Raw genomic sequence first — 72,089 nt, 5'->3', positions numbered from 1 at the left:
TGAATCTCTTAGAGAATGCCGATTTCTCTAACGTAGGGCTTCTCTAAGTCCTTTGAGATAGAGCCTCACATGGCCTAGCCCAAGATGCTGTGTCCTTGGTTGTCCTCCCTGAGTTGGTTCATGTCAAGCCAAACAACACGTCCCAGAGTCACCAAAAACATCCAGGGTCGCACCTCTCTATTCAGACCTTTTTTCCAATGAAGCATAGATTCACTCAGTCCTTCAACTCCCCTAGCAACTGTCACCAACTGCCAAACCCCTGCACTGAAACTCCGGCTTCTGCGCTGCACTCTACTTGCCAGATCATAAATTACATCACAAATCTCCATGCAGCAAACTGTGATTAACACTTAGACAAGGCATTATGAAATCTGAAGATTACCAAAGGATTTTGGGTCTCAATGTAGTGCTCAGTGTCAAAAAACTAGGTTTGTGTCCTAGGTCATGGTTCTTCCAGCAGGACAATGGCCCTAAAAATACTTCTAGAAGCACACAGAAATGGATGGAAACAAAGCGCCATAGAGTTCTGAAGTGGCCAGCAATGAGTCCGGATCTAAATCCCATTGAACACATGTGGAGAGATATTAAAATTGCTGTTGGGAGAAGGCACCCTTCAAATATGAGAGACCTGGAGCAGTTTACAAAAGAAGAGTGGTCAAAAATTCCAGTTCAGAGGTGTAAGAAGCTTGCTGATGGTTACAGGAAGCATAGTAACATAGTAACGTAGAATAAAGACCTAGGTCCATCAAGTTCAACCTTTCTCCCCCAATTGTACTCCGCATACCAACACTACACTAACTTACTGGAACTAGGCCTCACAAATGAATTATCATTTTTATTTTTATCATTACTGCACTATTACAATTACAAATAAACCAGTTTATAATTTTTTAATTAGTTTTATTTTTGTATTACTGTTATGGTATTACTAAAATCCCTGTACCTAAATCTGTTGATACAGAATAAGGTAAAAACCCCAGGATACATTCAGCCAATTTGCATCACAGGGAAAAATTCCTTCTTGACCCTGAGAAAGGCGATCAGTACAAGAACCCTGGATCAAAAGTACTACTATAGGTGTAACATTTTGTCTAATTTAACTGTAGCCCACAATGTTATGTGTATCGAGGAAATCATCCAGCCCTTTTTTGAATGCTGCTATAGTATCTGCCATTACTACCTCTTGTGGTAAGGCAAGCCACAGTCTGACTGCTCTGACTATAAAGAACCCTTTCCTGTTTAGGTGCCGGAATCGCCTTTCTTCCACCCATAATGAGTGCCCCCTGGTCCTTAGAATAGTCTTTGGAAGGGATAAGTCATGGGCTAGACCTTTGTACTGACCACACACATATTTATACATGTAAATGAGATCCCCTCTGAGGCGTCGCTTTTCTAAGCAAAACAAGCTCAACTTTTTCAACCTCTCATCATATGAGAGGCCTTCCATCCCTTGTAATATTCTAGTTGCCCGCCTTTTATCTGACTCTAACTTCTGAATATCTTTTTTAAAATGTGGATCCCAAAACAGGTTTCCATATTCTATATGTGGCCTCACCAGTGATTTATAAAGGGGTAACAATACGCTGGGATCACGAGATTTTATTTCTTTTTTTATACACCCTACAATCTTGTTTGCTTTTGCGGCAGCTGCCTGACATTGAGTACTACTGCTCAGCTTACTCGTAACCAGAGTACCCAAATCCTTCTCCTGTTCTGTAATCCCGAGTATACTCCCTTTTAATGTATTTGTAGCAATAGGATTACTCCGTCCAAGATGCATTACTCTACATTTATCTACATTAAACCTCATCTACCAAGTGTTTGCTCATTCAGTCATCTTATCCAGATCATTCTGCAATATAGAAATGTCAAGATCAGATTTTAATATCTTACATAGTTTGGTATCGTCAGCAAAAAATGACACTTTACTCACAATCCCATCCCCCAGGTCATTAATAAAGGGGTTAAAGAGAATTGGTCCTAGCACAGATCCCTGCGGCACCCCACTGCTGACTATTGTTATGATCTGCTACAGGGACTAAGGAAAGACAGGAGAACTGTCCCTACAATAGAACTAAACTAGATCCCTACGATGTAACGGGGAACCTGATCCTGCGATCAGACCCGCTAAAGTCCTCGGCTAGTCTGAACGAAGACCTATAGATGTGAGGGAGGGATCCCTACAAGAACTAGGGACTGGGATAAGTTTGGACACCTCCTAACAGAAATAGTAGCAGTCAAAGACAAACACACAACAAAAAGCATAGAGGTCAGAAGACCTAGCAAAACTAACAGAGAACGGCAACAGAGCACCAAGCTAGCTCAAGAGTAGTAAATACAATGAAGTCCAGCAAGACCAGGAGGGCGGAGCCGGATTAAATAGGCAAAAATGGTCATGTGACCAGCAAACTAAAAAAAACGAACAGGAGAGTTCTAACAGTACCCCCTCTTCTAAGAGGATCCTCCGGATCCCCTAGGCCCAGGCTTACCAGGAAACCTCCTGTGAAACGCTCTGACAAGTCTGGAAGCAGAAACATCATCCGCCCTCACCCATGAGTTATCCTCAGGTCCGAAACCCTTCCAAGCGACGAGATACTGCAAGCTCCCTCTATACCGTCTAGAATTTAGGATGCGGGAAATTTCATATTCCCCGTCCTCTACCACCGGAGGAACAGTGGCAGAGGCGTCACCATCAGACACATCAGCTTTTTTCAACAGAGAAACATGAAACACCGGGTTAATCTTCCAGGACGTAGGAACCTCCAACCTAGCAGCAGATTGGTTAACTATCTGAAGCACCTTAAAGGGCCCTACGAACTTGGGACCCAATTTTTTAGAAGGAATCCTCAATCTCAGATTCTTAGAGGACAACCAAACCATGTCACCAACAGCAAACAAAACCTCTTGCCGTTTCCTATCAAAGTACCTCTTAGATTTTTTGTTAGCCTCCTGAAGATTACCACGCACATCCGTCCAAACTCTCTCCAAATCACCGGAAAAACTCTCCTCCTCAGGCACAGCCGAAACCAATTTGGAGAATGACCCAAAAGACGGATGTCTCCCAGAACAACAAAAAAAAGGCGAACACCCAGCAGAAGAGGATGTATGGTTGTTAAGAGCGAATTCAGCAAGTGGCAGAAACTCAGACCACCCCTCTTGATTGTCTGCCACAAAACAACGCAAGAACTGCTCAACATCCTGGTTCTTCCTTTCTGTCTGGCCATTAGACTCAGGATGATATCCAGATGAAAACGACAAATGAACTCCCAACCTGTCACAAAAGGCACGCCAAAAACGAGCCACGAACTGAGGTCCCCTATCAGAAACAATGTCAGTAGGAACACCATGTAGTCTGACAATTTCCTTGACAAAGGCCTTAGCGAATGTCTTAGCGCAAGGCAGTTTGATGAAGGGAACCAAGTGACACATCTTGCTAAAACGGTCCACGACCACCCAGATGACCGTGAAACCTTCAGAGGGGGGAAGGTCAGTAATAAAGTCCATAGCCAGATGTGTCCAAGGTGCACTAGGAACCTCCAGAGGGCAAAGCAACCCCGCAGCAGGAGCATGCGAAGACTTGGCTCTAGCACACACAGTACATTGGCGCACCCACTTAATGACTTCCTTCTGCCATCCAGGCCACCAAAAACTGCGACCCACAAGTCTCTAGGTCTCAGAAATTCCTGGATGACCTGCCAACCGAGACTCATGACACTCAACAAACAAATCTCTCCTAAAGGTCCTAGGCACAAACAACCTCCCATGGGGAGTGTTAGATGGGGCATTCTCCTGAGCTTTAAGAATCTCATCCTCCAAAATGGAGTCCAAAGCAGCAATCACAACACCTTCTTGTAAAATGCTCTCCTCTTCCTCCTCAACACCGACCATGGGAGAAAAGCTGCGAGACAAAGCATCCGCTTTAACATTCTTGGTACCCGGGATGTAAGTAACGGAAAAATTAAACCGTGAGAAAAAAAGTGCCCACCTAGCCTGACGGGCATTCAAATGCTTGGCAGCATCAAGATAGATCAGATTTTTATGATCAGTGAAAACCTGAATGGGAAATTCAGCACCTTCCAAGAGGTGACGCCAGTGCTCAAATGCGAGTTTAATCGCCAGCAATTCCCGATTACCAATATCGTAATTAAGTTCAGTCTCAGAAAAATTTTTTGAAAAAAAGGCACAGGGATGTACTCCATCCTTGTTTTCCTGAGACAACACTGCACCGACTCCCACCGAAGAAGCATCAACCCCAACCAAAAACGGCTTAGTCACATCAGGCTGCATAAGGATGGGAGCAGAGGTGAACCTCTCCTTTAGAAACACAAAAGCTTCAATGGCCTCAGAAGTCCACTGAACAGCATTAGCACCTTTCCTGGTTAGATCGGTCAGCGGTTTGACAATAATAGAAATTTTTTTTATGAATTTTCTATAATAATTGGCGAAACCCAAAAACCTCTGTATCGATTTTAAACCAATAGGCCTAGGCCATTCCTGCACAGCTTGAACTTTAACCGGGTCCATCTCAAAACCTTCACTGGAGATAATGTAGCCCAAAAAACTAATTCTCTGTACAGCGAACTCACATTTCTCCAGCTTAGCAAAAAGTGAATTGTCCATTAATAACTGTAATACCTCACGTACGCTCCGCCAATGAGACTCCAGATCAGGCGAATAAATCAGAATGTCATCCAAATACACAACCACATTTTTGCCGATTAAAGGTCTAAGGATGTCATTAATAAGATTCTGAAAAAATGCTGGAGCATTGGTAAGACCAAAAGGCATAACCAGATTCTCAAAATGACCCACAGGAGTGTTAAAAGCAGTCTTCCATTCATCACCCTCCTTCATGCGCAACAAATTGTATGCCCCCCGGAGATCAATTTTAGAGAACCACTTGGCCCCCACTAACTGGTTAAATAAATCAGGAATCAATGGCAGTGGGTAAGGATTGCGTACAGTAATTTTATTAATCTCACGAAAGTCCAGACAAGGACGTAAACCGCCATCTTTTTTTTTTACAAAAAAAAATCCAGCAGCCACAGGAGACTTGGAAGGCCTAATGTGACCGGCGGCCAAGCTTGTCTGTATGTATTCCTCCAAAGCCTTTCTCTCAGGAATAGTAAGATTAAATAAACGACTTTTAGGAAGAGTCACTCCAGGGACAAATTCAATGGTACAATCATAGTCTCTATGGGGAGGCAAAATTTGTGACTCCTCCTCAGAAAAAACTCTCCAAAAATCCTGAATAGGTACAGGCAATTCCCCTTTATCCACAGCAGCAATACGTCCGTTACAACACTTGTCATAACACTTAGGGCTCCAGGACTTAATTTCATTGGTAGACCAATCCAGTACAGGATTGTGCAATTTTAACCAGGGTAACCCCAATATTACTGGAGAAGGCAAATTATCCAATACCACCAAATCCAAATTTTCTTGGTGAATAAAAATTAATAGTGAGGGGAAATTCACAGACCTTATGAGTAACCCTCTTCAAGGGAGAGCCATCAACAGAAACCACAGCAATAGGGGATGACAAAGTTTTAGGTTCTAATCTAAGTTTTTCCAAGAATCCCCCATCAATCACATTCAGAGTAGAACCACAATCCACAAATACCCGAAATTCAATTAATTCATCCTGAGCAGCAGTAGTGACAGATAGGAATACTCCCTTAGAATTTAAACAGGCAATACGGGCATAACTGACCATTTTTTTTTCTTTCTTCAAACGAAGCACACAGTTCTTAATAAAATGACCAGAATTTCCGCAATAGAAGCACAAGCCTTCAGAAAGCCTGCGATCTTTTTCCTGAGAGCGGGGTGCCATCGCCCCAATCTCCATCGGCTCTCCATTGTCAGCACAGACCCTCTCAAGACTCGGAGCTGACATAGCAGAGGATCTGCTCTCATTAACCCTTGCACGCAGTCTCCTGTCCACCCGTATAGCTAATTGCATTGCCTCCTGCAAGTTTCCAGGTGTGGGATAAGCAATCAGTAAATCCTTAACCCTTTCACCTAGCCCTGCAAGAAACAAGCTTTTCAAAGCTGAATCGTTCCACCCCACCTGGGCAGACCACCGACGGAAGTGAGAACAATATTTTTCCACATTACCAGATCCCTGCCTCAAACGTCTCAATTCAGACTCAGCAGATGAGACACGATCAGGATCATCGTACAACAAACCCAAAGCAGAAAAAAAACTATCCACTGATCTAAAGCACGGATCACTAGGTTGGAGAGAGAAGGCCCATCCCTGAGGATCTTTGCGCAAAAGTGACATTATGAACTCTATGCGCTGTGATTCATCACCAGAGGATCCGGGTCTCAAACGAAAATACAATAAACAAGCATTTTTAAAAGAAAAAAAATCTTGTTGTTCGCCAAAAAATAAATCAGGCAGACGTACCTTTGGTTCCACAAAATGTGCTCCAGAACAGCTACTCACGTGTTGTTGGAGCTTGGCCACCTCCAGAGAGAGTCCCTGCAAGCGTTGAGCCAAATCTTGAACCGAGACCATGATGGAAAACTGGAGGTCTTTCCTTAGAGAAAATTTTTTTTTTTTTCTTTTAGGGCTGGACTTACTGTTATGATCTGCTACAGGGACTAAGGAAAGACAGGAGAACTGTCCCTACAATAGAACTAAACTAGATCCCTACGATGTAACGGGGAACCTGATCCTGCGATCAGACCCGCTAAAGTCCTCGGCAAGTCTGAACGAAGACCTATAGATGTGAGGGAGGGATCCCTACAAGAACTAGGGACTGGGATAAGTTTGGACACCTCCTAGCAGAAATAGTAGCAGTCAAAGACAAACACACAACAAAAAGCATAGAGGTCAGAAGACCTAGCAAAACTAACAGAGAACGGCAACAGAGCACCAAGCTAGCTCAAGAGTAGTAAATACAATGAAGTCCAGCAAGACCAGGAGGGCGGAGCCGGATTAAATAGGCAAAAATGGTCTTGTGACCAGCAAACTAAAAAAAAAACTAACAGGAGAGTTCTAACAACTATGTCCCATTTAGAAAATGTACCATTTATGATGACCCTTTGTTTCTTATCATTTATCTTATCATTCATCCTTACCCATCTACATATAGTTCCCCCAAGTCCTTGCTTCTGTAGCTTTAGTATAATGCTGCTATGTGGTACAGTATCAAATGCCTTCGCAAAGTCCAGATAAATCACATCAGCTGCATTACCAACATCCAGTTTTGCACTTACCTCCTCATAGAACCCCAACATGTTGGTTAAACACGACCTGTTCTTCATGTATCCATGCTGATTATCATTTATTACATCCCTTATGATGCCCTCAAAAACTTTGCACACTACTGATGTCAGACTTACCGGACGGTAGTTACCTAGATCCACCTACTTACCTTTCTTAAAAATCGGTACCACGTTGGCTACCCTCCAATCCTGTGGAACTACCCCTCTCACAAGAGAGTCTAAGAATACGAGATAGAGTAATTTATCAATTACTGAGCTCAATTCCCTCAGTAGCCGTGGATGAATACCATCTGGTCCAGGGGATTTGTCAATGTTTAATTTGTTCAGACACAGGCGTACTTCTTTTTGTGTTAAACTAGTTATATCAGGTGGTGAACTTTGATTTTTGCCCTGTTGAAAGATCCCTGGAACAGACTGTTTGTTGGTGAACACGGATGAAAAGTGTCTGTTTAATATCTCAGCCTTTTCTTTGTCCTCTATAATTATCTTATTATTATTGTCTTTTAAGGGGCCGATACCATCTGATTTTTTTCTTTTAGGCATTGATGTATGGTTAAACATTTTTTGTGATTTAATTTAATGTCCCTGGCGATTTGTTGCTCTGTAGATAATTTTGCTAGCTTGATTTCTTTTTTACATTTCTTATTTAGGTCTTTATACTCCTGAAATGCTATTTCTGTATTCTCGGCCTTCAAGATTTTGAGTGCCCTTTGTTTTTATCTTATTTATCCATAATGGTTTCTTTTTATTCCTGAACATTTTATTACCAGAGGGTATAAATTTTCTTCAGGATTCTAGTAGTATTTCCTTAAACATGCCCCATTTATGTTCGGTATCCCCAGTTACCATGACATGGTCCCAGTCTACACGATTAAGCTCTTCCCTTAATTTGCTGAAATCAGCTTTCCTAAAGTTCCAGGTTTTTGCATTTCCTTTTTGAAATGTTTTATTAAATATTACCTTGAAACTTACCATATTATGGTCGCTGTTTTCCAATTGCTCCCGGACCTGTAGATCTGTAATTGTATCTGGTCTATTTGACAGCACCAGATCCAGTAGATTACCTCCCCTGGTTGGTTCAACTACCAGCTGAGAGTGGTAATTGTCCTGAACTGTGGATACTTGCAGCTTTTAGCACAACTGGAAGATTATATGTCTAATTGAATATCTGGATAGTTAAAATCCCCCATAATAAGGACCCCATTATTTGCTGCATTTTTCATTTGTTCCAGCATTTCGTCCTCTACCTGTTCAGCTATATTAGGAGGCTTGTAACAAACTCCAATTAGCAGCTTTCCATTATGGCCATCCCCATATACATTTACACAGACTGACTCTACTTTGTCGCAGCTTCCCCCTATGTTGTCATTGAGCACAGGTTTTAAGTTAGATCTTACAAAAATACACACCCCTCCACCTTTTTTGCCTTTCCTGTCCTTTCTAAATGTAGTGTATCCCTCTATGTTTGTCACCCAGTCATGGCTTTCATCTAGTCAGGTTTCCGTAATACCCACCACATCGTATTCTGTGACCGACATAAGAGTCTCCAGTTCAGCCATTTTGTTTGCAAGACTTCTTGCATTAGCTAGCAGACATTTAATACAATTAGCACATTTGCTACTCATACTCAGCTCCCTCCTGAGCTATGGCTGTCCTGTCTGGAGACCTTGCCTCTCCAAACACACACACAGAAAAAAAACAGGACTGAACATTTAAACATTGCTCAGCCACACCCTGAGGTGGAGGTATGGGGAATGATGTCCCTCCCATCTCTATGTCATTCCCCTAAAACCACTCCCTTTGAGTGAGTTAACCCTTCAGCATATAACATCCTGGCAGAAAGTTTATTGGTTTCAGTTCACACAGGCTAGCAACCTTTGTGACACATACCTTCCCTCATAAATAATACCAGTGACTGTCACACCTGCCTTATTAATGTCACATTTCCTAAACCCTTTATTTTCTAGGCTATACCATAACATAACAGTAACAAAAAACGACAATTGTTTTTAGGGGTACCGTACTTACGAACAAAAGTTATGTAAAACAATGAGAACCAAAGAAAGACTCTGCATTTTTAGATATTCAGTTCAACAAAGCATCCAGATTTTTATGTTATAATTGTGCTTATTTTGTGTCTTTGAATTTCAGAATCTATTTGTGTTTTATTACTGCACATAGTAATCTTTAGCACTTTACAAAATGATAGAAAATTCATCTCATACTTTTAGTGTTTTATACAAGGCACAACCACGTGTAGATCAGATCCATGTTTGATAATGTCCTCATCAAATTTATAATCTGCATCGTCAATACAATAAGGAACAAACAAGTGGAACACATATACATTTAACCATTTGGGCAGGACAGCTACAACTGTACAATAACCAATTTGCTAATACCATATAGTGATCATATAGTGGTCACATCTCAGCTCAACGAAGCCAGTCTGCACGATATCATCACACAACAGGCTATATAAGCAAATACAGCACTCATCAGTTGCGTTCACAAGCAGAATACACTGCAATTAATTGCAATGACTTACTGGGGAAGTATTCTATGAACGGACCCACACTTCTGATGTCTACAGAGTGAATTTGCTTCACAGACATCTTTGACCACTTGCTTCTGCAGCCAATCTTAATACCATTGTCCTACTATCACCAATAGGAATGAGCGGACCCGTGGATGTTCGGGTTCTGGTACCCGACCCTTTATTCTAAAGTTCGGTTCGATTACCAGAATTGCACCCGAACTTGAACCAGAACCGAAACCCTTTTGAAAACAATGGAGACCCGAACTTTTGAACTGCAAAACTCTCTCTCTCCTACTGGACTTCCCCCAGAACTCTAAAAATTGCAACTGACTTCCAGGAGAAGTCCATATTTGGTGTTTAGCACCGGACACTAACTGTCCTGTACAAACCTGAATGTTTAATTTCGGGTTCGCTCATCTCTAATCACCAATACTATGCCTGTCTCCAATATTGTATCTGTGGCATGTCTACTTTTGCCCTAGTATCCCTTATTATTATAAATATTATTTATTTTTTATTCACTCTTTATATAGAATAAAAATATTCCACAGTGCTGTACAGAAAATGTCACCATTCACAAAGATTCCTGTCCCCATTGGGTCCCACATTCCACCATTCCCTAAAATTAGACATACACACTATAGTCAACTTCATAGGAAGCTGATTAAACTATCAAAATATTTTTTGGAGTGGGGGAGAACACCCACACAAACATTGAGATAACATACAAACTCCATACAGATGTGTTCATTTATCTTTCCTTTACAGGACCCCAGCACTAAAAGGCAACAATTAATGTATTTAAAAATAATAGCACTGCACCACCCTTAATGCTTCAAAAATCAATTGTGCCAAATGCAATGGGTGATATTTAACATTGTGGCTTTGGCAGAAACTGTTGTAAAAATTAACTTTTTGCCTATGCAGACCCAAACATACTGATGCAACCACATACAGGTGCATCTCACTAAATTAGAATATCATCAAAAAGTTAATTTGTTTCAGTTCTTCAATACAAAAAGTGAAACTCATATATTATATAGAGTCATTACAAACAGAGTGATCTATTTCAAGTGTTTATTTCTGTTAATGTTGATGATTATGGCTTACAGCCAATGAAAACACAAAAGTCATTATCTCGGTAAATTAGAATACTTTATAATAACAGCTAGAAAAATGTTTTTAAACTCCGAAATGTTGAACTACTGAAATGTATGTTCAGTAAATGCACTCAATACTTGTTCGGGGCTCCTTTTGCATCAATTACTGCATCAATGCGGCAATGTGGCATGGAGGCGATCAGCCTGTGGCACTGCTGAGGTGTTATGGAAGCCCAAGTTGCTTTGATAGCAGCCTTCAGCTCGTCTACATTGTTCGGTCTGGTGTCTCTCATCTTCCTCTTGACAATACCCCATAGATCCTTTATGTGGTTAACGTCAGGTGAGTTTGCTGGCCAATCTAGCACAGTGATACTATTGTTTTTAAACCAGGTATTGGTACTTTTGGCAGTGTGGACAGGTCCCAAGTCCCAAGTCCTGCTGGAGAATGCTGAACAGTGGGGAATGAAGTCTAGAGCATTTATTACAATTTTGAACTTAAAGGGTGAAAGCAAGTTATCACCTAGTGATGAGTGAATGTGTTCGCCACTGCTCAGTACTCGCCCGAGCATCTCACTGCTCGAGATGCTCGGTGCCCAACCGGGTTGCTCGGGCGAGAGGTCAGGTCTGCTCCCTGCATGTTTGGCGCTCTATAGAGAGCAAATGAACATGCAGGGATTGCCTGCCATGCAATGTAATGCCTTAGCCATGTTGCTTGTGGGCATTACAGTGATTGGCTGGCCGCACAGCATCATCAGGTGTATATAAGACCGGCTTGCCGTGCTTCAGCAGCGTTTGCCTCTTCCGGCTCACCGACTTGTGTGTGATGTCCCCACGTGTTGGAACTCTACATTGCAGATGTTGGGAAAGATTTGTGAGCAGAAGAGGGCAGTTGTTGACTACCAGCATCAACAAGACGGTATTCAGTTCAGACTCCACACATAAGACCTCAGGAGTGGACATGGTTGTCAGACATATGTACCATCCTCCAAAACTTTGAGGACTCCACCAAGATGGTGAGCGGTGATGATGCCATAATTAGCATCACCATCCCACTTCCCTGTCTCCTGAAACGCTCTCTGCTTACAATTAAGAGGATGCATTGCAGGCGGAGCACGATGAGATGGAGCAAGGAACCATACAGGGTGATTACACACAGCCCAGCCTCATCTCTTCCCAATGTGGATTGGGTGACAATGAGGAGGAGGAAGAACAGGAGCTAGTTTCATGCGCTATAGACGGTACTACCTGCACAACTGTCAAACCGTCTGTTCAGCGTGGATGGCCTGAGGACAGGGAAGAGGAGGAGGATGAGGATGAGACCATGGTCAGTCGTCCTCTTAGTCAGGACTCAGAAATCTTTCCTCTTTGCAGTATGGCACACATGGCTGAGTTTATGTTACGCTGCCTTTCCCGTGACCCTTGCGTTGTCCAAATTTTAGGTGGCATTCATGACTGGTTGGTGACACTTCTATACCCACGCCAAAAGGAGAACTTTCTATTTCTTATTCCCGAGGCAGACAGGTCTACTAAATTGGGGCAGTACCAGAAGGCCCTTGTTGTGGAATTATTAAAAAAAATCCCATCTGAAAACGATAGCAGAAGAGGTCACAGTTCGTTGGACAACCAAGGAGTACAGGTGAGAGAGACACAAATGTAATCCAGCAGAGGCAGGGGAACACTGTCAAAGTTTTGGGACAGTTTTCTCAGATCCTCCCATTGCACAGGCCATGAGGCGTGGGGTATTCCCCAAGGAAGGAAAAGTTTCAGAAGATGGTGAGGGAGTACCTTGTGAACCATACCAACGTCCTCCGTGATTCCTCTGTGCCGTATAATTATTAGGTATTCAAGCTGGACACGTAGCATGAACTGGTTCTCTACGCCTTGGAGGTCCTGGCCTGCCCTGCCGCTAGCATTTTGTCAGAGCGGGTTTTTAGTGCCGCTGGTGGAATTATAACCAATAGACGCATTCGTTTGTCAACTGAAAATGCTGACAGGCTGACTCTTATAAAAATGAACAAGGGCTGGATGGGGCCAGGCTTCTCAACACCACCAAATTATAGCAGTGTAACATAAACTCAAATACAGTGTCTTTTTTTGAGAGGTCTAACTATATTCCCATGCACCTCTGTCTTCACACCCAGACATGGGTATGCGCTTCCTGATTTTGTCTATTTGCTCTTGTCTTCCTCCTTCTCCGCATCCCCATCCTCCACCACCATATCACCACCATATGTACCATATCAACATATCTACATCTCTTGCAAGGGGCATTGGAGTTCCTCCAAATTTTTGGCAGCCGTTGCTTCACTGCATAGGCAAACAGTATGGGAGACTAAATTTCCTAATAATGGAAACATTGTTTTCAGGACACCCTCCGACCTCTCTGTCTCTTGCAAGGGGCATTGCAGTTCCTCCAAATTTTTGGCAGGCATTGCTTCACTGCATAGGCAAACAGTATGGGAGACACACTTCCTAATAATGGGAGCATTTTTTGCAGGAGGCCCTCCGACCTCTACGTCTCTTGCAAGGGGCATTGGAGTTCCTCTAAATTTTTGGCAGCTGTTGCTTCACTGCATAGGCAAACAGTATGGGAGACATACTTCCTAATAATGGGAACATTATTTTCAGGTGGCCCTCCAACCTCTACGTCTCTTGCAAGGGGCATTGGAGTTCGTCCAAATTTTTAGCAGCCGTTGCAGTCACTGCATACGCAATAACAGTATAGGAGACCCACTTGTTAATAATGGAAGCAACAAAGCATAGCCGGCTGATGACTCTAACAATAGTGAGGGTCGACTGCTGGCCCTTTAAGAATAGTAAGGGCCGCCTGATGGGCCTATAAAAATAGTCTTTGTGACTTTCAAAGTCCCTCCATCATAAATGAAATAGGATGTGTCTGATGATGTTTCACACATCACATGGCCAGATAAGGTAGTAAAATGTTAAAATGACATTTCTTGGTGAATGCATTTGTCTTGGTTGAAAGTGCAAAAACTCATCAAAAACGCTACGTGTGAACATAGCCCAAGATATGGAGGAGCATTTTTATTTTTGGTTATTTATTTTGCCTTATATACAACTCATTGCCCTGGAAAGGATATTACTTAACATATTGCCCAGGAAAATCCATTTTGGTTTCGTTTTTGTATGTTTTATTGTGAGTCTGTAAAGTGGCGTAATACCTCTGACAACGTTGTTGACAGCAGTGACCTGGTAGTCAGAAATGCTTCCAGGGGGCTTCCCCATGCTGTTCCCATGTCATTTGAGCACTGTTCCCATCGATTTGGGCTTTATTTAGGCCCTCTGCAGACCGCCGGGGGGAGCCACCGGAAAAATGCTTGAGTTTCCCATAGACTTACATTGGGCTCGTTACTCGGACCGAGCTCTCGAGCATTCAAATTTGCTCGACTCAAACAACGAGTACCCGAGCATTTTAGTGCTCACTCATCACTAGTGTTAACTTGTTGATCAGTGGGGATCTGACTGCTGGGACCCATATCTATCAGAATGGTGCACTTTTGTCCTCATTCAAATGGAGCGGCAGCGTGCATACTTGACCGCTCCTCCATTCATTCCCATGGGGCTGCTGAACGAGACACTGCCAGACTTCACTGGCTGCTTTCATCTGCTGTGGGAGAGACAGGTGGCACCTATACAGATTAGACTATTGTATAATCTGGACAATATTGGTTCGGCTGACATTAGTCTACCATGTACGGGGGCCTTTATTCTTTACTATTATAGAGTTTTAGAATTATTTTGCACACTCATTACCAAGATGTGCAGGCTGGAAATATATTGGCGCACCAGGTTTAAATTTGTATTTTTTATATACATTTATATGTAATTAGTATCGGTGAAAGGCACAAAGGCGACCACTTTTTAAAATTAAGCAATCATGACGAGTCTTCTATGGACCTATATGGGCCACCTTTCTGGAGACATTTTCCTTTAAAGCACTATAAATACAGTGGCTTGCGAAAGTATTCACCCCCCAGCTCCTTCAAGTTAGCTGGTTTCCTCTGGTGAACAGCAATCTTCAAGTCTGACCACAGATTCTCAATTGCATTAAGATCTGGGCTTTGACAAGGCCACTCCAAAACATTTACACATTTCCCTTAAAACCACTCAAGTGTTGCTTTAGCAGTATGCTTTGGGTCATTGTCTTGTTGGAAGGTGAACCTCTGTCCCATTCTCAAATCACTGACAGACTGAAACAGGTATTGCTCAAGAATAAAGCTGTATTTTGCATCATCCATCTTCCCCTGGACTCAGACTATTTTCCCAGTCCCTGCTGCTGAAAAACATCCCCATAGCATGATGCTGCCACCACCATATGTCACTGTGGGGATGGTGTGCTTGGAGTGATGAGCTGTGTTGATTTGACGCCAGACATAGTGACGCGCCCCCTGGGCCTGTGTTGTGCAGGGGAACCCGGAACCGGGCCTGTTGTAGAATGCTGGGGGTTGTAGTCTCCGTGTGGCGGTGACCCGGTCCGTGCCCAGGGTGGTCAAACCAGTGGCAGTCTTAATGTATAGCAAATGTCCGACTACGCCACCCGTGGATTGCGGTCAGTGGGGACCGCCGCTGCGCTGCCGACCGCTGAGGCTGATGTTGTTTGCGCAGCCAAGTATGGGATAACTCCCCACGGGAGAAGTATTGCCTCAGGGCAGCTAATGTGAGAGATGATGGGAGTGATGGTGTGAGGGTCCCAGTGCTAATGGTGCTGGTGCGGCAAGGAATCACAGAGACGTGAGGTGCAGTTCAGGGTCTTTACTGATGGTACAAGGCAGACCCTCCCGGGAGTACTGGCTAGTATAAGGGGCCTGGTCAGTCTGCGAGCAAGCAGGAGTTCCCCTGGCCAGGTGGAGTTGTAGGCCTCCCCGATTATCTGCACTCTTCCTGGCTACCTTGCTGTCAGCGGTTACAAGTACCCCACGTCCCTGAGTATACCGTGTGGTGCTCACCCGTATGGCTGGTGACTTGGGGCCTTCTGTTAGCCTCCGCTCCTGGATGGCGGCGCTGGTCCCTTCTTTGTGACTGAGCCTCCGGGCTTCTATGGCCAGAGGACCTGGAATCCCCTGGCGGCTGGTTTCTGCTGCTGGGTATATATCAGTCCCCACAGCCTCGGACTCCTGTGTCCGGTTTTAGTAACTTCACCAGGGCGAGCTATATCTCTGCTCACAGCCCCTGGCCTTCTGCCTCTGCTCCTACAGAGCTCCTGTTCTCACTTTCCCTCTCCAGGCTCTGACTGCTCTGCTTGTTCTGCAGGCTCTGTCTCTGTCTAATCCCGCCCCAGACCCAGTTTATAAGGGCAGATTCCTCCCCTCCCAGGTCTGGGTGGGCCGTGTTGCATGCTTAGGGCTCCTGACCAGAGAAACCTCCCACTTGCTCTCAGACATAATATCTCTATTAATGTGGCAACCAGACCCCTGGGGTGTCACATTCCCCCCTAGTAAATTTTAGTACTCCGGGACTAAACACATTTTTAAAACATAATAACAGGGTATAAACAATAATACGATAACATATTTATAAGAAGCTTTAGTTCTTTAAAGGTCACGGCGTGTCCGCAACCGGGTGTCCATATTGTTATGTTCTGCTACCAGAGCTAAGGAAAGAGAGGAGATCTGTCCCTACGATAGAACTCAGCTGAATCCCTACGATGTAACAGGGAACCTGATCCTGCGATCAGACCTGCTAAAGTCCTAAGCTAGTCTGTACGAAGACCTATAGATGTGGGGGAGGAATCCCTACAAGTACTAAGGACTGGGAGGAATATGGGACACCTCCTAACAGAAATAGTAGCAGACAGACGAACAAACAAAATATAAAGAACATAGAGGTCAGTAAACCAAGCAAACTAACAGAGCAAGACACAGAGCACAGGCTAGCTAGATAGTAGATATACAATGAAGTCCAGCAAAGCCAGAAGGGCGGAGCAGGATTAAATAGGCCAACAAGGTCATGTGACCAGCAAAGGAAAAAACCTAAGAGCAAGGTTCTAACAGTACCCCCCCTTCTAAGAGGATCCTCCGGATCCCCTAGGACCAGGCTTATCAGGAAATCTCCTGTGAAACGCTCTGATAAGTCTGGACGCGGAAACATCATCTGACCTCACCCAAGAGTTATCCTCAGGTCCGAAACCTTTCCAGGCCACAAGATACTGCAAACTACCTCTATACCGTCTAGAGTCAAGGATGCGAGAAATTTCATATTCCCCGTCCTCCACCACCGGAGGAACAGAGGCAGAGGCGTCACCATCCGACACAACAGCTTTTTTTAACAGAGAGACATGAAAGACCGGATTAATTCTCCAGGAGGTAGGAACCTCCAACCTAACAGCAGATTGGTTGACAACCTGAAGCACCTTAAAGGGCCCTACAAACTTGGGACCCAATTTCTTAGAAGGAATCCTCAACCGCAGATTCCTAGAGGACAACCAAACCATGTCACCAACAGCGAACAAAACCTCCTGTCGTTTCCTATCAAAGTAGTCTTTAGATTTTCTGTTGGCCTCCTGAAGATTACCACGCACATCCGTCCAAACTCTTTCCAAATCACCGGAAAAATTCTCCTCCTCAGGCACGGCAGATCCCAACTTGGAGAACGACCCAAACGACGGATGTCTCCCAGAACAACAAAAAAAAGGCGAACAACCAGCAGAAGAAGATGTATGATTGTTCAGAGCAAATTCGGCAAGTGGCAGAAACTCAGACCACCCCTCTTGATTGTCTGCCACAAAACAACGCAAGAACTGCTCAACATCCTGGTTTTTCCTTTCTGTCTGGCCATTAGATTCAGGATGATATCCGGACGAAAACGACAAATGAATTCCCAACCTGTCACAAAAGGCACGCCAAAAACGAGCCACGAACTGAGGACCCCTATCAGAAACAATGTCAGTAGGAACGCCATGAAGTCTGACAATTTCCTTGACAAAGGCCTTAGCGAGAGTTTTAGCGCAGGGCAGTTTGATGAAGGGAACCAAGTGACACATCTTACTAAAACGGTCCACGACCACCCAGATGACAGTAAAACCCTCAGAGGGGGGAAGGTCAGTTATAAAGTCCATAGCCAAATGTGTCCAAGGAGCACTGGGGACCTCCAAAGGACAAAGCAACCCCGCAGCAGGAGTATGTGAGGACTTAGATCTAGCACATACAGTACATTGGCGTACCCACTTAATGACTTCCTTCTGCCATCCAGGCCACCAAAAACTGCGACCCACCAGTCTCTTGGTCTCAGAGATTCCGGGATGACCTGCCAACCGAGATTCGTGACACTCAACAAACAAATCTCTCCTAAAGGTCCCAGGCACAAACAACCTCCCATGAGGAGTGTTAGATGGGGCATTCTCCTGAGCTTTAAGAATCTCATCTTCCAAAACGGAGTCTAAAGCAGCTATCACAACACCTTCTTGTAAAATGTTTTCCTCTTTCTCAGCACCGACTATGGGAGAAAAACTGCGAGACAAGGCATCCGCCTTAACATTCTTAGTACCAGGGATGTAAGTAACGGAGAAATTAAACCGCGAGAAAAACAGTGCCCACCTAGCCTGACGGGCATTCAGGCGCTTGGCAGCGTCAAGATATATCAGATTTTTATGATCCGTAAGAACCTGAACGGGATATTCCGCACCTTCCAAGAAGTGGCGCCAGTGTTCAAATGCGAGTTTAATAGCCAATAATTCCCGATTACCAATATCGTAATTCAATTCAGTCTCCGAAAATTTTTTTGAAAAAAAGGCACAGGGATGTAATCCATCCCCGTTATCCTGAGACAATACTGCGCCAACCCCCACAGAGGAAGCATCAACCTCAACCAAAAACGGCCTAGTAACATCAGGCTGCATAAGGATGGGAGCAGAGGTGAACCTCTCCTTGAGATACACAAAAGCTTCAATGGCCTCAGAAGACCACTGAACCGCATCAGCACCTTTCCTGGTGAGATCAGTCAGAGGTTTGACAATACTAGAAAAATTTTTTATGAATTTTCTATAGTAATTGGCGAAACCCAAAAACCTCTGTATCGATTTCAAACCAATAGGCCTAGGCCATTCCTGCACAGCCTGAACCTTAACCGGATCCATCTCAAAACCTTTGCTGGAGATAATGTAGCCCAAAAAACTAATTCTCTGTACAGCGAACTCACATTTCTCCAGCTTAGCAAAAAGCGAATTGTCCATTAATAACTGTAATACCTCACGCACGCTCCGCCAATGAGACTCCAGATCTGGCGAATAAATCAAAATGTCATCCAAATACACAACCACATTTTTACCGATCAAAGGTCTAAGGATGTCATTAATCAGATTCTGAAAAAATGCAGGAGCATTAGTAAGACCAAAAGGCATAACCAGATTCTCAAAATGACCCACAGGAGTGTTAAAAGCAGTCTTCCATTCATCACCCTCCTTCATGCGCAACAGATTGTATGCCCCCTTAAGGTCAATTTTAGAGAACCACTTGGCCCCCAATAACTGGTTAAACAGATCAGGAATCAATGGCAGTGGGTAAGGATTGCGTACCGTAATTTTGTTAATCTCACGAAAATCCAGACAAGGACGTAAACCGCCGTCCTTTTTTTTTACAAAAAAAAAATCCAACCGCCACAGGAGACTTAGAGGGCCTAATGTGACCGGCGGCCAAACTTGTCTGTATGTATTCCTCCAAAGCCTCCCTCTCAGGAATAGTAAGGTTAAATAAACGACTTTTAGGAAGAGTCGCTCCAGGGACAAATTCAATAGAACAATCATAGTCTCTATGGGGAGGCAAAACCTGCGATTCCTTCTCAGAAAAAACTCTCCAAAAATCCTGAATAGGAACAGGCAATTCTCCCCTATCCAAAGCTGCAATACGCCCGTTACAACACTTGTCATAACATTTATGGCTCCAGGATTTAATTTCACTGGTAGACCAATCCAGTACAGGATTGTGACATTTTAACCAGGGCAATCCCAATATTACTGGAGAAGGCAAGTTATTCAACACTACCAAATCCAATTTCTCATGGTGAACACCATTAATAGTGAGAGGAAATTCACAGACCTTGAGAGTAATATTCTTCAAAGGGGAGCCATCCACAGAAACCACAGCAATGGGGGATGATAAAGGTTGAGGTTTTAAATTGAGTTTTTCCACGAATCCCCCATCAATTACATTCAGTGTAGACCCGCAATCAACAAACATCCGAAATTCCATTAATTTTTCCTGAGCAATCGTGGAAGCAGCTAAAAATACACCCTTGGAATTTAAACAGGCAATACGGGCATGACTGACCATTTTTTTTTCTTTCTTCATACGAAGCTCACAGCCTTTAATCAAATGACCAGATTTTCCGCAATAGAAACACAAGCCTTTCGAAAAACGACGGTCTTTTTCTTGAGAGCGAGGTGCCACCGATCCAATCTCCATCGGTTCACCACTGTTAGTACACACATTATCATAACCAGAAACTGACATAGCAGAGGATTTGCTCTCATTAACCCTAGCACGCAGTCTTCTATCCACCCGTATAGCTAATTGCATAGCCTGTTGCAAATCCTCAGGTGTAGGATAAGCAATTAGCAGGTCTTTAACCCTTTCACTGAGCCCAGCAAGAAATAGACTTTTCAGAGCAGAATCGTTCCACCCTGTTTGAGTGGACCAACGACGAAAATGTGTACAATATTTTTCGACATTACCTGATCCTTGTTTTAAACGTCTCAACTCAGTCTCAGCTGATGCGACACGGTCAGGATCATCATATAATAGTCCTAAAGCAGAAAAAAAACTATCCACTGATCTGAAGCATGTATCACTACGTTGCAAAGAAAAGGCCCACTCCTGAGGCTCTTTGCGCAAAAGTGACATTATGAACCCTACGCGCTGGGATTCATCCCCAGAGGACTTGGGTCTCAAACGAAAATACAATAAGCAAGCATTTTTAAATGAAAAAAATTCTCGATGTTCACCAAAAAATAAATCCGGCAAACATACCTTAGGCTCCAAGAAATGTGCTCCAGAACAGTTACTCACGTGCTGACGGAGCTCGGCCACTTCCAGAGAGAGTCCCTGCAGGCGATGAGCCAAATCCTGAACCGACACCATGATGGAACAGAAAAATCTTTCCTTAGAGAATTTGCTGGCTGGACTTACTGTTATGTTCTGCTACCAGAGCTAAGGAAAGAGAGGAGATCTGTCCCTACGATAGAACTCAGCTGAATCCCTACGATGTAACAGGGAACCTGATCCTGCGATCAGACCTGCTAAAGTCCTAAGCTAGTCTGTACGAAGACCTATAGATGTGGGGGAGGAATCCCTACAAGTACTAAGGACTGGGAGGAATATGGGACACCTCCTAACAGAAATAGTAGCAGACAGACGAACAAACAAAATATAAAGAACATAGAGGTCAGTAAACCAAGCAAACTAACAGAGCAAGACACAGAGCACAGGCTAGCTAGAAAGTAGATATACAATGAAGTCCAGCAAAGCCAGAAGGGCGGAGCAGGATTAAATAGGCCAACAAGGTCATGTGACCAGCAAAGGAAAAAACCTAAGAGCAAGGTTCTAACACATATCACCCAAGGTGAAGTTTTTGAAACAAGAGGGTGTCCATGTCACCCAAGGTGAAACTTTAAGCGAAGTAGGGGACCTGTCCAAAGCAAACCCCTTGCGTTGTCCTTGGGCGTGGCTGCAAGGGTAGACTAACTACTTTGGGCCGCAAGGAGGCCACGCCAGACAGGTTTTCTCTTCCGCGGCCGTCTTCGCAAGAGGCACCAAGGTGCAACTATCTACAAAACTGTTCCGGTTATCCAACGTCCATAACCTGTTTGTCCATAAAAATCTGCAGGGTAACTGAGAAACATAATTAATAACAGGCAACAAACATAAACCATAAACAGTTAGCAGATAAATTCACAGTGCATTAGTTTAGATTCTCCAGCGAGCGGGCATCTGACCTCTAGTGACTCTAGTGGACCTACGGAGTTCACTAACTGGTTCTGCACTACAGGGTGTAGGAGGTGTTATGGGTAAGCTGGGCAGCTGTCTGCGCACTCTTTGGCTCACTAGGGGCACGGCAGGCTCACTACTAGCAGAGGGTTGATCCTCCTGTACTGCTGGTGTGGACTCTTCTGCCTCTTGGGCCGGCTGCTCTTCCAGCTCTACCGGTTCCTCTGTAGGCACTTGCGGGGCTGGCTGGAGAAAGGTGAGGACGGGTACCACGACAGCGCCGTTTACTTGTGTACAAAACCGGGGGAAGTCTCCGAGTACGGTACTGATCATTTCTTCCCTTTCCTCTGCGGGTTGAGGGTTTCCTTGATCTTCTTCAGGGCTTTGCAGCTGCTCGGGACACTTCTTCAGGTGGTCTCTGGAGACAATGGCTGTGGTTTCTCCTCCATCCTTACTGATTACGCAGATTTTTGGGTTCTCATGGCTTGATGGCAGTACGGTGTACGGGTCCTTCTCCCACTGGTCGTCCAACTTGTGGAGCCGCCTCTTCCTCTTCAAGACCTGCTCTCCAGGTACCAGGGGAACAGCGGGAGCATACTGGTTATAAGCCTTCTCTTGCCTTTCTCTAGCTTGAGACAGACTTCGCTCGACGCTCTCCTGTACTTTCCGATACTGCTGCTGCCGTTTTGTATCCCAGTCTGCCTCTGGAAAGGTGTCCTCAGGCATCAGGACTCCCATATCCAGGTCAATAGGCAGCTTACCAGGTCTTGCTCTCATTAGGTAAGCCGGGGTACAGTTGGTGGAACCTACAGGGATGTGGTTATACAGGTCCACCAGATCGGGCAGTTTCTCAGGCCACAGACTGCGTTCTTCCAGGGGCAATGTTTTTAGCAGATCTATCACCACCTGGTTCATCTTCTCGCAGAGTCCATTGGTTTGAGGGTGATAGGGCGTTGTTCTTATCTTCTTGCAGCCATACAGGTTGCAGAACTCCTGGAAGACCTCCGCTTCGAAGGCTGGTCCTTGGTCTGTCAACACTTGGTCCGGGCACCCGTGTGGACGGCAGAAGTGCTGCTGGAAGGCTCTAGCTGCTGTTTGAGCCGTTAAGTCCTTGACCGGGACCACCACCAGGAACCGGGAGTAATGATCTACGATTGTGAGGGCGTAGACATACCCAGATCTGCTTGGAGCCAGTTTCACATGGTCCAGGGCTACCAGTTCCAGTGGCTGTCTGGTGATGATGGGCTGCAGGGGAGTCTTCTGGCTGGCTCGGTCTTTTCTTCTCAGGTGGCACGGGCCACAGTCTCTGCACCACCTCTCGATGGCTCCTCTCATGCCTACCCAGTAGAACCGTTCACGCAACAAGAACTCCAGATTCTTCCATCCGAAATGCCCTGCTCCGTTGTGGTATGCCTCCAGAACCATAGCCGCGTCTCGTCTTGGGACCACTACCTGCCAGGTCAACTCATGTGTTCGAGAGTTAACCATTCTCCGGCACAGCTTCTCCCTGTAGAGGAACAGCTTACTTTTCTCCTTCCACAGTTGCTTGGTCTCCTCCGGAGCATCTGGGTCAAGACGGGCATCGGCCTGGGTCAGCATTTCCTTCACCAAATGGACTGCGGGATCACTGTCTTGCGTCTCCGCCCAGTTGTAGTGGGGCAAGGGATTGAACGTCACGGAGCGCCTGTCCTTCACACGGTGGGAATACAGGGTAATCCCATGACGGTGGAACGCAGGGAGCTCAACTTCTTCCAGATCTTCTGGATCTTCCCCTACGTCCGGTAAGTTCGGCATTCTAGACAGGGCATCCGCGTTGGCATTTGAGCGTCCTGCCCGGTATTTGATGGTGAATTCAAAGTTGGACAGGCGGGCCATCCATCTCTGTTCCAGGGCACCGAGCCTTGCAGTGTCCAGGTGTGTCAACGGGTTGATATCCGTGTACACGGTGAATTTGGAGGAGGCAAGGTAATGCTTGAAACGTTCGGTCACTGCCCACACTACTGCCAGGAACTCCAGCTTGAATGAGCTATAATTCTCAGGGTTCCTCTCTGTGGGCCGTAGCTTTCGGCTGGCGTAAGCGATTACCAGTTCTTTCCCTTGCTGGATCTGGGACAGTACGGCTCCTAGCCCAATGTTGCTCGCGTCCGTGTGGAGGATAAAGGGCTGGCTGTAGTCTGGATATGCCAGGATTTCATCCCCCGTGAGGGCCATCTTCAGCTGGCAGAAGGACTCCTCTTCCAGCTTTTCCCACCTAAAGGGCGGCTTCTGGTTTTTGGCTTTCCGAGATTGACCTATCAGGAGGTCCTGCATAGGGGCCGCCATTTTGGTGAAACCGGGAATGAATCTTCGGTAGTAGCCTACCAACCCGAGGAACTGCCACACTTCCTTTATGCTGGAGGGTCTTGGCCAGTCCTTAATCACGGTGATCTTATCAGGGTCGGGAGCCACTCCGTCAGCACTCACCACGTGTCCCAGGTATTGCACCTTTGGTTTCAGGAGGTGACACTTGGAGGGTTTCACCTTTAGGCCGTAGTTTGCCAGAGCTTCGAACACTTCTGCCAGGTGTTTCAGGTGGTCCTCGTAGGTCTTGGAATAGACGATAATATCGTCCAGGTATAACAGGACCGTCTCGAAGTTCCGGTGTCCCAGACAGCATTCCATCAACCGTTGGAAGGTTCCTGGTGCGTTGCAGAGCCCGAACGGCATACAGTTAAATTCGCTGAGACCCATCGGGGTGGTGAATGCGGTCTTCTCCCGGTCCGCCTCTGCTACAGGAACCTGCCAGTACCCGCTAGTGAGATCCAAAGTAGAGAAGAAGTTAGCAGATTTTAATGCAGCTAAGGACTCTTCTATCCTTGGTAACGGGTACGCATGTTTGTGTGTGATACGGTTGACCTTCCTGTAGTCTACACACATTCTCATGGTGTTGTCTTTCTTTTTCACTAAGACTAGTGGAGCTGCCCAGGGGCTACAGCTGTCCCTGATTACCCCAGCCTCCTTCATGTCTCTAAGCATCCCCTTGGCGTGTTGGTAGTGTGCCGGGGGTACAGGTCGGTATCTCTCCTTTATGGGCGGATGGTCTCCCGTGGGGATGTGGTGTTCTACCCCCTTTACTCGCCCGAAGTCTAGCGGGTGTTTACTAAACACTCTCTCGTACTCTTGAACCACCCGATAGACTCCCTGTTTCTGGTGTGAGGGAGTGGAGTCAGTACCCAAATGCAGTTGCTGACACCAGTCCTCCATTAGTTTCTTAGAGCCGTTACCTTCCTCTGGTTGAGATGGAGGCAAGGGTTCCACGGCCTGTACAGAATTCTGGTTTATGGTGAACAATTTGGCTAGCGTGGCATACCGGGGCAGGTATACTTCTCTCTCCCCGATATTTATGATGCGAACGGGCACCCTCCCATGGCGTACATCGACCACCCCCCATGCTGTCAAAATGGTGGGCCTACTGTCTGAGTAGACGGGTTCTACCATTGCTTGGTAGTCTCTACCTCTTAGACCAATAGCTGCCCGGCACCAAATCATCATCTCACTTTTTGGGGGCATGGCAATAGGGAACGGGTCACACATTCTCACGCTACCTATCTCACCACCAGATAGTTCCACCTGTTGCCGCTTCATCAGTGCCCAGATCTCTTTTTTGGAGCACACGCTGCTGGCCGGAACTGGCGTTCTTGGCAACCTGCTGTAAAATGAGAATCACCTCTGCAAGACAATTTTCAATCACATTAGTTCCCAAGGTTATTCTAGGGTGACTCTCATGATGGTCTATGTCCACTATAATCAGTCCTTGTGCCGCCAGTTCGACTTTACCGATCTTAATGGTCACCTCTTTGAATCCCACCTGCGGCACGGGCTGACCATTGCTGGCGATGATACTCAGGTCGTTATCTGGGTAGCGGGTTATGTCCGAGTCATTCCAGTACTGTTTAAAGAGCATGTACGGGATGATGGTCACCTGTGACCCAGTGTCTAGTAGGGCACTCATAGGAATGCCATCCAGTACCACAAGCAAGATTGGACGTCCCCCTACGTATTTATCACGCCAGTTTGATGGGCCTGATGGTCTTATGCCTGGGGGTTGGCCCTCTACCCCAGGTTGTGCCCGTTTAAATGACAGTACCTTGCCACATGTCCGGGTTGATTGCAGCGGCGGCAGATGGGTCGTCCGTCCTCGTTGTATCTGTCGCTGGGTCTTCCTCTGGCCGGTGGGGTCCTCCTCAGTCAGCGCCACGGGACGTCCTCCGGTCCGGATGCCAGCTGTATCTTTCCTGGAGAAGAGACCTGTAAAGACTGCACAGTTCTGGTTAGCGCGGCAACGCTCTTAGTCAGCTCTTGGACCTGATGGTGCAGGTCTGTAGCCGGGACACTGTTTAAAGCCAGCGCTACCTGGTGCCGGTTCTCGGAGCACCCGGATGGCTCTGTCCTTGAACTGTGCAAAGTCCAGGTCAGGGTCCTGTAAGGCCATTGCCCGCAACTGGGTTCGGTGGGCATTGCACAGTAGACCCTCAATAAATTGTTCAGTCAACAGCTTATCTTCATTTCCCACGCTGTCAGGGTCTGCCTGCTTAATGGCTCTCAGGGCCTCTTGTAGGTTTAGAGTATAGTCTCTTATACTCTCATGTGCCCGCTGTTTACACCCGTAAAATCTGAGCTTTATTTCGGCTGAGGTGCGGGTATCAAATGTGTCTTTCAGCCGGGCTAATATTTCTCTGACAGTCCTCTTCCTCCCAGGTGGCCAGGACTTTACCTCCCTTTGGGCTGCCCCGATTAATTGGGCCACCAGGATGCTCACTTTTTGCTCTTCTGTGAGGGGGTACACCTGGAAGAGGCTATCCAGTCTTTCTCTAAAGTCATTTAGAGTATGTGACTCCCCTGAGTACTGGGGTAGCCAGGTTGCCCCCGGGATATAGGGCATGGTGAATGGCATGACTGCTGCAGCGGTTGCGCTGGCGGTGGCAGTGGAGCTCCCCTCGGTATCCGGCATCCTCCTCCCCCCTAGTGGACCGTGGCCTACCTTGCGATGTTCTTCTTCCATAGGCCGCGGCTCCGCAGTCGATCCTCGGGGTTGAGGACCTGGCGTCGCGCTCCGATGACGTCAGCGTCGCTCTTCCTCCCTTCCAGGACCTTGCGCAGCGTCAGAGCGTGGGGCGGAGCGTGGGGCGGAGCTTCGGATCTCGCGCGCTTTCGGCGTCCACGCCCCTCTTCTTCCCGTGCGGCGTCCCGAAGATGGCGTCCGAAGGCGGGAAGCAGCTTCGGATGGCGGGAAGAAGGCAGAAGACGGCGGGAAACGGTCCAAGATGGCGTCTGATGGCGGGAATCGGCTCCGGATGGCGGGAAACAACTCCGGACGGCGGGAAACTTCACCACAGGTAAGTATAAAAGTCTCTTTTTCAGGCACGCAGTACCCGGTGGTTGCGGGCACGAAATCCTGCCGACTACGCCAAAGTTGACGCGCCCCCTGGGCCTGTGTTGTGCAGGGGAACCCGGAACCGAGCCTGTTGTAGAATGCTGGGGGTTGTAGTCTCCGTGTGGCGGTGACCCGGTCCGTGCCCAGGGTGGTCAAACCAGTGTCAGTCTTAATGTATAGCAAATGTCCGACTACGCCACCCGTGGATTGCGGTCAGTGGGGACCGCCGCTGCGCTGCCGACCGCTGAGGCTGATGTTGTTTGCGCAGCCGAGTATGGGATAACTCCCCACGGGAGAAGTATTGCCTCAGGGCAGCTAATATGAGAGATGATGGGAGTGATGGTGTGAGGGTCCCAGTGCTAATGGTGCTGGTGCGGCAAGGAATCACAGAGACGTGAGGTGCAGTTCAGGGTCTTTACTGATGGTACAAGGCAGACCCTCCCGGGAGTACTGGCTAGTATAAGGGGCCTGGTCAGTCTGCGAGCAAGCAGAAGTTCCCCTGGCCAGGTGGAGTTGCAGGCCTCCCCGTTTATCTGCACTCTTCCTGGCTACCTTGCTGTCAGCGGTTACAATTAGCCCACGTCCCTGAGTATACCGTGTGGTGCTCACCCGTATGGCTGGTGACTTGGGGCCTTCTGTTAGCCTCCGCTCCTGGATGGCGGCACTGGTCCCTTCTTTGTGACTGAGCCTCCGGGCTTCTATGGCCAGAGGACCTGGAATCCCCTGCCGGCTGGTTTCTGCTGCTGGGTATATATCAGTCCCCACAGCCTCGGACTCCTGTGTCCGGTTTTAGTAACTTCAGCCAGGGCGAGCTATATCTCTGCTCACAGCCCCTGGCCTTCTGCCTCTGCTCCTACAGAGCTCCTGTTCTCACTTTCCCTCTCCAGGCTCTGACTTCTCTGCTTGTTCTGCAGGCTCTGTCTCTGTCTAATCCCGCCCCAGACCCAGTTTATAAGAGCAGATTCCTCCCCTCCCAGGTCTGGGTGGGCCGTGTTGCATGCTTAGGGCTCCTGACCAGAGAAACCTCCCACTTGCTCTCAGACATAATATCTCTATTACTGTGGCAACCAGACCCCTGGGGTGTCACAATAGCGTTAATCTTAGTGGCCAAAAAGTTCAATTTTGGTCTCATCTGACCACAGTACCGTCCTCCATACATTTGGGGAGTCTCCCACATGTCTTTTGGCAAACTCAAAATGAGCCTTACGATTTTTGGGTGTAAGTAAAATGGAGTGTACGTCTTAATGTAGTCATATAGACAGATACTCCAGTCTTTGCTTTAAGATTTCATTCATTCATTACAAAATGTGCATCGGGAGCAGTGGGTTCCTGACTGTCTCCTCCACAGGTAAATATTCTTGTCTTTTGTACTTCTTTTAGGCATAGATCTCCTTGCTGTTTAGTTTTAAATTTGATCATTCCTACTGTGGCATTTATACTTATTACTATTATTGCTCTTTGCTCATTTTATTATTCAGCTAGATTTCACTATATGCTTCACATTTAATATATGATATATTTTGTGGAACTGTGGGGGATATACAGGGTGGGCCGTTTATATGGATACAACTAAATTAAATGGGAATGGTTGGTGATATCAACTGCCTGTTTGTGGCACATTAGTATATGGGAGGGGGGAAACTTTTCCAGATGGGTGGTGACCATGGTGGCCATTTTGAAGTTGGCCATTTTGGATCCAACTTTTTTTTTTCAATGAGAAGAGGGTCATGTGACACATCAGTCTCATTGAGAATTTCATAAGAAAAACAATGGTGTGCTTGGTTGTAACGTAACTTTATTCTTTCATGAGTTTTTTACAAGTTTATGACCACTTAGAAAATGTGTTCAAACTGCTGCCCATTGTGTTGGATTGTCAATGCAATCCTCTTCTCCCACTCTTGACACACTGATAGCAACACTGCAGAAGAAATGCTAGCACAGGCTTCCAGTATCCGTTGTTTCAGTTGCTGCACATCTCGTATCTTGATGGTATGGTGTGGTATATGGGGTACAAAGATAGTGGGGCCATTCTTCATCAATGGAAACCACAATGTCACTGGATATCTGAAATTGCTACATGATGATGTGTTGCCCTCTTTATGCACTGAATATGGCACGTTCCCTGAGTTTTTCCAGCAAGCTGGTGTACCACCACATTATGGGTCTCAGGTCCGAGCATTCCTACATGAACAATTTCCTGGAAAGTGGATTGGTCATCATTGGCCAGTTAAATGGCCACCAAGGTCTCCCGATCTGACCTTAGACTTTTATCTTTGGGGTCATCTGAAGGCAATTGTTTATGCTGTGAAGATACGAGATGTACAGCATCTGAAACAACGGATACTGGAAGCCTGTGCTAGCATTTCTTCTGCAGTGTTGCTATCAGTGTGTCAAGAATGGGAGAAGAGGGTTGCATTGACAATCCAACACAATGGGCAGCACTTTGAACACATTTTATAAGTGGTCATAAACTTGTACAAGTGACCCCATTTTTTAAACTAGACCCCCCAATGAATTTATATAGATGTGTGGTGAGCACCTTGAACCCCGAGATGCTTCACAGAAAATTATAACTAGTGTTGAGCCACCCCCGTAGTGTTCGAGTTCGGTTCGGTTCGTCGAACACCCGTGTGTTCGCCGAACTGTTCGTCGAACTGTTCGTCGAACACCTTCGAACACCGTTAAAACCAATGGCAGGCAAACAAAAACACATAGAAAACACCTTCAAAGGTGTCCAAAAGCTGACAAACTGCTCAGAAGACACAACTAACACATGGAAAAGTGACAAGTACATATAGTCATGAGAAAAGAAAAGAGGTGGAGGAGTAAAAGGAGGGGGAGACACAGATATAGGCATGTCATGCCCTTCTAAAATCCAAAAAGTGAGAAGCCGACACGTTCAGTCCGCTCCTGCCCGTGCCACCTCTGTGTCGCCGGGTTTGTGCCAGAGCCGCGGTGAACCCTGACGGCCAGCCCCCCTCTCCCAATACTGGTGCCTGTCCGCTGGTGGGTCGAGCGAGCCCCCCTGTGGTGGAGGCAGCTCTAAGCTTTTTAATTTAAATTGTCTCTCTAATTTGAATGAATACACTTTAAATCCATTTACAAGGATCTATTGGAGGGCAAGTCTCATGCCAGCAGCCGCGTAATTCCAGCTCCAGTAGCGTCCACTAAAGCTGCTGCAGTTAAAAAGCTTTTATAAGGATCGAGCTCGGCTGTCCACCGCAAGGCATCCTACTGCCAGTCCCAGCCCCTATGCCTTGGGGTGCCTCCTGATGCTCTTCACTGAGTATCCCGTGGTCCCGAAGCATTTCCTTTGAAAAAATTAAGTGTCCAAACTACAGGTGGTGTAGCTTGCTTAACAGCCGGGATAATCCGCTGACTAGCAGACACTGCTACTAGGCACAAAGTATTTCCTGGGCTAGATGCAGTTAAAAATTTGTAATTAGATACTCTCGTTGGATGCTGAGAAAGCATTCCATAGAGTCTCCTGGCACGCCATATATGATTCTCTTAAAAAGCTTGGGGTAGGGGTCTAGGGGACCCTTTTATAGCCAAAATCACGGCCCTGTATCGCAATACGTCACCTAGGCTGAAGATAAATGGAACTGTAGCACCCTGAGGGCTCGGTTGCTACAGAGGTATTGCACCTCACCCAGAGGTGTGATATCTCACTCTCAGGTAAGGATGGAGTGTGGATCAGGACCCGACACCTGCATGCAGTACACCACATTGCCGTGGGGCAGGGCGACCAATATGCCCCTGAGATGGGCACGACAGTCCCTGTCACTGGCTGGAGTGGGGGGAGGGAACTCTGAGGAAGGGGAACCCTGTAGTGCAGGAGCAGGGAGGAAGCAGTTCCTGGGTGCATTGAGAAGGGAGTATAAAAGGTGGGCACCATCTTAGTTCAGTGCAGAGAAGTCTGAGCAGAAGTGGCAGGGAGCAGGGGCTCTGCATGAGCTCTGCTCCGGAGGCGGGCCTAGTAACAGAGGCCCAGGCCTGGAAGAGGGAGAAGGAAGGAAGAGGAGCGGAGAAGGCTCCAGGAACGAGGAACGAAGGGATCCCAGGGGTGCGGACGGGCGAGTCGCCACCGCACGCCCGAATCCACCTGCATGGAGGGGTCAGGCCAAAGGGGGAGACCGGTCCCCGAAAGTAGTGGAGGCAGGAAACGACCCTCAGCTAGAAACCGGAGGCTGTGACATTTTATGTGGCACAGCCCCTCGCTACACCCGCTAGGAGGGCAGCACATAGGGTCAGGGAAACTGGCGCCAAGTTTACCAAGAGGAGGCCCGAGGCAGCCGGACAGAAGGGTTGGTAAGAAAGGCCAGACAAAGCACACAAAGGGGGTCCTGTGAAGCGCTCCAAAGTTATCTGGGAGTTGTCTGAGCCCCTCACCTGGTGAGCACAGTACGACGTGGGCAGCCGTTACCTGCAGACGTGGTCTGGATAATAAGAACTGTGAGTAAAGGCCCTGGATTGCATCACTGACTCCGTGTCGTTACTGCTGCTGCCCTGCACCATCACCCCCATCCTCCGCATACACTGCCCTGAGGCTATACTCCTCCCGTGGGGAGTTATGCTACGCTCTGCTGCACCCACAACACCAGCCTCAGCGGTCTGCCCTGCAGCGGCGGTTCACTCTGACCGCAATCCACGGGTGGCGTAGTCGGACATTTAAACATCAAAACCACATAAATAGTTCCGCCACTGGTTTGACCACCCTGAGCCACGGAACCGGGTCGCCACCACGAAGACTACAACCACCAGCATCCACCAAAAAGGGTCCGGCTCCGGGTGTCCCAAGGCCCAGGGGGTGCATCAGAACATTTTCATCACCTTTCACAATCACCAATGGGACAAGGCAGGGATGTCCTTTGTCCCCTCTCTTATACATCCTAGTGACGGAGCACCTGCTGTCATCAATTCGCCATAACCCCAATATTAGGTGGATTGAGGTGGGAGGCACCGAGTACAAGTGCTCTCTATTTGCTGATGATGTACTAGTATATATCACTCAATCACATATATCCATCAATGCTGTTATGGCTGAAATAGATCACTTTGTTACATGGTCAAATTTTAAAATCAATGCAGCGAAGTCTGAGGCCCTCGATGTCTCCCTCCCCAAATCCATATAGGATTCCATCCAGTCCAACTTTCCCTTTGCCTGGCCCTCACAGGGTATCAAATACTTAGGAATTCCTATTCATAGAGACCTCTCCCATCTATGTTATCTTAATTTTGGGCCCTTTATTGAACAACTCCATACAGACCACGGTTGGCAAGTTAGAACTGTAAGATTCACTACGTGAACCACTGGTGTTTTGTGGAAAAGCACATGTACACTGCGTTCCAAATTATTATACAAAAAGTGTTTAGGAGTGATAAGGGAAGAATTTGTTTGTTTGTCAGTTAAACTCATTGATGGTGATGTGTGTCAGGGCTCTTTATATCACTGTAAGCAATTGCAGACACCTGTGCTAATTAGTTTGGCAGGTGTGTCCAATGAAAGGCAAGACTACTTAAGAAGTAAAGAGAGGAGAGAACAAGGCGCAATGGGTGACTCAGTATTGCAATTTGTAGAGGGGTGTGGGGATGGCTACTAACCTTATGAAGTTGTGCACCTCTGCACAACCCCAGTGTAAAGCTCCACAAGCTCCGCTCTGTTGGTGGCTGTCATCTATTTCCAGCGGCGTTCACAGATCCTGATCTCTTGGTGGTATATCACGTGGTCAGGTTAGTAGCATGTAATGCCGAGATAGACGCCCAGCTTCACCAACACCCCAGGCAGCGCTCCGGAGGGGTTAAGGCAGCGCAGCTTGGAAAACCAGGGTAGTAATTTTAATTAAATTGCTCCCACAGGTGAAAAAACAATAGATTAAAGGCAGCTCTACCGCACCCCAACAGGGGGAAAAGGACAATCAGTGAATATGAATAGCGGTACCAGAGCGCCAATAACAGGGCAAAAATATTAAAAGGACTGATTTATTAATACACACACAACGCGTTTCGGTGGACACAGCCACCTTCATCAGGTGTGACAAGCAGCAAACAATTGATCCTTATATACATTTGACTAGGTATACAATTACTTAAAAGGGGCGGGGCCAGATACAGAGTAATACCTCTATATTAACCCCTTGAGTTCATATATGCTCAATAGAGTAAAAAGGATTGTTTTAAAATAAAGCCTAATGAAGCATATAGGGTTCTTATAAAAAGGATTCGCTGTAAAAAAAAAAAAAAAAACTTGTGAATCCTATAATCTTAATACTTGATAGGATATATTGTCATCTACCACCCTATATTTTAGATTATATAAAGAAATAATAATAATAATTTTTACATACAACATAAAACAATGCATAAATATAAAGTATAAAATTACAATCAGTTTCTATCATTATAATTAGGAAAAGTAGACGAAGAAAGGAAAGAGAAAAAAAAAAAAAAAAAAATTCTTTAAATTTTTTTTTTTATTTATTTATTTATTTATTTTTTCTCTTTCCTTTCTTCGTCTACTTTTCCTAATTATAATGATAGAAACTGATTGTAATTTTATACTTTATATTTATGCATTGTTTTATGTTGTATGTAAAAATTATTATTATTATTTTTTTATATAATCTAAAATATAGGGTGGTAGATGACAATATATCCTATGAAGTATTAAGATTATAGGATTCACAAGTTTTTTTTTTTGTTTTTTTTTACAGCGAATCCTTTTTATAAGAACCCTATATGCTTCATTAGGCATTATTTTAAAACAATCCTTTTTACTCTATTGAGCATATATGAACTCAAGGGGTTAATATAGAGGTATTACTCTGTATCTGGCCCCGCCCCTTTTAAGTAATTGTATACCTAGTCAAATGTATATAAGGATCAATTGTTTGCTGCTTGTCACACCTGATGAAGGTGGCTGTGTCCACCGAAACGCGTTGTGATTAATAAATCAGTCCTTTTAATATTTTTGCCCTGTTATTGGCGCTCTGGTACCGCTATTCATATTCACTGAAGACTACTTAAGAAGGCTGTCTCACATTATTAAGCAGCCTACATTTTCTGCCAAAATGGGAAAGAAAAAGGATGTGTCGGCTGCTGAGAAGCAACAAATTGTGGAGTGTTCAGGTCAAGGCATGACTACAATCAACATTGTGCGATGATCAGGATGAAGTGTCTTGGCAATCAAGAAGTATGTAGCTGATTCACAGTACACACGTGTGCGTGCTGATAAGGGCAAATTGAGGACTCTTTCCTACAGGCAATTACGTCAGGTTAAAAGAGCAGCGGCAAAAAAGCCTTGTCATAGCAGCAGACAAGTTCTTGAAGCTGCTGGTGCCTCCAACGTCCCCCGAACAACAAGATGCAGGGTCCTTCAGAGGTTTGCAGCTGTGCATATGCCATCCTGTCGACCTCCTCTATCCACTTCACACAAGCAGAAACGGCTCCAGTGGGCCAAACATTACATGAAGACTGATTTCAAAACTGTTTTGTTCACGGATGAGTGCCGTGCAGCGCTCGATGGTCCAGATGGATGGAGTGGAGGATGGCTGGTTGATGGACACCCCACGCAAACACGGCTACAGCGCCAACAAGGAGGAGGTGGAGTAATGTTTTGGGCTGGAATCATGGGGAGAGAGATTGTCGGCCCCTTTAGGATCCCTGAAGGCGCTAAAGATGAACTCCATAATGTATGTGGATTTTCTCAAACAGCACTTCCTGCCATGGTTCAAGAAGAAGAACCATGTATTTCACAGCAAGATCATTTTTTTGCATGATAATGCACCATCTCATGCTGCACATAAAACATCTGCATCTCTGGCTGATATGGGCATAAAAGGGGACAAACTTATGGTGTGACCCCCATGCTCCCCTGACCTCTACCCCATTCAGAACCTCTGGAGCATCATCAAAAGGAGTGTCTATGATGGCGGGAGGCAGTTCACATCTAAGCAACAGCTCTGGGAGGGTATTCTGTCCTCATGCAAAACAATTGAAGCAGAAACCATCCAAAACCTGACAAATTCAATGGACGAGAGAGTTCAGAAGCTCCTTTCGAACAAGGGGTCCTATGTGAAAATGTAACATCACCTAGAATAAAGTTTTGAGTTGAAAACTGTTTGATTTCAGTTTCTAATAACCTGCTAATGCTTATAATTTCAAAAATGACCATTTTTTTGGTCTTTATTAAAATGAAAAGGTTGATCGAAAAGTTTGGGGGATCTAAGAATGTGGCAACCCAGTAGTCATGATTACTTCGAATTCTGACAATATGAGGGTCATGTTGCAGGTAGTGCAGCAAGAAGGCACTTATGTGTCTTGCGCATCTCGGAGTCCCAAAATTATTTTCCGGGCTAGATGCAGCTAAAAATTATTATTAATTTTAAATCTGGTGGAGCTTAGTATAGATGGACTAATAGGATCAGTGCTGCACACTGCTACAAAGCCCAAATTATTTTCCAGTCAAGATACAGATAAACATGATTAGTAATTTGAAAGCTTAAAACGGTTGGTAGGGTGATTTTAACCAATCCTCAAGCTTTTACTCTCCCCAGGATGACACAGGGGTAGAAAAGTCATTTCGGATCCATGATTTGTTCATCTTTATGAACGTGAGTCTGTCTACATTATCAGTGGAGAGCCGCGTGCGCTTATCTGTCAGCACACCACCAGCAGCGCTGAACACACGTTCAGACAGAACGCTGGCTGCGGGGCATGACAAGATCTCCAAGGCGTAAGTGGCTAGCTCCGGCCATTTATCCAGATTGGAAGCCCAAAAGGATCAAGGGTCCAGTGACACAGTCATGGCTTCAATGTTTACTTGGAGATACTCCTGTACCATCGTCTCTAGGCGTTGACTATGTGTCAGACTTCATGTCTCCTGTGACCTTGCAAAGGATGGGCTAAAAAAGTGGTGAAATGATTCCGCAAAATTGATGTTACCAGCAGATACTGTGGTTCTGTTACGGTTTGAGTGCTGAACACTTGACGGTCCCACGGTTGGCAAGTTGGAACTGTGAGATTCACTACGTGCACCACTGGTGTTTTGTGGAAAAGCACATGTAAGATTCTGCAACAGTCTCTGCTGATACTCCTGCATGTGTGCATCCCTTTCTATGGCAGGAATAATTTCTGCAAATTTACTTTTGTACCGGGGATCTAACAGTGTGGCAACCCAGTAGTCAGGATTATTTCTAATTCTCACAATTCGAGGGTCATGTTACAGGTAGTGCAGCAAGAAGGCACTCATGTGTGTTGCGCATCCAGGAGCACCAAGTCCCTGTTGTGTTGGTGGCGAGGTAACAATCATGCTTCCTTCCTCTGTCCTCTCCCCCCAACCTCGCACAACAGAAATGTGATCAAGGTCTCCCTCATCTGATGAGTCTTCCATCAGTTCGTCCTCCACTTCTTCCTGGGCTCCTGCACCTTCCTCACTAGTTTGGCTGCTACCATGCGCCCTGGTAAAACCATCTCCCCCACCCTCACATGCCTGCCGCCTTGGTGCTGCCGATCGTCTGGACCTTGCAGATGTTAGCCCTTCCGCATACAACTCCTCCTCCTCTACTTCCTCCACCTCCTCTTGTGCCACCACCTGACTCCGAATTCTGTTTAACATGTGCTCCACCATGTAAATCACTGCAATAGTCATGCTGATAATGGCATCGTCAGCACTAAACATCTTCGTCGCCATTTCAAAACTGTGCAGAAGGGTGCATAGGTCCCTGATCTGAGACCACTCCTCCAGCGTGATTTGCCCCACCTCCGGATCTCGTTGGCCCAGGCTATACGTCAGAACGTATTGCACCAGGGCTTGTCAGTGCTGCCACAGTCGCTGCAACATGTGCAGAGTTGAATTCCACTGGGTAGGCACATCGCATTTTAGCCGGTGAAGTGGCAGGCCCAACGACTTCTGTAGAGATGTAAGTCGCTGAGCTGCGGGATGCGAACGGCGGAAGTGAGCACACAGCGACCGTGCCCTCTGCAGAAGGCCATCTAGTCTGGGATAGTGGGCTAAAAATTGCTGGACAACCAGGTTCAACACGTGAGCCATACAAGGCACGTGTGTGACATTGCCCCGGTGAAGGGCCGCACCCAGGTTTGCAGCATTGTCGCACACGGCCTTCCCTGGTTTCAGGTCCAGTGGAGACAACCATTCATGAAATTGGTTCTCCAGAGCTGACCACAACTCCTCAGCTGTGTGACTCACATTTCCCAGACATTTCAAAGTAAAAACCGCCTGATGACGTTGAGCCCTACTGCCAGCATAGTAAGAAGGTGTGCAGGATCCCTTCTGCGCAGTTAGAAAGCTTGTGGCATGACCAGACAGGCTTTGGGTGCAGGTGGAAGACCGAGAGGAGGTTGAGGAGGCAGAAGCAGTGGAGGAACTTTGACATAAAGAGGATTGACGCACAACTCGTGGGGACGGCAAGACTTGGACAGCAGCCCCTTGTCCTGCTGTCACCATAGTTACCCAGTGCCCAGTCAGCGACATGTAACGCCCCTGTCCATGCCTACTCGTCCAAGTGTCTGTGGTGAAATGCACCCTGTCACACACAGAGTTTCTCAAAGAAGCGGTGATGTTGTGTGCGACATGCTGGTGGAGCGCAGGCACACCTTTCTTTGAGAAGTAGTGCCGACTGGGCATCTGGTACTGGGGCACTGCGACGGACATAAGGTCTCGAAAATCCTCTGTGTCCACCAGGCGGAAAGGCAGCATTTCTGTAGCCAAGAGCTTGCAGATGGTGAAATTCAACCTCTTAGCTTTCTCATGGCTAGGAGGAAATGGTCTTTTACTTGTCCACATCTGAGGGACTGAGGGCGGGCTATTGTGCTTAGACGGGGTTGATAAGGGTGTCCCCGGCAAACTGCCGGTCTGTGAGGAAGATGCAGGCAGACATGTTAGGTTGCCTTGATCCAAAGGTGGTGCTATCGATGTCGGACAGCGCTCAACACCAGCTGGTGTTACCACCTCCAAAGAAAATGATGACCTGCCAATCACGCTGGCTGTTGCGGGTAAAGAGGTGGCACGTCTGCGCCCCAAAACAGGTGTGACTGCTGTCCCCCCAGTCACAGAGGATGAAGAGGCTGCGGATGCACAAGATATGGCAAACGGTGGTTGGCCCGGCCGGCTAGGCCGCATTGTAGCACACTGAGCTTCCCACTGCAACTTATGCTTCATGTCCATGTGCCGGTTCATGCATGAAGTACTCAAACTATGTATTTTTTGGCCTCTACTTAGCTTTTGCTGACAAATGTTACAGATAACACGAGTTGGGTCATCTTTATCGATCTGAAAAAATGCCCAGGCTATGCAAGGCTTAGCACCCATGCGACCTGAAGAGCCACCACGACTTGTGGTGAGAGGCAGAGTTGTGTTTGAGGATGCAGTTGTTGACGTGCTTCCAGTACTACGTCTCTGTCCAGGAAGGCGCAACCTGACCTCGTCGTCACTAGCATCTTCCTCCACCTCCTCTGCTGACCTCATCTCTTGGCTGACTGTGGGTTGACAGTAAGTGGGACCTCCAACCTCATCATCATCACCCTGTGCGTTATCACACCCGTCGTCCTCAGAGCTAACCTGTTCCTGCCCTGACAAAAAACTAAAGTTGTCGCTCCAATCAGGTATTTGAGTCTCATCATCGTCTTCCTCATTGTCTCCACCAACAGGAGTTACAGTTTGGGAATGAGGGTCTACATTATGGTCAGAACCTTCTGCGTCTGGTCCTGGATCCGACTCATAAAGATTCTGGGCATCAGTGCAGATCATTTCCTCGTCTGGATTCACAGAAGCGCTGGAGTCGACCTCTGATTCCCAGGCTATAGTATGAGTAAACAGCTCTGCAGACTCAACCATCTGTTCTACCTCATACTCAGACGGGCAGCTGGAGATTTGGGAGCTGTGAGGAAGCAAGTGCGATTGGGGTGACACCTTTGAGGACTGGAATATTTGTGATGTTGAAGTTTATGTGGAGGAGAGCCCACTTAAAGGAGCACTTGATATCCGTTGAAGCACCTGCTGTTTTTGTGCCTCATCTGGAATTTGTAGTGATTGGCGTGGCCGTAAGAAAGGGATCTTATCACATTGTCCGCTAAAAGAAGTAGACATTTTAGTTTGGCTGGAAGATGGTCTTTCTTCTGCAGATGTTACTGATGCTTTAACACCTACCCCACGGACACAACCTTTTTTCCCCTTCCCAACACGCCTATTCCCCTTTCCACCAGCAGCAGGCCTTTTTCCACTCATTTTGGTGGTTAACTAATTCACAACTCTGGAGTTGTTTGCACAAAAAAACAAAGGATGGGAACCGAGCAGAGCTGAGTGGCCAAACTGTGGTATTAGGCCAAAACTATTGGCTGGGTTAGATGCAGAAAAAAATTATATTCAATTTGCAACCTGATGGAGGTCAGTATAGATGGACTAATAGAGAAAGTCCCACACACAGCTAGAAGCCCAAATATTTTTTCAGAGGTAGATGCAGAAAAAAAATATATTCAGTTTGCAACCTGATGGAGGTCAGCATAGATGGACTAATAGAGAAAGTCCCACACACTGCTAGAAGGCCAAATATTTTTTCAGAGCTAGATGCAGACAAAAAATTATTTTTAATTTGCAACCTGATGGAGGTCAGTATAGATGGACTAATAGAGAAAGTCACACACACTGCTAGAAGGCCAAATATTTTTTCAGAGCTGGATGCAGATAAAAATTATTTTTAATTTGCAACCTGATGGAGGTCAGTATAGATGGACTAATAGAGAAAGTCCCACACACTGCTAGAAGGCCAAATAATTTTTCAGAGCTAGATGTAGAAAAAAATTATATTCAGTTTGCAACCTGATGGAGGTCAGTATAGATGGACTAATAGAACAAGTCCCACACACAGCTAGAAGCCCAAATATTTTTTCAGAGGTAGATGCAGATAAAAATTATTTTTAATTTGCAACCTGATGGAGGTCAGTATAGATGGACTAATAGAGAAAGTCCCACACACTGCTAGAAGGCCAAATATTTTTTCAGAGCTAGATGCAGACAAAAAATTATTTTCAGTTTGCAACCTGATGGAGGTCAGTATAGATGGACTAATAGAACAAGTCCCACACACAGCTAGAAGCCCAAATATTTTTTCAGAGGTAGATGCAGAAAAAAATTATATTCAGTTTGCAACCTGATGGAGGTCTGTATAGATGGATTAATAGAACAAGTCCCACACACAGCTAGAAGCTCAATATTTTTTCAGAGGTAGATGTAGAAAAAAAATATATTCAGTTTGCAACCTGATGGAGGTCAGTATAGATGGACTAATAGGGAAAGTCCCACACACTGCTAGAAGGCCAAATATTTTTTCAGAGCTAGATGCAGACAAAAAAATATTTTTAATTTGCAACCTGATGGAGGTCAGTATAGATGGACTAATAGAGAAAGTCCCACACACTGCTAGAAGGCCAAATATTTTTTCAGAGCTGGATGCAGATAAAAATTATTTTTAATTTGCAACCTGATGGAGGTCAGTATAGATGGACTAATAGAGAAAGTCCCACACACTGCTAGAAGGCCAAATATTTTTTCAGAGCTGGATGCAGATAAAAATTATTTTTAATTTGCAACCTGATGGAGGTCAGTATAGATGGACTAATAGAGAAAGTCCCACACACTGCTAGAAGGCTAAATATTTTTTCAGAGCTAGATGCAGACAAAAAATTATTTTCAGTTTGCAACCTGATGGAGGTCAGTATAGATGGACTAATAGAACAAGTCCCACACACAGCTAGAAGCCCAAATATTTTTTCAGTGGTAGATGCAGAAAAAAATTATATTCAGTTTGCAACCTGATGGAGGTCTGTATAGATGGATTAATAGAACAAGTCCCACACACAGCTAGAAGCCCAATATTTTTTCAGAGGTAGATGCAGAAAAAAAATATATTCAGTTTGCAACCTGATGGAGGTCAGTATAGATGGACTAATAGAGAAAGTCCCACACACTGCTAGAAGGCCAAATATTTTTTCAGAGCTAGATGCAGACAAAAAATTATTTTTAATTTGCAACTTGATGGAGGTCAGTATAGATGGACTAATAGAGAAAGTCCCACACACTGCTAGAAGGCCAAATATTTTTTCAGAGCTGGATGCAGATAAAAATTATTTTTAATTTGCAACCTGATGGAGGTCAGTATAGATGGACTAATAGAGAAAGTCCCACACACTGCTAGAAGGCCAAATATTTTTTCAGAGCTAGATGCAGAAAAAAATTATATTCAGTTTGGAACCTGATGGAGGTCAGTATAGATGGACTAATAGAACAAGTCCCACACACAGCTAGAAGCCCAAATATTTTTTCAGAGGTAGATGCAGATAAAAATTATTTTTAATTTGCAACCTGATGGAGGTCAGTATAGATGGACTAATAGAGAAAGTCCCACACACTGCTAGAAGGCCAAATATTTTTTCAGAGCTAGATGCAGACAAAAAATTATTTTCAGTTTGCAACCTGATGAAGGTCAGTATAGATGGACTAATAGAACAAGTCCCACACACAGCTAGAAGCCCAAATATTTTTTCAGAGGTAGATGCAGAAAAAAATTATATTCAGTTTGCAACCTGATGGAGGTCTGTATAGATGGATTAATAGAACAAGTCCCACACACAGCTAGAAGCCCAATATTTTTTCAGAGGTAGATGCAGAAAAAAAATCTATTCAGTTTGCAACCTGATGGAGGTCAGTATAGATGGACTAATAGAGAAAGTCCCACACACTGCTAGAAGGCCAAATATTTTTAAAGAGCTAGATGCAGACAAAAAATTATTTTTAATTTGCAACCTGATGGAGGTCAGTATAGATGGACTAATAGAGAAAGTCCCACACACTGCTAGAAGGCCAAATATTTTTTCACAGCTGGATGCAGATAAAAATTATTTTTAATTTGCAACCTGATGGAGGTCAGTATAGATGGACTAATAGAGAAAGTCCCACACACTGCTAGAAGGCCAAATATTTTTTCAGAGCTGGATGCAGATAAAAATTATTTTAATTTGCAACCTGATGGAGGTCAGTATAGATGGACTAATAGAGAAAGTCCCACACACTGCTAGAAGGCCAAATATTTTTTCAGAGCTAGATGCAGACAAAAAATTATTTTCAGTTTGCAACCTGATGGAGGTCAGTATAGATGGACTAATAGAACAAGTCCCACACACAGCTAGAAGCCCAAATATTTTTTCAGAGGTAGATGCAGAAAAAAATTATATTCAGTTTGCAACCTGATGGAGGTCTGTATAGATGGATTAATAGAACAAGTCCCACACACAGCTAGAAGCCCAATATTTTTTCAGAGGTAGATGCAGAAAAAAAATATATTCAGTTTGCAACCTGATGGAGGTCAGTATAGATGGACTAATAGAACAAGTCCCACACACTGCTAGAAGCCCAAATATTTTTTCAGAGGTAGATGCAGAAAAAAATTATATTCAGTTTGCAACCTGATGGAGGTCTGTTTAGATGGATTAATAGAACAAGTCCCACACACAGCTAGAAGCCCAATATTTTTTCAGAGGTAGATGCAGAAAAAAAATATATTCAGTTTGCAACCTGATGGAGGTCAGTATAGATGGACTAATAGAACAAGTCCCACACACTGCTAGAAGGCCAAATATTTTTTCAGAGCTAGATGCAGAAAAAAATTATATTCAGTTTGCAACCTGATGGAGGTCAGTATAGATGGACTAATAGAACAAGTCCCACACACTGCTAGAAGCCCAAATATTTTTTCAGAGCTAGATGCAGAAAAAAATTATATTCAATTTGCAACCTGATGGAGGTCAGTATAGATGGACTAATAGAATGATGCTATGCCCAAAAGATTTTACTTCACTAGGTGCAGTAAAAAAATTGGTATTCTATACACAGGTGGTATATCTTGCAACACAGATAGGCTACTCCACTGACTAACACACTCTGCAATAGGCCAAAAAGGATTAGCTTTGCTAGATTCAGCCAAATGCTGTGAAAAAAACTTGCACAGCACTGGCACAGACCTGCCTGGCAAAAACTCATAGGAACTGATGTAACCTAGTCCTGAAAAGGACTCCAATTACAATTAGTCTTTACTCCCACAACCTATCTATTTAAGAGCACAGACCTGCCTGATAAAAGTCGTAGGAAATGCTGTAACCTAGTCCTTAAAAGGACTGCAATCACAACTATTCCCTACTCCCAAGCTATCTGTAGATTTGTGCGAAAATTGGCTTGAAATTAACAAGGTATAGCGCACACAGCAACAGCGGTGCCGTCTAACACGCAGCTGCAGCAGTGAGAAAATGGTGGCGACGGGGAAAATGGCTTGGTCTTATAGGGCAAGGACATGTGACATACACTGCCAATGACACATGCCCTTGCTTGTGTGAAAAAAGCAGTTCGCTCCGTGTGTGCGCTGCTGATAGGCAGACAGATTGCACCTCCCCACTGTAAATGCGGGAAAGAGAAAAAAAAATGGAGATCTTCATTATTCCTGCAGAGATCCATCCCCTGCCCCTCCCCCCACCCCGCTGTACACTCAAACTGCGTATTAACATTAATTTTCATCATTACTGAGAAAAAATCCAGTTATGATTTTGGTGCACGAACAGTTATCGAACATAACCTCGAACAGCCGAATTTTTCTCAAATCGTTCGTGTTCGCCGAACGGCTCGAACACTGCCCAAAACAGCTCAAATTTGAGATTGGCGAACAGTTCGAGTAGAACAACGCTCATCTCTAATTATAACGGCCTGTGAAAATAAAAAAATCTAATTTTTTCCACACAAATGTTATTTTAGGCCAAAAAAATTTTTTTTCAATGGTAACAGGAGATAGTGAACCTCAAAATCTGTTGTGCAATTTCTCCTGTGTATGCTGATACCCCATATGTGGGAGATAATTACTGTTTGGGCGCACATCAGGGCTCGGAAGGGAAGGAGTGACGTTTTGGAATGCAGACTTTGATGGAATGGTCTACGGGCGTCATGTCGAGTTTGCAGATCACCTGACAGTGCCTAAACAGTGGAAATGATGGCCCACAAGTGACCTCATTTTGGAACTAATCTACTGTTTCCTGATATGTATATTTTATAATGTAGTGGCATATGTGAATTGTGTACATAATAAGATTCTAAATGGTAGAGTTCATCTTCACTAGTCAAGAAATGTTAGGATAAAAACAAATCATCGAAAAACAGCATTGAAGCATTAAATATGAACCCCTTTACCCCCCAAGGCTGTTTGCACATTAATGACAAGGCCAATTTTTACAATTCTGACCCCTCGTTTTGGCAGACTTCCATCTTCTCCAGTCTTCTGCAGCACATCCCCACACAATGCCCTTAAAGATAGCAGTGTCATTATAATTCTCCTAAATAAAAATATCTGCCCTACCCTTAGCCCCTAAATAAACTTAACTCTTACAATGCTCCCTGCACAAAATATGACCCACACTCTACCCCTCTTATGGTACATGCTCTCCACACTGCCCCCTCCTTACCATACTGGGCCACCACTTCACACTGTCCTCTCACATGGTGTCCCCCATATACTGCCCAGTCTCTATACTATGCCCCTTCATCATACTCACCCTCCTCAGCATACTGTTTCCTCCTTACTGTGCCCTCATACTGTCCCCCCCATACTGCCGCATCTCTATACCTTGTCCCACACTACCTAGTCTTTGTTCTGTCACCTCACACTTTTCTCCCTCCATACTGTCTCCTCACACCATTTCCCCACTCTCGATACTGTCTCCTCATACATCCCCATTCTGTTCCCGCACCCATTCCCATCCCTCCCCTCGTTCAACGTACTATTTCTTCACAGATATCCACATACTGTCTCCTAAAATTTCTCTCCCATCTTTCCCCAAATATTATAAATAAGAGCACACAGACATGCACAGAGACACACACAGACATGCAGAAGCGCGTTTACACACACGAAAACACGCGCACACACAGACGCGCACTAAGGGCTCTTTCACACGTCAGTGTTTCCAGTACATGTGGTGACAGTTTCCACACATACCAGAGACACATACACACCAGTGTGTTTCCACTGACGTGTGTCCGTGGGCAAAACACGCTGACATGTCCATTTTTTACATGCTGCACGGACCGCAAAACGTCCCACACTGAAGACACACGGATGACATCTGTGTGTCATCAGTGTGACACGTAACAGCTTCTGGTAATCAGCAGTACAGTTCGTGCTGTTCCCAAGCACCGGGTGCTGAACGCTGCCCTCATCATTGTTCCCTGCTGGTGCTGATGACAATGATGAGAATAGAAGTGTCTGCTCCCGCAGTGTCCAACTGTAAAAATAAGAATAAAATAAAAAAAATCCTCATACTAACCTGTGCTAAGTGTCCCCGGCTGTAATCCACGCAACCGCTCACACCGAGGAGACGGGGAGAATGACTCCTGCAGCCAGTGGGCCCCGGAGCTGGGCTGAGCTCAGTGAGTGACAGGACACCGCTCACTGAGAGCATCTCCAGGGATCGCTCGCTAAAGGGCGTCATTCTCCCCAGCTCCTTGGCGTGATTGGTTGCATGGATTACAGCGCGGGACACTTAGGACAGGTGAGTATATGGATTTTTTTAATTTTAAACTCATTTTTACACCAGGACACTGCAGGAGCAGACACTACTACTCTCATGATTGTCCCTGTTCGTGCTGATCGCAACGCCAGCAGGGAACAATGATGAGGGTCGCGCTCATCACCCGGCGCTTGGGAACAGCGCAAACTTTGCCGCTGATTCCCAGACGCCGGGTCGTGTGATCCTGGTGCAGCACATGGGCTGCACATGGTTGTCACACGGTTGTCACTCGTATGCCACACAGGTGCACATGGACACGGCTATCTCTGGTACTGATTTCCCCAGTACCGGAAATATCAGGAGGTGTGAAAGAGCCTTAATATACACATGCAGATACACACACTCGCAGAAATGAGGACATGTACACATACATACGCAGGCAAACATACACAGAAATGCACACGCAGTCATGCACAGACACACGCATATACGCACACAGAAATGCACATTCAGGCAATCACACACACAAAAATGCGAACATACATACACACAAGGAAGCACGCACACACTTGTGAAGACACATATACACACGTAGACATACATACATACACACACAGATATGCAGACATTCAAAGACATACACACACAGAAATACATATGTAAACACAGACGCACGCACAGAAATGCATGCGCAGACACGCAAAGACATACACACACACAGAAATGCACACGTAAACGTGAATGCAGACACAGGCACAGAAATGCATGTGCAGACACACACATATTGACATGCACACACACACATTCATGCAGGAATATACATAAAAATAAATACAAACACACACACAAATATTACCCTACCTTGGCACCTTTGCTTGTCTCCAGTCTGGCCCATATACTTTATTGAAGAGCTCCTACGGCGGAATACTGCAGTGCAGGGCGCGTTGAGTGACGTCACTTTTAGCAGACGCAGCTGTGGCTGTGTCTGCTAAGTGTGATGCTACTGTGCAGCCCCTGCTCTCCTGCTCTCTGGCCCTTCCTGCCACTGCCCTGGGCATCGTGACGGTGAAAGTACGTGTGCGGCGTCGCCACAATTTTTTTTCCCTTTTTTTTAAAATTCTCCTCTGACTCCTACTCTCCTCTGCAAGGTCCCCCGCCAGGCCAGTCCGACCCTGTTGATCACTACTAGTGTTGAGCCACCCCCGTAGTGTTCGGGTTCGGTTCGGTTCGTCGAACACCGGGATGTTCGAGGAACTGTTCGTCGAACTGTTCGTCGAACACCTTAGAACACCGTCGAACACCGTTAAAACCAATGGCAGGCAAACAAAAACACATAGAAACACATAGAAAACACCTTCAAAGGTGTCCAAAAGCTGACAAACTGCTCAGAAGACGCTTTCTTTAAAAAAGCCGGCCGGCAATTCAGCAGCGGCATACACCGGTACCCGACAATTTAGACAAGAAGGAATAGAGCCTCACACATAGATTAGATAGATAGAAACATGTCAGTCACATATATATGAAGTACAGTGATAGTGTTGCTTACTGTACTTGTCATTTAGTGTAAAGGATTTATTAAAAAATATAATAGTGTTTTCATGCACTGTCTCTTTAAAAAAGCCGGCCGGCAATTCAGCATCTGTACCCGACAATTTATAACAGACAGAATAGAGCTTCACACATAGATTAGATAGATAGAAACATGTCAGTCACATATATATGAAGTACAGTGATAGTGTTGGTTACTGTACTTGTCATTTAGTATTAAAATAAAGGATTTATTATTAAAAAAAATTGGTGTGGGGTTCCCCTTAATTTTAGTCTCTAGCGGAGGTTAAGCAGACAGCTGGGGCAGATGTTTGAAGCCTGGGAAGGGGGTAATACCCACGGAGCTTCCCAGGCTACTAATATCAGCCCCCAGCTGAATACATAGCCTTTACTAGCTATTAAAATGGGGGACCCCCCCAAAAAATGACGTGGGGTCCCCCCTAATTTAATAGCTAGCAAAGGCTAGGCAGACAGCTGGGGGCTGATATTAATAGCCCAGGAAGGGAGCCATGAATATTGGCCCCCTCCCAGGCTAGAAACACCAGCCGTCAGCCGCCCCAGAAATGGCGCATTCATAGGATGCGCCAATTCTGGCACTTAGCCTCGCTCTTCCACGCTGCCCTGTAGCGGTGGCAGGGGGTAATAGGGCTGGGGTTGATGTCAGCTTATAATGCCAACTGACATCAAGCCCAGGTTAGTAATGGAGAGGCGTCTATAAGACACCCCCATTACTAACCCCATAGTCAAAGTTAAAAGAAAACACAAACACCCAGAATAAAGTCCTTTAATTGAAATAAAGACACAATCCTTTATTGTTCTAAATTAAACCATACTTACCATCACGCCCATTCCAGCTGAAGCCAACGATCTCCTGCAATAAAAGAAAAATAATAAAGCAACATCATCCTTACCTTTCCATGGTTCCCACGACAGCTTCAGCTCTGCTACATCGAGATGACAGGCTGGACCGCAGCAGAACGCCGCCATCCAGCCTGTCATCCCGCAGACACTGAGAAGCGCAGGCTTGCTTGCGCTCTGCAGTGTCTGGCTGTGACGGCATAAAGATGAGACGAGTTCATGTCCAATGAACTCGGCGCACCTCATGCACGTCACTGACAGCGTGGGAAAATTCTCACGCTGAAGCGCTGAGTGCAGGAGAATTCTTCCACGTTGTCAGTGACGTGCATAAGGTGAGCTCATGTCCAATGAACTCAGCTCACCTCCTGCATGTCACTGACAGCGTGGGAGAATTCTCCTGCACTCAGCGCTTCAGTGTGAGAATTCTCCCACGCTGAAGCGCTGAGTGCAGGAGAATTTTCCCACGCTGTCAGTGACGTGCATGAGGTGAGCCAAGTTCATTGGACATTAACTCGGCTCATCTGGATGCCCTCACAGAGAGACACTGTGGAGCGCAAGCAAGCCTGCGCTTCTCAGTGTCTGCGGGATGACAGGCTGGATGGCGGCGTTCTGCTGCGGTCCAGCCTGTCATCTCGATGTAGCAGAGCTGAAGCTGTCATGGGAACCATGGAAAGTTAAGGATGATGTTGCTTTATTATTTTTCTTTTATTTCAGGAGATCGTTGGCTTCAGCTGGAATGGGCGTGACGGTAAGTATGGTTTAATTTAGAACAATAAAGAATTGTGTGTTTATTTCAATTAAAGGACTTTTTTCTGGGTGTTGTGTTTTTTTTAAATACTTTACTAGAAATTCATGGTGGTCATGTCTAATATTGGCGTGACCCCATGAATTTTGGGCTTAGGGCCAGCTGATAATGCCAAGCTGGCCCTAACCCCTTTATTACCCAGTGAGCCACCGCATCAGGGCCCTGGATGAGTTGGGTACAGCGCCAGAAGATGGCGCTTCTATGAACGCGCCATTTTCCGGGGTGGCTGCGGACTGCAATTTGCAGCGGGGGGGGCCCAGAAAGCTTGGGCCTCCCTGCGCTGCGGATTCCAGCCCCCAGCTGCATAGTTGTACCTGGCTGGACACAAAAACAGGGCGAAGCCCCACGTCAATTTTCTTTAAATTATTTCATGAAATAATTAAGAAAAAAAGGGCTTCCCTATATTGTTGTGTCCGGCCAGGTACAAATAGGCAGCTGGTGGTTGGGGGCAGCCCGTTCCTGCCTGCTGCACCTGACTGGACACAAATATAGTGCGAAGCCCCACGTCAATTTTTTTTAAATTATTTCATGAATTTCCTGAAATAATTTTAAAAAATTGAAGTGGGGCTTCGCACTATATTTGTGTCCAGCCAGGTACAGCAGGCAGGAATGGGCTGCCCCCAACCACCAGCTGCCTATTTGTACCTGGCCGGACACAACAATATAGGGAAGGCCTTTTTTTCTTAATTATTTCATGAATTTCATGAAATAATTAAAAAAAATTGAAGTGGGGCTTCGCACTATATTTGTGTCCAGCCAGGTACAGCAGGCAGGAATGGGCTGCCCCCAACCACCAGCTGCCTATTTGTACCTGGCCGGACACAACAATATAGGGAAGGCCTTTTTTTCTTAATTATTTCATGAATTTCATGAAATAATTAAAAAAAATTGAAGTGGGGCTTCGCACTATATTTGTGTCCAGCCAGGTACAGCAGGCAGGAACGGGCTGCCCCCAACCACCAGCTGACTATTTGTACCTGGCCGGACACAACAATATAGGGAAGGCCTTTTTTTCTTAATTATTTCATGAATTTCATGAAATAATTAAAAAAAAAATACGTGGGGCTTCGCCCTATTTTTGTGTCCAGCCAGGTACAACTAGGCAGCTGGGGGCTGGAATCTGCAGCGCAGGGAGGCCCAAGCTTTCTGGGCCCCCCCCGCTGCAAATTGCAGTCCGCAGCCACCCCGGAAAATGGCGCGTTCATAGAAGCGCCATCTTCTGGCGCTGTACCCAACTCATCCAGGGCCCTGGTGCGGTGGCTCACTGGGTAATAAAGGGGTTAGGGTCAGCTTGGTATTATCAGCTGGCCCCAAGCCCAAAATTCATGGGGTCACGCCAGTATTAGACATGACCGCCATGAATTTCTAGTAAAGTATTTAAAAAAAACACAACACCCAGAATAAAGTCCTTTAATTGAAATAAACACACAATTCTTTATTGTTCTAAATTAAACCATACTTACCATCACGCCCATTCCAGCTGAAGCCAACGATCTCCTGCAATAAAAGAAAAATAATAAACCAACCTCATCCTTACCTTTCCATGGTTCCCACGACAGCTTCAGCTCTGCTACATCGAGATGACAGGCTGGACCGCAGCAGAACGCTGCCATCCAGCCTGTCATGCCGCAGACACTGAGAAGAGCAGGCATGCTTGCGCTCCTCAGTGTCTCGCTGTGACGGCATCCAGATGAGCCGAGGTCATGTCCAATGAACTCGGCTCACCTCATGCACGTCACTGACAGCGTGGGAAAATTCTCACGCTGAAGTGCTGAGTGCAGGAGAATTCTCCCACGCTGTCAGTGACGTGCATGAGGTGAGCTCATGTCCAATGAACTCAGCTCACCTCATGCACCTCACTGACAGCGTGGGAAAATTCTCCTGCACTCAGCGCTTCAGCGTGAGAATTCTCCCACGCTGTAAGTGACGTGCATGAGGTGAGCCGAGTTCATTGGACATGACCTCGGCTCATCTTTATGCCGTCACAGAGAGACAATGTGGAGCGCAAGCAAGCCTGCTCTTCTCAGTGTCTGCGAGATGACAGGCTGGATGGCGGCGTTCTGCTGCGGTCCAGCCTGTCATCTCGATGTAGCAGAGCTGAAGCTGTCGTGGGAACCATGGGAAGGTAAGGATGAGGTTGCTTTATTATTTTATTTTTATTGCAGGAGATCGTTGGCTTCAGCTGGAATGGGCGTGACGGTAAGTATGGTTTAATTTAGAACAATAAAGAATTGTGTCTTTATTTCAATTAAAGGACTTTATTCTGGGTGTTTGTGTTTTTTTTAACTTTGACTATGGGGTTAGTAATGGGGGTGTCTTATAGACGCCTCTCCATTACTAACCTGGGCTTGATGTCAGCTGGCATTATAAGCTGACATCAACCCCAGCCCTATTACCCCCTGCCACCGCACCAGGGCAGCGTGGAAGAGCGAGGCTAAGTGCCAGAATTGGCGCATCCTATGAATGCGCCATTTCTGGGGCGGCTGACGGCTGGTGTTTCTAGCCTGGGAGGGGGCCAATATTCATGGCTCCCTTCCTGGGCTATTAATATCAGCCCCCAGCTGTCTGCCTAGCCTTTGCTAGCTATTAAATTAGGGGGTCCCCACGTCATTTTTTTGGGGGGGTCCCCCATTTTAATAGCTAGTAAAGGCTATGTATTCAGCTGGGGGCTGATATTAGTAGCCTGGGAAGCTCCGTGGGTATTACCCCCTTCCCAGGCTTCAAACATCTGCCCCAGCTGTCTGCTTAACCTCCGCTAGAGCCTAAAATTAAGGGGAACCCCACGCCAATTTTTTTAATAATAAATCCTTTATTTTAATACTAAATGACAAGTACAGTAACCAACACTATCACTGTACTTCATATATATGTGACTGACATGTTTCTATCTATCTAATCTATGTGTGAAGCTCTATTCTGTCTGTTATAAATTGTCGGGTACAGATGCTGAATTGCCGGCCGGCTTTCTTAAAGAGACGGTGCATGAAAACACTATTATTTTTTTTGATAAATCCTTTACACTAAATGACAAGTACAGTAATCAACAGTGTCACTGTACTTCATATATATGTGACTGACATGTTTCTATCTATCTAATCTATGTGTGATTCTCTATTCCTTCTATTCTAAATTGTCGGGTACCGCTGCTGAATTGCCGGCTGGCTTTTTTAAAGAGACGGTGCATGAAAACACTATTATTTTTTTTGATAAATCCTTTACGCTAAATGACAAGTACAGTAAGCAGCACTTTCACTGTACTTCGTATATATGTGGCTGACATGTTTATATCTATCTAATCTATCTGTGAAGCTCTATTCTTTCGGTTCTAAATTGTCGGGTACCGGTGTATGCCGCTGCTGAATTGCCGGCTTTTCATGTTTCACTGTTGGCACTGTTCCCATCGATTTGGGCAATCACTGTAATGCCACAACCACCATGGCTGTGGCATTACAGTGAGTGGCAGACAATCCCTGCATGATTGGTGCTCTAAATAGCACCAGACATGCAGGACACGCTTTTGGTGCACGAACAGTTATCGAACATAACCTCGAACAGCCGAATTTTTTGAAAATCGTTCGGGTTCGTCGAACAACTCGAACACCGCCCAAAACAGCTCGAATTTGAGATTGGCGAACAGTTCTAGTCGAACACCGCTCATCTCTAATCACTACCTCCTGGAACTGAAGGTACAACGTAGCGGTTTGGCCTGCACATCGTGATAGCACGAAAGCATTGTACATTGCCATCTATACGATGTGCATCACCAGCTTATTGTACCACACCTTGGCCTTCTTAAGTCACTGTACAGCTGGAGGACTAGATCAGAGAGATCAACTTCCCCCATGTACTTGTTGTACCCCAGTACACAGTGTTTTGTGGACCTGTGTAGAGGTACCTCGTACAGTGCTGAGGGTGCTGCCATCAACATGTATGGTCGTCAAGAAAAGAACATCCCTCTTGTCCTTGTACTTGACCACCAGCATGTTGGCTCTGCTCTCACCCCTTCTAAGCAGCTTTCTAATTAGCGTCTTAGGGAGGCCTCTCTGATTTGTGCAGAATTTGAAACTCCCCTTAAAATGGATTAGGGACTCATCTGCGCAGATGTCCCTTTGGGGCACGTACACCTCAGCAAACTTGTTGCTGAAGTGCTCAATGACCGGCCGAACTTTGAAAAGACGGTCAAAGTTGGGGTCATCTCGGGGAAGACACCACGCATTATTATTTTGCAAGAATTTATGGATGGCCTCAAAACGATTACGGGTCATTGCCATTCGGAACAGTGTAGTGTTGTATAAAACATCAACTCTCCAATATTGCCCAAATTCTGGCTTCTTCAGTATCCCCATGTGCAGGACCAGTCCCCAAATTGTCATCATTTCTGTAACGTCTACTGGAGTCCAGTTAGAAAATGATGAAGAGCAGTTTTGTGCCAAAAATTGCTGGGCATACAAATGTGTTTGGCCCGCCATGAGGTTTACAAAATCCTCAGAGAAAAAGACTTTGAAAAGGTCCATTTCTGTGAGACCAGTGATGTTAAATATAATTCCTGATTGCACCACAAAATCAAGAATCAGTGGCTTATAATCTTTGCGGGGTGAAGTCCATAAGGGGTCAGTAATGGTGGCTGCTGGTTCTGGGGCATCTGCGGTTCAGTATCACTTGAGGAGGAGGATGAGCAAGAGGAGTCAGAGTCCGAAAAATAAAGGAAGGTGGGATCCTCTCCCTTACTGTCAGTGTCAGAGGCAAGGAAAGCGTATGCCTCCTCCGCTGAATATTGGGTTTGGAATGAACGGGACGACATTAATTTTTTATGTATGTTTTGTTTGTGTGAGTACCAAATTTTATTAATTTGTGCGTGTGTGAGAGTGCTTGGTGTAAACTTTTTTTTCATTTTGAAAAGAAAGAGATAAAAGAAAAAAAGCAACCACCAGAGGTTGATCACTAATGTACGTCAGTGATCAGTGCTCGACGGCTGTAAGATGTCCACATGGATGGTTCTTTTTTTCAGTGCTGACACGAATGACGATTACTACGGTATATTTTTACTCTTTACTAACTCGAGCTCAATTCAGTAATAAATACCATAGTAGATGATGATTACTATTGTGTATTTTTACTCTTTACTAACTAACGCAATTCAGTAAAAAATACCATAGCAGACGATGATTACTATGATATATTTTTACTCTTTATTAACTTGAACTCAATACAGTAACAAATACCATAGTAGATGACAATTACTACGGTATATTTTTACTCTTTACTAACTAACTCAATTCAGTAAAAAATACCATAGGAGACGACAATTACTACAGTATATTTTTACTGTTTCCTAACTCTAACTCAATTCAGTAAAAAATACTATAGTAGATGACTATTACTACAGTATATTTTTACTCTTAAATAACGAACTCAATTCAGTAAAAAGTACCATAGTAAATGATGATTACTACGGTATATTTTTACTCTTTACTAACTAATCAATTCAGTAAAAAATACTGTAGTAGACGACAATTACTATGGTATATTTTTACTGTCCCTAATCTAATCCTATCAACTAATATAAATGATTTTTTTGGATTCTTTTTTCACAAAAATCAACAACCGGAGGCTGGTCAGTGATGCTCATCACCAACCAGAGCTCAACGGCTGTAGGACGCACGCACGAATGTGGTGCAAAAAGGGGATAAAAAAATAGACAGGAAAAAAAAGTCCTTGCCAAAAAAGAGCACGGGTGCTAATCTGAGGCTCGGTGGCTGCAGGATGCACATGCAGTGGTGCAAAGGGGTGGGAGGAGAAAAAGTAGTGAAAAAAAAGTTGTCGAAAACAGTGAGCACGCGTGTGGATCAGTGATTTGCACCACTGACAATTGCTCGGCGGCTGCTGGATGTACGCACGGAGGTGGTGCAAAGGGGGGAGATAAAATAGTCAGTGAAAGAAAAGTGGAAAACAGCAAGCACATGTGTGGATCTGTGATTTGCTTCACTGATCAACGCTTGACAGCTGCTGGATGCATATGACGCGCCCCCTGGGCCTGTGTTGTGCAGGGGAACCCGGAACCGGGCCTGTTGTAGGATGCTGGGGGTTGTAGTCTCCGTGTGGCGGTGACCCGGTCCGTGCCCAGGGTGGTCAAACCAGTGGCAGTCTTAATGTATAGCAAATGTCCGACTACGTCACCCGTGGATTGCGGTCAGTGGGGACCGCCGCTGCGCTGCCGACCGCTGAGGCTGATGTTTGCGCAGCCGAGTATGGGATAACTTCCCACGGGAGAAGTATTGCCTCAGGGCAGCTAATGTGAGAGATGATGGGAGTGATGGTGTGAGCGTCCCAGTGCTAATGGTGCTGGTGCGGCAAGGAATCACAGAGACGTGAGGTGCAGTTCAGAGTCTTTACTGATGGTACAAGGCAGACCCTCCCAGGAGTACTGGCTAGTATAAGGGGCCTGGTCAGTCTGCGAGCAAGCAGGAGTTCCCCTGGCCAGGTGGAGTTGTAGGCCTCCCCGTTTATCTGCACTCTTCCTGGCTACCTTGCTGTCAGCGGTTACAAGTAGCCCACGTCCCTGAGTATACCGTGTGGTGCTCACCCGTATGGCTGGTGACTTGGGGCCTTCTGTTAGCCTCCGCTCCTGGATGGCGGCGCTGGTCCCTTCTTTGTGACTGAGCCTCCGGGCTTCTATGGCCAGATGACCTGGAATCCCCTGCCGGATGGTTTCTGCTGCTGGGTATAGATCAGTCCCCACAGCCTCGGACTCCTGTGTCCGGTTTTAGTGTCCTCAGCCAGGGCGAGCTATATCTCTGCTCACAGCCCCTGGCCTTCTGCCTCTGCTCCTACAGAGCTCCTAGTTCTTCCTTTCCCTGTGTCTGGAACTTCACTCTGACTGCCTAATCCCGCCCCAGACCCAGTTTAAAAGGGCAGATTCCTCCCCTCCCAGGTCTGGGCGGACCGTGTTGCATGCTTAGGGATCCTGACCAGAGAAACCTCCCACTTGCTCTCAGACATAATATCTCTATTACTGTGGCAACCAGACCCCTGGGGTGTCACATTCCCCCCTAGTAAATTTTAGTACTCCGGGACTAAACACATTTTTTTAAAGAAACATAAATACAAGGTATAACAATAATACAATAACATATTTACAAGAAGCTTTAGTTCTTTTAAGGTCACGGCGTGTCCGCAACCGGGTGTCCATATCACCCAAGGTGAAGTTTTAAGGGAAGTAGGGGACCTGTCCAAAGCAAACCCCTTGCGTTGTCCTTGGGCGTGGCTGCAAGGCTGGAGCTAGCTACTTTGGGCCGCAAGTAGGCCACGCCAGACAGGTTTTCTCTTCCGCGGCCGTCTTCACAAGAGGCACCAAGGTGCAACTATCTACAAAACTGTTCCGGTTATCCAGCGTTCATAACCTGTTAGTCCAGATAACTGAGAAACATAATTAGTAACAGGCAACAAACATAAACCATAAACATTTTTCAATAAACAGTCAACTTTACAGTGCATTGGTTTAGATTCTCCAGCGAGCGGGCATCTGACCTCTAGTGACTCTAGTGGACCTACGGAGCTCACTAACTGGTTCTGCACTACAGGGTGTAGGAGGTGTTATGGGCAAGCTGGGCAGCTTTCTGCGCACTCTTTGGCTCACTAGGGGCACGGCAGGCTCACTACTAGCAGAGGGTTGATCCTCCTGTACTGCTGGTGTGGACTCTTCTGCCTCTTGGGCCGGCTGCTCTTCCAGCTCTACCGGTTCCTCTGTAGGCACTTGCGGGGCTGGCTGGAGAAAGGTGAGGACGGGTACCACGACAGCGCCGTTTACTTGTGTCCAAGACCAGGGGAAGTTTCCGAGTACGGTACTGATCATTTCTTCCCTTTCCTCTGCGGGTTGAGGGTTTTCTTGATCTTCTTCAGGGCTTTGCAGCTGCTCGGGACACTTCTTCAGGTGGTCTCTGGAGACAATGGCTGTGGTTTCTCCTCCATCCTTACTGATTACGCAGATTTTTGGGTTCTCATGGCTTGATGGCAGTACGGTGTACGGGTCCTTCTCCCACTGGTCGTCCAACTTGTGGAGCCGCCTCTTCCTCTTCAAGACCTGCTCTCCAGGTACCAGGGGAACAGCGGGAGCATACTGGTTATAAGCCTTCTCTTGCCTTTCTCTAGCTTGAGACAGACTTCGCTCGACGCTCTCCTGTACTTTCCGATACTGCTGCTGCCGTTCTGTATCCCAGTCTGCCTCTGGCGAGGTGTCCTCAGGCGTCAGGACTCCCATATCCAGGTCAATAGGCAGCTTACCAGGTCTTGCTCTCATTAGGTAAGCCGGGGTACAGTTGGTGGAACCTACAGGGATGTGGTTATACAGGTCCACCAGATCGGGCAGTTTCTCAGGCCACAGACTGCGTTCTTCCAGGGGCAATGTTTTTAGCAGATCTATCACCACCTGGTTCATCTTCTCGCAGAGTCCATTGGTTTGAGGGTGATAGGGCGTTGTTCTTATCTTCTTGCAGCCATACAGGTTGCAGAACTCCTGGAAGACCTCCGCTTCGAAGGCTGGTCCTTGGTCTGTCAACACTTGGTCCGGGTACCCGTGTGGATGGCAGAAGTGCTGCTGGAAGGCTCTAGCTGCTGTTTGAGCCGTTAAGTCCTTGACTGGGACCATCACCAGGAACCGGGAGTAATGATCTACGATTGTGAGGGCGTAGACATACCCAGATCTGCTTGGAGCCAGTTTCACATGGTCCAGGGCTACCAGTTCCAGTGGCTGTCTGGTGATGATGGGCTGCAAGGGAGTCTTCTGGCTAGCACGGTCCTTTCTTCTCAGGTGGCACGGGCCACAGTCTCTGCACCACCTCTCGATGGCTCCTCTCATGCCTACCCAGTAGAACCGTTCACGCAACAAGAACTCCAGCTTCTTCCATCCGAAATGCCCTGCTCCATTGTGGTATGCCTCCAGAACCATAGCCGCGTCTCGTCTTGGGACCACTACCTGCCAGGTCAACTCATGCGTTCGAGAGTTAACCATTCTCCGGCACAGCTTCTCCCTGTAGAGGAACAGCTTACTTTTCTCCTTCCACAGTTGCTTGGTCTCCTCCGGAGCATCTGGGTCAAGACGGGCATCGGCCTGGGTCAGCATTTCCTTCACCAAATGGACTGCGGGATCACTGTCTTGCGTCTCCGCCCAGTTGTAGTGGGGCAAGGGATTGAACATCACGGAGCGCCTGTCCTTCACACGGTGGGAATACAGGGTAATCCCATGACGGTGGAACGCAGGGAGCTCAACTTCTTCCAGATCTTCTGGATCTTCCCCTACTTCCGGTAAGTTCGGCATTCTAGACAGGGCATCCGCGTTGGCATTTGATCGTCCTGCCCGGTATTTGATGGTGAATTCAAAGTTGGACAGGCGGGCCATCCATCTCTGTTCCAGGGCACCGAGCCTTGCAGTGTCCAGGTGTGTCAACGGGTTGTTATCCGTGTACACGGTGAATTTGGAGGAGGCAAGGTAATGCTTGAAACGTTCGGTCACTGCCCACACTACTGCCAGGAACTCCAGCTTGAATGAGCTATAATTCTCAGGGTTCCTCTCCGTGGGCCGTAGCTTTCGGCTGGTGTAAGCGATTACCCGTTCTTTCCCTTGCTGGATCTGGGACAGTACGGCTCCTAGCCCGATGTTGCTTGCGTCCGTGTGGAGGATAAAGGGCTGGCTGTAGTCTGGATATGCCAGGATTTCATCCCCCGTGAGGGCCATCTTCAGCTGGCAGAAGGACTCCTCTTCCAGCTTTTCCCACCTGAAGGGCGGCTTCTGGTTTTTGGCTTTCCGAGATTGACCTATCAGGAGGTCCTGCATAGGGGCTGCCATTTTGGTGAAACCGGGAATGAATCTTCGGTAGTAGCCTACCAACCCGAGGAACTGCCGCACTTCCTTTATGCTGGAGGGTCTTGGCCAGTCCTTAATCACAGTGATCTTATCAGGGTCGGGAGCCACTCCGTCAGCACTCACCACGTTTCCCAGGTATTGCACCTTTGGTTTCAGGAGGTGACACTTGGAGGGTTTCACCTTTAGGCCGTAGTTTGCCAGAGCTTCGAACACTTCTGCCAGGTGTTTCAGGTGGTCCTCGTAGGTCTTGGAATAGACGATGACATCGTCCAGGTATAACAGGACCGTCTCGAAGTTCCGGTGTCCCAGACAGCATTCCATCAACCGTTGGAAGGTTCCTGGTGCGTTGCAGAGCCCGAACGGCATACAGTTAAATTCGCTGAGACCCATCGGGGTGGTGAATGCGGTCTTCTCCCGGTCCGCCTCTGCTACAGGAACCTGCCAGTACCCGCTAGTGAGATCCAAAGTAGAGAAGAAGTTAGCAGATTTTAATGCAGCTAAGGACTCTTCTATCCTTGGTAACGGGTACGAATCTTTGTGTGTGATACGGTTGACCTTCCTGTAGTCTACACACATTCTCATAGTGTTGTCTTTCTTTTTCACTAAGACTAGTGGAGCTGCCCAGGGGCTACAGCTGTCCCTGATTACCCCAGCCTCCTTCATGTCTCTAAGCATCCCCTTGGCGTGTTGGTAGTGTGCCGGGGGTATGGGTCGGTATCTCTCCTTTATGGGAGGATGGTCTCCCGTGGGGATGTGGTGTTCTAACCCCTTTACTCGCCCGAAGTCTAGCGGGTGTTTACTAAACACTCTCTCGTACTCTCGAACCACCCGATAGACTCCCTGTTTCTGGTGTGAGGGAGTGGAGTCAGTACCCAAATGCAGTTGCTGACACCAGTCCTCCATTGGTTTCTTAGAGCCGTTACCTTCCTCTGGTTGAGATGGAGGCAAGGGTTCCACGGCCTGTACAGAGTTCTGGTTGATGGTGAACAATTTGGCTAGCGTGGAATACCGGGGCAGGTGTACTTCTCTTTCCCCGATATTTATGATGCGAACGGGCACCCTCCCATGGCATACATCGACCACCCCCCGGGTTGTCAAAATGGTGGGCCTACTGTCTGGGTAGACGGGTTCTACCATTGCTTGGTAGTCTCTACCTCTTAGACCAATAGCTGCCCGGCACCAAATCATCATCTCACTTTTTGGGGGCATGGCAATAGGGAACGGGTCACACATTCTCACGCTACCTATCTCACCACCAGATAGTTCCACCTGTTGCCCTTCATCAGTGCCCGGATCTCTTTTTGGAGCACACGCTGCTGGCCGGAACTGGCGTTCTTGGCAACCTGCTGTAAAATGAGAATCACCTCTGCAAGACAATTTTCAATCACATTAGTTCCCAAGGTTATTCTAGGGTGACTCTCATGACGGTCTATGTCCACTATTATCAGTCCTTGTGCCGCCAGTTCGACTTTACCGATCTTAATGGTCACCTCTTTGAATCCCACCTGCGGCACGGGCTGACCATTGCTGGCGATGATACTCAGGTCGTCATCTGGGTAGCGGGTTATGTCCGAGTCATTCCAGTACTGCTTGAAGAGCACGTACGGGATGGTGGTGACCTGTGACCCGGTGTTTAGTAGGGCACTCATAGGAATGCCATCCAGTACCACAGGCAAGATTGGACGTCCCCCTACGTATTTATCACGCCAGTTTGATGGGCCTGATGGTCTTATGCCTGGGGGTTGGCCCTCTACCCCAGGTTGTGCCCGTTTAAATGACAGTACCTTGCCACATGGCCGGGTTGATTGCAGCGGCGGCAGATGGGTCGTCCGTCCTCGTTGTATCTGTCGCTGGGTCTTCCTCTGGCCGGTGGGGTCCTCCTCAGTTGGCGCCACGGGACGTCCTCCGGTCCGGAGGCCAGCTGGATCTTTCCTGGAGAAGAGACCTGTAAAGACTGCACAGTTCTGGTTAGCGCGGCAACGCTCTTAGTCAGCTCTTGGACCTGATGGTGCAGGTCTGTAGCCGGGTCACTGTTTAAAGCCTGCGCATCAGCTCCCACAGGCCCTGCAGACAAGGGCGCCGTCTCCTGGTGGTAAGTGATAGCAGGGCGCCTGTGGGTCACAGCGCCACCTGGTGCCGGTTCTCGGAGCACCCGGATGGCTCTGTCCTTGAACTGTGCAAAGTCCAGGTCAGGGTCCTGTAAGGCCATTGCCCGCAACTGGGTTCGGTGGGCATTGCACAGTAGACCCTCAATAAATTGTTCAGTCAACTGCTTATCTTCATTTCCCACGCTGTCAGGGTCTGCCTGCTTAATGGCTCTCAGGGCCTCTTGTAGGTTTGGAGCATAGTCTCATACTCTCATGTGCCCGTTGTTTGCACCCATAAAATCTTAGTTTTATTTCGGCTGAGGTGCGGGTGTCAAATGTGTCTTTCAGCCGGGTTAGTATGTCTCTGACAGTCCTCTTCCTCCCAGGTGGCCAGGACTTTACCTCCCTTTGGGCTGCCCCGATTAATTGGGCCACCAGGATGCTCACTTTTTGCTCTTCTGTGAGGGGGTACACCTGGAAGAGGCTATCCAGTCTTTCTCTAAAGTCATTTAGAGTATGTGACTCCCCTGAGTACTGGGGTAGCCAGGTTGCCCCCGGGATATAGGGCATGGTGAATGGCATGACTGCTGCAGCGGTTGCGCTGGCGGTGGCTCTGGCAGTGGAGCTCCCCTCGGTATCCGGCATCCTCCTCCCCCCTAGTGGACCGTGGCCTACCTTGCGATGCTCTTCTTCCGTAGGCCGCGGCTCCGCAGTCGATCGTCGGGGTTGAGGACCTGGCGTCGCGCTCCGATGACGTCAGCGTCGCTCTTCCTCCCTTCCAGGACCTTGCGCAGCGTCAGAGCGTGGGGCGGAGCGTGGGGCGGAGCGTGGGGCGGAGCTTCGGATCTCGCGCGCTTTCGGCGTCCACGCCCCTCTTCTTCCCGTGCGGCGTCCCGAAGATGGCGTCCGAAGGCGGGAAGCAGCTGCGGATGGCGGGAAGAAGGCAGAAGACGGCGGGAAACGGTCCAAGATGGCGTCTGATGGCGGGAATCGGCTCCGGATGGCGGGAAACGACTCCGGACGGCGGGAAACTTCACCACAGGTAAGTATAAAAGTCTCTTTTTCAGGCACGCAGTACCCGGTGGTTGCGGGCACGAAATCCTGCCGGCTACGCCAAAGTTGACGCGCCCCCTGGGCCTGTGTTGTGCAGGGGAACCCGGAACCGGGCCTGTTGTAGGATGCTGGGGGTTGTAGTCTCCGTGTGGCGGTGACCCGGTCCGTGCCCAGGGTGGTCAAACCAGTGGCAGTCTTAATGTATAGCAAATGTTCAACTACGCCACCCGTGGATTGCGGTCAGTGGGGACCGCCGCTGCGCTGCCGACCGCTGAGGCTGATGTTGTTTGCGCAGCCGAGTATGGGATAACTTCCCACGGGAGAAGTATTGCCTCAGGGCAGCTAATGTGAGAGATGATGGGAGTGATGGTGTGAGCGTCCCAGTGCTAATGGTGCTGGTGCGGCAAGGAATCACAGAGACGTGAGGTGCAGTTCAGGGTCTTTACTGATGGTACAAGGCAGACCCTCCCGGGAGTACTGGCTAGTATAAGGGGCCTGGTCAGTCTGCGAGCAAGCAGGAGTTCCCCTGGCCAGGTGGAGTTGTAGGCCTCCCCGTTTATCTGCACTCTTCCTGGCTACCTTGCTGTCAGCGGTTACAAGTAGCCCACGTCCCTGAGTATACAGTGTGGTGCTCACCCGTATGGCTGGTGACTTGGGGCCTTCTGTTAGCCTCCGCTCCTGGATGGCGGCGCTGGTCCCTTCTTTGTGACTGAGCCTCCGGGCTTCTATGGCCAGATGACCTGGAATCCCCTGCCGGCTGGTTTCTGCTGCTGGGTATAGATCAGTCCCCACAGCCTCGGACTCCTGTGTCCGGTTTTAGTGTCCTCAGCCAGGGCGAGCTATATCTCTACTCACAGCCCCTGGCCTTCTGCCTCTGCTCCTACAGAGCTCCTAGTTCTTCCTTTCCCTGTGTCTGGAACTTCACTCTGACTGCCTAATCCCGCCCCAGACCCAGTTTAAAAGGGCAGATTCCTCCCCTCCCAGGTCTGGGCGGACCGTGTTGCATGCTTAGGGATTCTGACCAGAGAAACCTCCCACTTGCTCTCAGACATAATATCTCTATTACTGTGGCAACCAGACCCCTGGGGTGTCACACATACAAAAAAAACTGCCAAAAATCGTGTGTTCAAGTACTGATCAGCGATCAAATACTTATCACCACTCGGTGGCAGAAAGGGGTGTGGGGAGAGGGGAGAGTGGTAAAAGGGGGAAAAAAGGTGGAGAAAGGTGGGGAAGGGGGGAGAGGGTGATTTGGGTGGATGAGGAGGTTTCAGGGATCAGGAACTCTTCTTTCTTCTGCAGGAGCAGCAGGCAGCAGGAGCAGAGAAGATGCAGCAGCAGCTATTGTAGTGTCACAGGCTTCTATGGCACCACAAGACCAATCGTCCTGTACAAATCCGCAGCTACAATGAAGAAGTACAAGGCAGTCACTGCCAGGTTACAGCGCATCTGTGCGCTCTGATTGGTGTAATCGATGTCATCATCGATCATGCCAATTAGAGCTGGCTCAGGTGAGGCCGGGCATTGCTAGGCACAAGCCTACGATCGGTGTTCTTACAGCACCGATCCTAGGCTGGACATCAGTGTTTCAGGCAATCTGATTGCCTGAAACACTGAGAAACACTGCGATTGGCTGTTCAAAATTGAACAGCCAATCACTGCAATTGTAGTTGGGGAGGTGTCGCCACCCCCAGGATGATGACGCCATCTACCCTGAGGTAAGATGGCGACGGAATTTTAATGCGATCACTGCGACTGTGGTCGCAGTGCCGCATTAAAGATGAGACGTATCCATACGTCCCATGTCGGTAAGTACCAGGCCACAGGGACATATAGATACGTCTCATGTGAGAAAGGGGTTAATGAATAATGAATAACTGCCATTATCATTTTTATTTCAGAAATCAATAGCACATATGAAAATAAGAAACTTTGAAATGTATCTTATCAGAGAAATCCGCTGTTTTCTCTGCCAGGACTGATCATTTATTTTAAAAATTCTCAACTCACGAGTAAAATCTGTATTCAGTGAAGACAGATTGTCACATTACTGAGATACAAGATGGTAGTTGCTGCTGATAAGATTCAATGTACAAGGCGGGAGGAGGAGAGAGGATCTCTTTTTCTAGTTTCTCCTCCCTCCTCTCCCACCCATCTACCTAGCATTTTATCAGAAGCAACAGTTATATCATCTCTAAGTAATGTAACAATCTGTCTTCACTGAATACAGAATTTACTCACATGAGTTGAGAATTTTGAAAACAAATGATCAGAAGGGACATGTGCATATAATATCACACATTACAGAGTAACACATAATTCAGCACATACCAAAATGAATGAGGGCCTTGCTTGCAAGCTTACAATCTATGAGGAAATAGGGATGACACAAAAAAAAATGCTGAAATGTGCTTGTAGTGTATGGTCCAACTATCAATATAATAAATAGGGTTTTCAAATGCAGCACACAGTGCTATTAGGTACATGGAGTGTGTATAAACATATGATACGAGGGGCCAAATTCTCAGCAAAATTTAGGAAGGACAAAGAGGGAATAGTTAGATTAGTGAGGTGATCTGATAGGCCAGTCTAAAGAAATGCAGTTTTAGGGCACACCTGACCGTGTAAACTGGGAATTAATAGAATTGTCCAGGGTAGTGCATTCCAGAGAACCGGCGCAGCACAATAAAACTCTTGGAGACAGGATTGGGAGGTTAGAATTATTGAGGATGTTAGTCTTAAGTTATTAGCGGAATGGAGTGCATGGGTATGGTGGTAGACAAAGATAAGGGAGGAGATGTATGGCGGTGTGGTAGTGTGGAGAGCTTTGTAGGTGTAAGTAAATGTTTACTTTGTATTCTGTAGCGGATGGGCAACTAGTGCAATGACTGGCACAGGATGGAGGCATCTGTGTAGTGGTTGTACAGGAATATGATCCTGGCTGCTGCATTCAGGATGGATTGGAGAGGGGAGAGTTTAGTAAGAGAGATTGCAGTAGTTGAGACGAGAATGAAAAAGAGCAAAAGTAAGAGTTTTTGCAGGATCAGAGGTAAGAAAAGGTCAAATTCTAAAGATGTTTTTGAGGTGTAGGTGGCATGAGCAAAAAAGTGATTGGATCTAGGGAGTGAAGGAAACACAGAAATGTGAATAGCACCATAGATTATAATGGGTAAATTTCTGTCCGTGAAAATCACGCATAGAACACAAACATGAAACATGAACATATGAATGAAGCCTTTGGGTAACAATACACCTGTATATGGGACTATAACTGAAGATACCAAAGTAAGGTGAAGGGGAGAGGGGGTTTGTAGGAGCTCACCACGCTGAGAGAAACTTACTTCGGTTCTGTTTGGAGTCCAACTGGAGAGTACCGCACCCACTGGTGATTGCAGCTAAATAGTATGAAGAAAGGTGAAAAAAACGGCACATCCAACCAGATTGTAAAAGAAAAATTGAAAAAATTATTTGTACATAGTTAAAAGGTTAAAAATAGAAACCTCAGCCTTACCGGTTTCTGGTGCAAGTTTCACCCTTAATCATAGGACACTATCCTATGATTAAGGGTGCAACTTGCACCAGAAACCGGTCAGGCTGAGGTTTCTATTTTTAACCTTTTAACTATGTACAAATAACGTTTTTCAATTTTTCTTTCACTATCTGGATGGATGTGCCATTTTTTTCACCTTTTTTCATACTTTAACTGAAGATAGTCCCATATACTGATTCTTTTTTAGAGTATATACAATCCTATCATTTCAACTTGCAGACTATATCAACATGCTCAGGATGAACAGATATAGATATGCTTTTTGTATTACTTTCATATTAAATTATTAAATCTTAGGAGTTACACCATGAATTACATTTTAGAATTCTTAATAAAAATAATATTTTTGGCCAGAAATTTGGTGCCAGCTAATTAAAAATAGAAGCACATTTAGTACTCTAAGTACCTTCTGTTAGAAAAATCATCCATCTAAACAAATATATCTGAATATTCATTATCAATCAGATGGATGCGAGATTTCCATCCTTCTTCTAATCATTATTTATAATTTTGTACATTTTTTGAAACAAGTAGCAACAAGACAGAACTTTAAGCTTCTTTAGATATGGCACCTCCCAGCCATTCTGATAGGAGAATCAAGTTTCAGAAAATATATGCTAACAGATGTTGCTTTTCCTTCTGGACAGCAGAAAAATTGCCTTCCCTCCCCAACCCAATAATCTTACCAGGCAGAGTACTTTCTTTCCCTCTAAATAGCAATATAGAAATATTTGAGTTTTGTGGGGAGATGAGGGAAGGTTCCACTCTAATGGATCAGTAGTAGTGATGAGCGAATGTACTCGCCACAACTCGGTTCTCGCCCGAGCATAACTGTGCTCGACATGCTCATCACTCAGCGAGTATTTCCGGGGTTGCTCCGTGGGAGCTCTGGTCCCTGCCCTGCATGTTTGGTGCTCTTTAGAGAGCCAATGAACATGCAAGGATTATCTGCCACGCACTGTAATGCCGTAGCCATGTTGGTTGTGGCATTACAGTGATTGGCTGGCCGCACAGCGTCATCGGGTCTATTTAAGACCTGGTGACACTAGGCTCATCACAGTCTACCCCAGAAACAGGCAGGGTAGGGAGAGGTGCCGCTGAGTGAGGGATAGAATTGGTGCTTGTTTTAGTGAGGTATTCCACAGCTATATATCCAGCTAAACTAACAGTCTTTCTGAGGACTAATCCAGCTGCATACTGTATATTCAGTGGTAATAGCAGGAGTTAATTTTTTTTGGATCTTAATCCTGATTATTTGCTTAAAAAGCAAACCAGAGTACACCATTTTTCTGCTCCATTTGCTTGTCAGCACTGCAGAATACAGCCATATCTTTTCCATATTACAGCGATAAAAATTCAGAAATTTGTAGTGAACATGGAAAATATTGGCCTCCATGTACAATTTGTTGCATTGTGTCAGTGAAGCTATTCACACGAGGTTGCTGTGAAGAATAGTAGTAGTAAACTACAGGCCCGCTATTTAAAACCGTGCTTGTCCGTCAGACGTATCACATATAACTGCGGTCCAAATTCAGCCATTTCTGTACCCCATTTACAGTTTGTTGCAGTGTGTCAGTGAACATATTCACACAAGGTCACTGTGAAGAATAGTAAACTACAGGGCCGCTATTTAAAACCGTGGTTGTCCGTCAGACATATCACAAATTGAGCCATTTCTGTCCTCCATTTACAGTTTGTTGCAGTGTGTCAGTGAAGATATTAACATGAGGTGGCTGTGAAGAATAGTAATCTACAGGGCCGCTATTTAAAACCGTGGTTGTCCGTCAGATATATCACATATAACTGCGGTCCAAATTCAGCCATTTCTGTCCTCCATTTATAGTTTGTTGCAGTGTGTCAGTGAAGATATTCACACGAGGTCGCTGTGAAGAATATTAAACTACAGGGCCGCTATTTAAAACCGTGTTTGTCCGTCAGATGCATCTCATATAACTGCGCTCCAAATTCAGCCATTTCTGTTCTCCATTTACAGTTTGTTGCAGTGCGTCAGTGAAGTTATTCACATGTGCTCAATACGAAGAATAGTAAACTACAGGGCCGCTATTTAAAACTGTGGTTGTCCATCACGCGTATCACATATGACTGCAGTCCAAATTCAGCAATTTGTAGTGAATGTGGAAAGTGCATGCAGAGGCCAAGGCCCTGGGCTAGCTGAAATTGTGCCACAACAAACACCCACATCTTGTCGCCCGACCTTCCTGTCCTCATTAGTAGGGGACCGCAAAACACCACTATTAAACACAGAGTAGTGTGAAAAGGTTGTTGGTTGGATAGCAGATAATGCTTCCAGCTACTTTGCCACAGCCACCACCACCCTGTCTTCCACACGGTCAAGTCTCAGTAGCCGTCAGTCTGGACCGCATATTCCTCACCCTGATTCTCCTTCTTCCCACCATGCCGAGTGCCCAAAGACAACTGATCCCACACTTGGACACTCCGAAGAGCTATTCACTTTTCGCCCGGCCAGCTTCAAGCGGGGCAAGATGAGAACGCGTTTGGGGATGCCCAAATATTTGAGCAGCCACGGTCACATGAAAGCGACAGTGGGAAAGTGCAATTACTGTCGCAAGAGGTGGATTATGATGATGAGACACAATTCACGTCCTTGTCCCAGTGCAGCGTTCAGTTGTCCCTATCTCAGTCCCTGGAACGCAAGCGCAAATATGCAACCAATGCCCCATGGGCCACACTACTAAATTCACGCATTTCGCAAATGCTTGCGATCGTAATGTTGCCTTTTAGGCTCGTGGAGATGGAAGCTTTCCGCAACCTGATGGCGGCGGCCATCCCTCGGTACTCAGTCCCCTGCTGCCACTATTTCTCCCAGTGTGCCGTTCCTGCATTACACAAGCACATGTCCCAGAACATTAGACGTGCCCTCAACAACGCAGTTACTGGGAAAGTCCACTTAACCACGGACACGGGGACAAGTGCTTGTGGGCCTGGACTGTACATCTCACTGATGGCACACTGGGTTAATATAGTGGAAGCCGGGACCCAGTCGGACCTTGGGACAGAACATATCCTCCCGAAATCGAGGATTGTGGGCCCTTGGTCAATCAGGGTTGCCCCCACTCTCTACAGCTCCTGCACCTACTCCTCCTCTTCAGCCTCCATCTCTGAAATTACCACATCAGTTACAAGCTGGAAGCACTGCAGCACTGCCTCGACCAAGTAGCAATAGGCTGTGCTGAAGCTAATATGCTTAGGTGACAAACCGCACATCGCTGAGGAGTTGTGGACAGCTCTGAAAGAGCAGGCAGATCTGTTGCAGACACCGCCAAACTTACAGCCAGGCATGGCCATGTGTGACAGTGGCCAGAACCTGGCGGCGGCTATGAAGCGAGACGAGCTCACACACGTACCATGCCTGGCCCATGTGCTTAACCTCGTGGTTCAACGGTTTCTCAAAACCTACCCAGATCTGCTTGTCAAAGTACGCCGCGTGTGTGCCCATTTTAGAAACTCAGCTACAGCTTCTGCCACTCTTGTTGTGCTTCAGCAGTGTTTGCAGCTTCCAGCTCACCGACTGGTGTGCAATGTCCCCACGCATTGTAACTCAATGTTGCTGTCACACAGGGTATGGGAAAGACTTAGTGCAACACATAGGGAAGAGGGAAAGGGAGCCCAGACACTAGGGAAAGGGGGGAGTGGAGACCTCGTAGTCTGGTCCAATGTCACCCTGTCTCAACTACCATCCATATATTTGCTCTTCACCAATGGCCACACGTGTGCCTTGTCCTGACTTTCCCTGTGTATGGCTAAGGCTAGGGAAGGGAGGAGATGACCACAAGTTGATCTCCACTAAACTTTATAGACAACAAGGGTAGACAAACAGGGAAGGATAGCTTAGCTTTAGACAATTCCAGCCAAATGCGCACATGGCCTCAAGCTCCAGAGATGATGAAGTACTGCTCTTGCTAAAGCCTCACAAGTAGTAATGAATATCGCCGGCACCTCCCTCTTAGACACACCAGGTATTTATACACTCAGGCCAGGGAGATAATTAGCCAGAGGGAGGTAGCCACTGGGTCCTAGAGACAACCAGCCTCTCAGAAGATGTCTATAATGCCAAACGTAGAGATTTCCTGCAACCAACTGCAGGGCGACTGTCTGTCACCTCTGACACACCTGTGACAGTTGCAGATGTTGGAAAGGATTTGTGAGCAGCAGAGGGTAGTTGTTGCCTACCAGCATCAACACGGCCATCGGTATTCTGGTCAGCCTCCACACATAAGACCTCAGGAGTGGGCATGGATGTCAGACATCTGTGCCATCCTCCAAAACTTTGAGGACTCCATCAAGTTGGTGAGCGGCGAAGACGCCATAATCTATATATATAATTGTCTAATTCTGTCTGTTTGTCTGTAACGGAAATCCCGCGTCGCTGATTGGTCGTGCCAGCCGCCAGCGACCAATCAGAGATATTGGTGCGCAATTTAAACCCCATTCACAGTGCCACGTAGTTCTGTCACGTTTACTGAACACGTTCTGTCAGTCACAGTGCAACATAGTTCAGTCATGTTTACTTAACAAGTTCTGTCAGTCACAGGGCGACATAGTTCAGTCATGTTTACCGAACATGTTCTGTCAGTCACAGTGTGACATAGTTCAGTCATGTTTACCGAACATGTTCTGTCAGTCACAGTGCGACATAGTTCAGTCACGTTTACTGAACAAGTTCTGTCAGTCACAGTGCGACATAATTCACTCACATTTGCTGAACACGTTTTTTCAGTCACAGTGCCAAGTAGTTCAGTCACGTTTACTGGACAAGTTCTGTCAGTCACAGTGCCACGTAGTTCAGTCATGTTTACTGAACACGTTCTGTCAGTCACAGTGCGACATAGTTCACTCACGTTTGCTGAACACGTTCTGTCAGTCACAGTGCCACGTAGTTCAGTCACGTTTACTGAACACGTTCTGTCAGTCACAGTGCGACATAGTTCACTCACATTTACTGAACAAGTTCTGTCAGTCACAGTGCCACGTAGTTCAGTCACGTTTACTGAACAAGTTGTGTCAGTCACAGTGCCACGTAGTTCAGTCACGTTTACTGAACAAGTTGTGTCAGTCACAGTGCGACGTAGTTCACTCACGTTTACTGAACAAGTTGTGTCAGTCACAGTGCCACGTAGTTCACTCACGTTTGCTGAACAAGTTCTGTCAGTCACAGTGCCACGTAGTTCAGTCACGTTTACTGAACAAGTTCTGTCAGTCACAGTGTGATGTAGTTCAGTCATGTTTACTGAACAAGTTGTGTCAGTCACAGTGCGACGTAGTTCGCTCACGTTTACTGAACAAGTTCTGTCAGTCACAGTGCCACGTAGTTCACTCACGTTTGCTGAACAAGTTCTGTCAGTCACAGTGCCACGTAGTTCAGTCACGTTTACTGAACAAGTTCTGTCAGTCACAGTGTGATGTAGTTCAGTCATGTTTACTGAACAAGTTCTGTCACAGTGTGATGTAGTTCACTCACGTTTACTGGACAAGTTCTGTCAGTCACAGTGCGACATAGTACACTCACGTTTACTGGACAAGTTCTGTCAGTCACAGTGCGACGTAGTTCACTCACGTTTGCTGAACAAGTTCTGTCAGTCACAGTGTGATGTAGTTCACTCACGTTTACTGGACAAGTTCTGTCAGTCACAGTGCGACATAGTACACTCACGTTAACTGGACAAGTTCTGTCAGTCACAGTGCGACGTAGTTCACTCACGTTTGCTGAACACGTTCTGTCAGTCACAGTGCCACGTAGTTCACTCACATTTGCTGAACACGTTCTGTCAGTCACAGTGCCACGTAGTCCAGTCAAGTTTACTGAACACGTTCTGTCAGTCACAGTGCCACGTAGTCCAGTCAAGTTTACTGAACACGTTCTGTCAGTCACAGTGCCACGTAGTTCAGTCACGTTTACTGAACAAGTTCTGTCAGTCACAGTGCCACGTAGTTCAGTCACGTTTACTGAACACGTTCTGTCAGTCACAGTGCCACGTAGTTCAGTCACGTTTATTGAACACGTTCTGTCAGTCACAGTGCCACGTAGTTCAGTCATGTTTACTGAACACGTTCTGTCAGTCACAGCGCTATAAACAGATACTTCTTTACTGTACGCTATCACGATTTACGCTTCCTGTCTTCCAATGGGTCGTAAGCGAAAATACGCCAATGAGGATGACACAATAAACTACATACATATTCTAGAATACCCGATGCCTTAGAATCGGGCCACCATCTAGTTATAAATAATAAGCGTCACCATCCCGCTTCTCTTGTCTTCTGAAACGCTTGCTGCTCACAATTAAAAAGGAGGCATTGCAGGCGGAGAACAATGAGATAGAGCAAGGAACCATACAGGGTGATTCCATACAGCCCAGCCTCATCTCATCCCAACGTGGATTGGGTGACAATGAGGAAGAGGAGGAGGAGGAGGAAGAACAGGAGCTAGTTTCCTGCACTATAGACGGTACTACCCGCACAACTGTCATGCCATCTGTTCAGCATAGATGGCCTGAGGAGAGGGAG

Source organism: Phyllobates terribilis, unplaced genomic scaffold, assembly GCF_046119375.1.
Source record: "Phyllobates terribilis strain yellow unplaced genomic scaffold, ASM4611937v1 Scaffold_11__3_contigs__length_659146591, whole genome shotgun sequence".
NCBI lineage: Eukaryota > Metazoa > Chordata > Amphibia > Anura > Dendrobatidae > Phyllobates > Phyllobates terribilis.
Note: the sequence above shows the minus strand (reverse complement) of the source record.